Genomic DNA, 72,089 nt, shown 5'->3' on the forward strand with positions numbered 1-72,089 from the left:
TTACCGGTAAGTCTCTTTACTCGTCGTGTAATACAAGATCCCGTGACTTACACTTAGTCACATTGCTTGCAAGGCTTGTGTGTGATGTTGTATTACCGAGTGGGCCCTGAGATACCTCTCCGTCACACGGAGTTACAAATCCCAGTCCTGATCCATACTAACTCAACGGACACCTTCGGAGATACCTGTAGAGCACCTTTATAGTCACCCAGTTACGTTGTGACGTTTGATGCACACAAGGTATTCCTCCAGTGCCAGTGAGTTATATGATCTCATGGTCATAGGATAAATACTTGACACGCAGAAAACTATAGCAATAAAACGACACGATCAATATGCCACATTCATAGTTAGGGTCTAGTCCATCACATGATTCTCCTAATGATGTGATACAATTATCAAGTGACAACACTTGCACATAGCCGGAAAACCTAGACTATCCTTGATCAACTGGCTAGCCAACTAGAGGCTTGCTAGGGACATTGTTTTGTCTATGTATCCACACATGTATCTATGTTTTCATTCAATACATTTATAGCATGGATAATAAACGATTATATTTAAATAGGAAATATAATAATGACTATTTATCATTGCCTCTAGGGCATATTTCCAACACAGGGGGCCACGACGGTTTAGTCTTGTCGCTGGAGGGCCCCGCAGGCCGCAAGGTCCCATGTGGCTATCGGACCCGCTGGCCAGCCAATGGGGTTGATGCGTGCTGCCCACGTGATGATGAGGTGATGTATATACTTCTCGCCCCTCGTTGGACCCAAAGTGAAAGGTGAAGATGTAGACAGCAGAAAATTTCTCTTACACGGAGACTGTAAGGTTTATCGAACCAGGAGGACTCCTAGGCTCAACAAGTAGGTGTCTCTTGTCGTGGTCATTAGACGACGTGGACCTGCACACGCAACAAATAACTTTTCTCCCATCGAGTAGAGAGAGGTTGTCAATCTCTTCGGCCTTGTAGTTTGCAAAGGATCAAAACACAAGCGGGAAGGTAATAGTGATTGCAACGGAAAAGTAAATAAAGCGGTAAATAGTGGAGGTGTAAGCAATGATGGTGATATGGACGGGAGTCACATGATGTTCACTAGTGATGTCTCTCTCCCAAAAGACGATAAACAACTATGCTAGGGTAAACAAATCACAGTTGGGCAATTGACAGAATTATGATCGCACCGCAATGCTAATTATGCTCCTTGATAGTTAGAGGTTCAATCGTAATGGCCAACACGCCAAGACAGGTAGACTATTTATTCATCAGCATCTACTTACTAATCATCCACCTTGAGATATCTACCCAGAACATCTCTCCGGTATTAAGTTGCGAGCCCCACCCAAAGTGTAAACTCAAAGCAACGGACAACTACATTAACGAACTATGCGTAAGGTAAACAATCCTTGCAACCGTGGTCACAAGCATCGTTGTTTTCTCCCTGGTGGCAACAAGCACATCCCCTAGTCTCATGTTTCTGTCACTCAAGCTAGACATCGAGGGGCCCGAACCCACAATCATGCATAACGCTCCCTCTTGGAGTTACGATCTACTACTTGGCCAAAGCAATAAAAAGCAACGAAGAACATGCATGAATCACTAAGGAACATAATATAAAAGGATAATCTAATATATAACTCATAACAACATGGACATAATCTCATAATCCATTGGATCCCAACAAACCGAGCATAGCAATAGCAAGAGAATTACATAGATGCCTTGATCATGTAGGGCAGCTCACAAGGACTAACCATTGAAGCACGAGATTGGAGAGAATACATCACATAGCTACTGGTCATGGACTCATGGTCCAAGGAAAACTACTCACGGCACATCCGGGAAGCGTCCATGGCGGTGGAGAAGCTCGTGGAGGTCAATCCTCCCTCCCGCAGGGTGTCGGGAAGAGGTCTCCTGACGCTCCCGATCTTGGAAGCGCTGCGGTGGCGGAACGATGGAGAAATTCACGATTACAGAAAGTCTGTCAGGGTTTCCTTACGGAACACTAAATATAGGTCAAAGGAGGGCACCGGAGGAGGTGAGACCCACCCAGGCGACCTCCTGGCGCAGCCTAGGGCCTGGTCGCGCCAGCAGGCCGCCTCGGAGGCCCATGGCCCCCCTCTGGCCCTCCTTCAGTGATCACGAAGCTTCTGTTTCGCTCATTTTGTTATATATTTTTCTGGATTTTTTCGGGCTTCGGAAAATTGGGTATAAGCCCGTGCAAAAGACATCAGCAGACAGAAACTAGCACTGGGTGCACTGAGTTGGTAGGTTAGTCCAAATATGTTGAAAATGATATAAAAGTCTAGCAAAACATATAGCAATGTCACCCAAAAGATCATGGAACAAGGAGAAATTATAGATATGTCTGGGGCGTATCAACATCCCCAAGCTTAATTTCTGCTCGTCCTCGAGAAGATAAATGATAACACAATAATTTCTATGGTGGCATGCTAACACACATATAAGAACTTCAAAGTAAAGCAAGTGAGATATGCAATTCAAGTCAAGACAATAACAAGCAAGAGTCTATATCTAGTATTGAATTTAGCAAAGTAAGAACATAAAGGTGCAAGAGCTCTCGCTGTCCGTGACTCGAATGTCTCCAATTGGTGTTTGCGTGCAAGAAGTGGGAGATGGGTTCAGAGATAAAAAATATTTTTTGAAATGGAGAACTCAATCTACTAAACCTCACATTTAGTCTCCTTCGGAATCTTATTTTGACTCATCCCCAGACCACTTGTCAGGCACAAGTCAAAATGATACTCTCCCTTTCGATTTTGAGCACTCATGCAATGGATGAGCGTAAGCAAGATATGTTGGCACTTAGGATGGCAAATAGAATAATGATGGGGAAGGAAGACAAAAAGGTGTGAAAGGCTCACATCAATGAGGACAACCATGTGCGAGACAAAGCCAAATGATAGATATGATGCGAGTAGAGATTGCCATGTAACGGATGCACATATGAGCTAAGGTAAGCTCTCCAATGGAACTAGTGGGGGTGAATCCAACTTGTTTGCTCATGAAGACCTAGAGCTCATTTGAGGAGGCTCATCATTGGAATATGCAAACCAAGTTCTATAGTGTAAGGGTCCCCACATAGTTATGCATGAATGATAATCTCTATGTAGTAGAAATATAGCAATGGGGTACGAGTGTGGATCTTTCAAAAGGAGTGGTAGTGTTGCCCCCTTCTCTCTTTTTATTTCTTTTTATTTGTTTCATTATTATTATTTTTGTGTGGCCTCTTTGGCTCTTTCTTTTTCTCTCTCGTTTGTCCTCTTTGGGATCTTTTGTTTTGTCCTCTTTGGGATCTTTTTCTCACTTAAGGGCAACACTCTATGTTTTACATGAATAGAAAGAAAAATCATCACACTTTATAAGAAGTACTCAACATAAAGACAAGTGAAAACTATCATGATGTATGCAAATGTATGCCTCTGCGAGTGTAGCAGGATATGCAATGATACTAGCGCGTCATGTAGCAGTAATGAGGGCAAGGCCCAACTAGCATGCGTCTCTATGATCAAGCAAAAGCATGTATGGTATGAATATCAAGTCATGAGATGATGGATGTTACATGGCAATGTATCTCGGAAAGGCTATGGAAATGCCTTAATAGATAGGTATGGTGGTTGTTTTGAGGAAAGATATAACGAGGCTTATGTATGACAGAGCGTATCATGTCATGGGTTTGGGTGCACCGGCGGAGTTTGCACCAACTCTCAATGTGAGAAAGGGCAATGCACGGTACCGAAGAGGCTAGCAAAATATGGATAGTGGAAGTGCCAACAATCGAATACTCACATTATTCCGAAGAACTCATACACTTATTATCGGTAACTCTCTATCTAGTTAGGAAATTCTCAAAGAGACAAGTACCCCGAGGAGGAATGTTTGGGGGTTTGGTTATCCTTGCGCATCCTCGACTCATGGTAACATGAGGGTACTCTATATATTCCAACCCCTCCAAAGGTTAGCGATCAGTTTAGTAGCTAGAGTTCTCAACTAATTTTAGTTTTTGAAAAACACACGGATTTCCCAAAATACGACACCTATCACTAATAGTCTCAATATCTTGGCACCAATAGTCCAAACATTACTCAAATCAATACCTCAAAACTATTGCAAGTTACTACTATACTTAAATAGCAACCTCAATTACCTACTCATGCAAGACACACAACTCAGTGCAACAAGCCAACTCTCTAAACAAGATAAGTATGATAACTCAAGAGAGTTCCAAAATCAACCTAAGTAAAAGCTCTTAAAAAGATAAGCATGAAAGCTAAGCGCTAAGTATGACAGTAGCTACGAAAAGATGAAGAACACACAAAAAGATAAGCATGAAAAGCTATGTTGTGTTCTAGAGTGGAATGGAGCGTGTGCGTCTCCCAAACAAGGTAGGTTAGGTTCCAACTTGTTATTACCAGAAAACTAAACTACAACAAAAGTAAAAAGCAAATAGCGGGACGCTCCAAGCATAGCACATATCATATGAAGTGATAAAAATGTAGCATGGGGATGGACTACATGATCATTGTTGATAGAGAAGGGGATGCACGGGGGCATCCCCAAGCTTAGACGATTGAGTCTCCTTGAATATTTCTTCGGGTGCATGGGGGCATCCCCAATCTTGAGCGTTTGACACTCCTTTATCTTCTTTCATCATCTCTCCCATCGCAATCCTTGAAAACTCCCTTCATACAAAACCCATCATAAGCTGATTAGAGTGGTTAGTTCCCTTAATACAATAATTCAATACCTGCTGGAAATAAAGATTTTCATGAAAATCTACTGCTTCTTATGAATGCCAAAGGGTTTTTGCAAATAAAAAGAAAGCTTAGGATTCGCAAAACAATGAAAACACAAAACATGACAGAATCTATGAAAAAACAGAACAAGAGGTAGTAAATAATTTATTCGGGGCACTTATGCAACTCAATTCAAACAACTCGGAACTGATGCCAGAAAGAAAATTATATATAGCATTCTGTCAAAAATATTCACATCAAAAAGATGATCTGGTGATTTTTGGCGAATTGTTCCGTCAAGAAGATAGAATTTGTTTCCTCAACAGCATGTCACAATTCTTGATCTTTCTTGCAATCAGAGGCTATAACTTGGAACAAAGCTTAAAAATAAAGATACAATGATGTTGCTACAGTAGTAACACACGTCAAGACCACTAAAACAGAAAGTAAAAACATATTGGGTTGCCTCCCAACAAGCGTTTTCTTTTATACCTTTGAGCTAGGCACAATGCAAGAAGATCAAGTGTTATCAACTCCAAAAGAATAACTTGCCCGTGTAACAGACTCATAAGGTAACTTAATATTATTTCTAGGGAATTGTTCCATTCTATTTGTAAGAGGAAATTGGAATTTAATAATTCCCTCTTTCATGTCAATGATAGCACCAACGGTGCGGAGAAAAGGATGTCCCAAAATAATTGGACATGAAGGATCACATTCAATGTCCATAATAAGAAAATCAACGGGCACATAATTATCATTGACAATAATAAGCACATCATCAATTGTACCTAAAGGTTTTTTTATGGAAGAATCAACAAGACGACAACCAAAAGAACATGGATCATAAGGTTTCCAATCAAGCATATCATACATTCTTTTGGGCATAACGGAGGCACTAGCTCCAACATCACACAAAGCAAAGCAAGAGATATTATTCAATTTTATATTGACCATGGGTTCCCAACCATCTTCTAGCTTCCTAGGAATAGAAGTCTCTAGCTTGAGCTTCTCATCCCTAGCTTTGATAAGAGCATTGGTAATATTCTTGGTGAAGGCAATATTGAGTGTACTAGTGTGGGGGTCTTTATCCATTCTTTGCAAAAAGGTGATGACTTCGGAGAGACTACAATTGTCAAAATCAACGTTGCTACCATTAATTAAAGTGGTAGTAATGTCATCTAAGCTCTTTCTTTTGGTAGTCTCTAAATTCATAGGGCCTTCTTGTCCTATTGTTGAGGTATTAGCATCACCATTAATGGGCCCATTGGGACCAGGAGTGCGATGGGTGCTAAAAGTTTTGAGATCCCCAACAACTTGTATAGTACCAATGGTAGTGTGTGTAGGAAGGCTCTTAATTCTATATTCCTCTCCTTTAGGTACAACCACTTTGGGCTTGGCTGCCATTTGATTTATCAAAGTGGCCTCTGTGTGAGACATATTGGAAACTTGGGTTTCCGTGGTGGTGAGTCTAGTTTGGAGGTTGGAAATCTCACTATTCAGGCTCTCAAGTTGTCTTCCAATGTTTTGCAAAATAGAAGTATGTTCATCTAGTTGTGTAGAGAAGACTTTGTTTTGTTCATATTGGGTGTGCATATAATTCTTTGTAGCCTTCTCTATCTCTAAAAGTTTCTCATAACTAGGCATTCTTCTATCATTAGGAGTGTTGCTATTCCCATAGTTGTTGGATGGGAACAGTCTAGGATTGCTACCAAAATTACTCCTATAAGCATTGTTATTGAAGTTGTTCCTAGAAATAAAATTAACATACACTTGCTCTCTTTATTGAGCAACCAAAGAATTTAAAGGAACATCATGAGGATCAATAGGAGCTTGCTTAGTAAGTAGAGTCATGATCATGTCAACCTTATCATTAAGGGAGGAGATCTCCTCAACAAAGTTTACCTTCCTACCTGTTGGAGCTCTCTCGGTGTGCCATTGAGAATAATTTGTCATCATCTCATCCAATAGCTTTGTGGCAGCACCAAGTGTAGTTTACATAAAGGTTCCTCCCGTGGCCGAGTCTAACAGATTCCGCGAGGTAAAGTTCAATCCTGCATAGAAAGTTTGGATAACCATCCAAGTAGTCAAACCATGAGTAGGGAAATTCTTAACAAGAGATTTCATACATTCCCAAGCTTGAGCTACATGTTCATTATCCAGTTGCCTAAAATTCATAATGTTACTCCTCAAGTGGATAATCTTAGCAGGGGGGTAATACTTCCCAATGAAAGCATCTTTGCACTTATCCCAAGAATCTATGCTATTCCTAGGCAAAGATTGAAGCCACACTTTGGCTCCTCCTCTCAAGGAGAAAGGAAAAAGCTTAAGTTTAACAGTACCACCATCTACTTCTTTATATTTTTTGCATATCATAGAGATCAACAAAATTGTTCAAGTGCAAGGCATCATCATCTCCAACACCGTATAATTGATCTTTCATAACAAGGTTCAGTAAAGCAGGTTTAATCTCATAGGACGTAGCCTTAGTGGCAGGAGCAACAATAGGAGTGCAGATAAATTCATTGTTGTTGTGACGAGTGAAGTCACACAACTTGGTGTTTTCAGTGGAACACATAGCAACGACAACAAGCAAGAGCAAAGTAACTATTTTTTTGTGGTTTTTGGTATAGGACTCTAAAGCAAAAACTAGAAAGCAAACTAACAAGACTAAAAAGCAAAGGTAAAAGATAGCATGCAACTCCCCTATCTTGAAGAGTGGAGTCCCCGGCAACGGCGCCAAAAATTCGCTTGATGACGAGGTGATGTATATACTTCTCGCCCCTCGTTGGACCCCAAGTGGAAGGTGGAGATGTAGTCCGCAGCAAATTTCCCTTACACGGAGACTGTAAGGTTTATCGAATTAGGAGGACTCCTAGGCTCAACAAGTAGGTGTCTCCTGTTCTGGTCAGCAGAAGACGTGGACCTGCACACGCAACAAATAAATTTGCTCCCAACGAGTACAGAGAGGTTGTCAATCTCTCTGGCCTTGTAGTTTGCAAAGGATCAAAACACAAGCGGGAAGCTAATAGTGATTGCAACGGAAAAGTAAATAAAGCGGTAAATATTGAAGGTGTAAGCAATGATGGTGATATGGACCGGAGTCACATGATGTTCACTGGTGATGTCTCTCTCCAAAAATACGATAAAACAACTATGCTAGGGTAAACAAATTACAGTTGGGCAATTGACAGAATTATGATCGCACCGCATGCTAATTATTCTCCTTGATAGTTAGAGGTTCAATAGTAATGGGAAATACGCCAAGACAAGTAGACCATTTATTCATCATCATCTACTTACTAATCATCCACCTTGAGATATCTATCCAGAACATCTCTCCGGTATTAAGTTGCGAGCCCCACCCAAAGTGTAAACTCAAAGCAACGGACAACTGCATTAACGAACTATGCGTAAGGTAAACAATCCTTGCAACCGTGGTCACAAGCACCGTTGTTTTCTCCCTGGTGGCAACAAGCACATCCCCTAGTCTGATGTTTCTGTCACTCAAGCTAGACATCGAGGGGCCCGAACCCACAATCATGCATAATGCTCCCTCTTGGAGTTACGATCTACTACTTGTCCAAAGCAATAAAAAGCAATGAAGAACATGCATGAATCACTAAGGAACATAATATAAAAGGATAATCAAATATATAGCTCACAACAATCTGAACATAATCTCATAATCCACCGGATCCCAACAAACCGAGCATAGCAATAGCAGGAGAATTACATAGATGCCTTGATCATGTAGGGCATCTCACAAGGACTAACTATTGAAGCACAAGATTGGGGAGAAGACATCACATAGCTACTGGTCATGGACTCATGGTCCAAGGGAAACTACTCACGGCACATCCGGGAAGCGTCCATGGTGGTGGAGAAGCTCCCGGAGGTCAATCCTCCCTCTGGTAGGGTGCTGGGGAAGAGGTCTCCTGACGCTCCCGGAGGTCAATCCTCCCTGTGGTAGGGTGCGGCGGAACGATGGAGAAATTCGCGATTCCAGAAAGTATGCGAGGGTTTCCTCACGGAACACTAAATATAGGCCAAAGGAGGGCACGAGAGGAGGTGGGATCCACTCAGGCCACCTCCTGGCGCGGCCTAGGGCCTGGCCGCGCCAGCAGGCCGCCTGGGAGGCCCCTGGCCCCCCTCTGTCCCTTCTTTTGGTGATCCCGAAGCTTCTGTTTCGCTGATTTTTTATATATTTTTCTGGATTTTTTCGGGCTTCGGAAAATTGGGTAAAAGCCCCTGCAAAAAAGACATCAGCAGATAGAAACTGGCACTGGGTGCACTGAGTTAGTAGGTTAGTCCAAATATGTGTAAAATGATATAAAAGTGTAGCAAAACATATAACAATGTCACCCAAAAGATCATGGAACAAGCAAAAATTATAGATGCGTTAGGGACGTATCACCATGCGGGGCGCGTGTTGTATGTCCGGCTCGTCTTGTGAGGTTCGGCATGGGTCGCCGATACGGCCGTCTCCACTGTAGCCACGCTGGACTGGGTAATGGAGCGGGTGCTGGCGTGTGGGTACTGTGTGTGGTAGACGGATCGGAGCTGGCGTAGGTCAGCGGCATGGCCGATGACACTGTAGCCACGCGTGCGCTTCTCCATCGTACCCGTGCTGATGTATCTTTGCCTTTAATCATAGGCCTCCATCACAGCCTAGGTTTGGATGTGACAGGTGCCCTCGAGCCACTGGCGGCTTGGCCAGCCGGCCACAAAGCTGTCATCTACGCTCCTAGCCGGCAGGTACTTTGTAGCCGGCTAGGAGGAGCCGGCGGTTGAGGAAGCTATTGCTCCCATCTATACCAGAGTATATAGTAGTAGGCTTGATGAGCCTACCCAGGGTTATCCCCCCGTCAAAAAATGTTGTGGTGCCTCTCATACTCTTCGTCGGAGTCATGACCATCATCTTTGATCGGTGCACTGCCTACGAACTCATATTGGGGATACTCATTGGCTTCCACTTCAACTTTATGCTCAACAATAGGTGGCACACTAGTAATCGGGCTCAAGTCATCTACTAAGTTTTGGTTCAAGTCAACATGAAAAAGAGGAGCCTTGACCACCATACTTGCAAACACTTCGAGTGACTTGGCTACCGAGGATGCAACAACCTCCTTCTATGTAACCCAATGAAAATTGGACTTCATAGGCATTGTCTTCATTCGACACTTGTGTGCCGAACCAACATCCACTACAAGAAATAAGGTCAATTATGACTCACTATATTGGTCATTGATTCGTCATTGTTGTAGTTTATTGACCTTTTTTGACCAAATTTACAAGGTCAACAGTTGGCCGTCAAGAATGAACAAACTTGATGTTTTTAAAATTTTGGTCATAGAGCTCTATTGACCAAAATTTTGGTTTGGTCATTACCCATTTGTGTGAGCCACGTAGGATCTGACGTGGTTGTGCTGACATGGCATTGCTAGTGACCAAATAGAATCATCATAAATTTCATAGCCCAATTCAATAATCTTGTCTACATGGGCCTCCACCAATACTATTTTATTATTAAAAATGTCTAAATTGTTTAGGCTGATGCATTATTTTACCAAAAGCATGTATATCTCAAGATAGGTCCATTAATAAACAAGTACAAAAAAATAAAAGACTGCAAATTAGTTATATATATTTCATTTCAGTAGCACATCACATGAATTACAATACATCATCTATCGACTCCTCTACACATAAAGATTTAAGGCCCAACAAGTGCACAACAAAATAGTTCTACAAGTGCAGGTGCACAGTAAAAAGGCCCAACAAGTGCATAATCACACATCAACATAGTTCGACAAAGATTGGATGAGAAGCAGAAGTTTTTATTGATCACACATAACATCAATGATAAACGAAGCTTCTTGTTCCCTCCTGACCTGTCCTTTACTTCTTTTGGGTGCTTCAGATCATCCTGGTAATTCAAATAATCAAACATAAGAAAGCATACAAAATAATCAAATATTATAATGTACAAGTAATAAATAAATTAGAACTACTAGTCGCCAACCCATGCATCTACACGGGCTAGAAAATAAGAATAACAGATACTGAAATATTTTGAACGTTTAAGACTGTCAAAAAAATAGTGTATAACGACAATATTTCTATCATCATGTCAATTACTATCACCTGCAGTACATGACAATATTTCTATGTTCTACATGAATTGCATATGTTGTCAGATAGTATTTCTCCCTAAAAAGGAATATTTCTATGGTCTACATGAACTGCATATGTTGTCAGATAGTATTTCATCGAAAATGTTAGAAAAAATACCTTCAAAATCTTTGTCATCTCTTGTCATCGAAATGCTAGATACACATCGGCGCATGATGGTCGGGCGCTGCAGAGCTAAGTCGCATACTGAGAGATATGCGTGATGACGATCGTGCATTAGAAATATGGTAAAATCTGCAGTATTGCACTTTGATGGTAATATATTTGGTTACAGATCCCGTAGTCGGTAATCATGTTCCAATGTCCTATTGCCTTCACAGTGATGAAATCATCAAATGGTAAATACCAAAAGATGCTAATTCAGCTCCACGAACGGTTCGACTAATATTTAAGTACTTTTATAGTTCTGTGTGCAATTATTTTTGGCCTTGATCCCCAAATTAAGAACACCTTCCATCTGCTATTACAGACATAGGTATCCATGTGAGTATTAAAGTTGTCCATGCTGTTGGCGTGCGACACACGGCTATTTTGCTGCACGCACCAGGACACCACCCTTCTGACGAGTGGTGCAATCCCACAACTCTACATAGCTACCTAGGGTTAGAAAAATGTCGCGCAACTAATATGTCTATGTCTACCTTGGCTAAAATTCCAGGCCCAGATGCTGCTCGAGAGGATGACATGCTTGTACTGATAGAAACCGCAGAGATCACGGCTAGCGACGGTGGCGCGATCCAGTGGGATGCATGTACATATGCATTATCGATCTATATCTTTTATGTTCAGTCATCAATTATATCGTGGTGCAAAGATTGTTCGAGAAAACATGCTAATCCAGTCAATTAAATTATCTACAGCAAAGAACAAATAATGAAACAGAGCTGAGTACAACGGCGCCAACTTTTGCACACGTGATTTTTGACCGCATGGGGTGACAGAGTAATCCGATCAAGCCATGCAGCTTGATATTGGGAGGCATCAGCTAACTGCTCCCTACAGCAGTGCCACACCTTAGGCTATGCTGGCTTTCTGCATGTCCGGAATGCTATGGTGCCAGCTGCCACTTAGGGTTATGAAAAGGCAGCAATGCAGCGTGCACAGATTAAAAGGCTCCAGACTGCCCCGTGAAGTCTGGAGAGGAGACATGAGGAGAATGAAATCAAATCTCATAGGGAATTGGACTGCAGAAAATCCACAAATCAAATGAAGAGAACAATCAAGTCTTAGTTTGAGAATAAATTGGCTACATGGATGAAGTGTAGATGTGAGATTGATAAGAGAATCTACAGCTGAAAAGCACATTGATGCTTACTGGATTCAGTATACATCAATTATCCTGGTCATCCTCCGCAAAGCACAAGGCAAGGCAGTGTATAACCAGGTACTAAGTAGCATTAATGAGCTTTACCGTTCCAAGAGTTAGCAAGCTTTTATTGATATAAGATCCTTCCTTCCAGCGTACTCCATTTGTTTCTGCCCTTGAGCTCTCTGAACCAGCCAGATCGATGAGGTTCTACAAAAAAGGAGAGAGAATTGAAGAATCAATATATACACTCGCAGTATGGATCAAGACATGAGAAATCTCTTTCACTAATATAAAAGTACATGTTGCAGACCGGTCAAATGGTAGCCTTGCATACTACAAACATATAAATTTCCATGCCTCATTACCAGTGTAAAAATTGTATGACTTCTACTACTTAGTAGATTGAAGTTAGTGGATCCAACATGTCTATGCTCTGCATTAGAATGAACACACTGATTAGCAAATAAACCGAATATCCTGGTCCACAATTGCGAAAATGAAATTCAACCAAAAAACAGTAGAAATATAGCTAATTCAGAACTAAGGGAAGATATATAACGAGCACATCTGCACCACTGGAAAGTCAAAGTGGATAAATTTTATAAAATGAGAAATAGAGATAATGCGATTTGAACATAATATACATCTTGTATATCGCTACAAAAGACAAGCATTTGGTGAACTAAGACCAGCTTTTTAACTTTTCTGTAATGCTGAAATTGTCTTTCTACAACTCTGTTAGTCAGCTGCTGGAAGGGCCAGCGATCCAGAATACAGTCAATGGAGAGCCACTACATTGTCAAGGGAGAGGGTCCAGAGGGGCGCGGAGCAGGGGCACCTCCGGAGCTGCGCGGGCACGGGCGCTGGCGCGGCCATGGCGAAGGACTGGACGAGCCGCCTCAGCCTGCCCCCGCCTCCACCGCCAGGCCCTCCCGCTCCCCCGCCGCCGCAGGGCGCCGTGTTGGGCAACCGCAGCTACGAGCAGGCGGCGGCGCGCGCGAGCATCAACGGGCTGGCCGGAGCCGGGGCTGGCGGCGAGCGAGAGGAAGTGGAGGGGTGGAGAGGGGCGGGGGTTTGGGGGTCGCCGGGGCGTGGGATGTCGGGGGCGAGGCCAGGGCGCGGGGGCACGGAGCCGGGGTCGCCGGGGCTTGGGGCTGGGGGTGCCGGCGGCGGGGATGAATCGGGATGAGGCAGGGGCCAGGGTGTTGAGGATCTGGTGCATGTGAGAGAGGGAGAGACGTGATCTGGATAAAGATTCAGCCTATCACATGCGAATCTCTCCCCAGAAACAGATCCTGGCCATTCACTCCTCCTCCATCCAACGCTCCAAAACCCTCCCCTCATACAACACACCTCTATCACTTTTTTTCTACTTTTTTTTCAATCGGTAGCACTTAATGACCAATTTGGACAATAGTACCATGACCTAATGGACACAAAAGGTCATAACATTATGGGCTTTGGACCCTCTTAGACTTGCCATGACTAATTTCGGAAATTTGATCATGAATCAGTGACCAATTAAACCACCGTCATTTTTTGGGGTCATAATTGAGCATTTTTCTTGTAGTGATCATATCTTCCTAATAATTCAACTTGGTCACTTGGATCAACCCACTTCAATCTTATCCGCGTTTCTTCACAACCTCTTCATAAGTAGGACTTCTCAAGAAATACCAACACTTCCTCATACTTGTCAACAATATCAACATTCATGAATGCCTCTTTGTCAACATAATGAATATTCACAATCTTGTCCATCTAAAAAAGGGAACAAAAATACCAATGCTAAGTATAGCACGTTCCTAAAAAACAACTAAGAAACAATAAGCATTACCAAATTAAGCATTACCCAAACCCTAACCCTAAATCTTAACAATAAGCATAACCCAATCAATACAATGCAACATTATTGGCACAACTATACTCATTAGTATACACTAAGAACATCATATTTTGGAACAATGTTCAAAACTAGGGTTAGAAAACACATGAACAAAAAACCATCCAAATAGATAAATCCAACCAATAAAAATTTGTGAGATGAAGGATATTACCTCAAGCAACGAAAATGACACCGGATCCACGGACCAAACCAATCCTTTTGAAAGGATTTGAGAGGAGACAAGTGGGGGAGACAAAGGGGAAAAGGGGTTGCAGCTCGTGATAGGTCAATGGGGAGAAGCGAGTGAGTGATGAGTGGTGGGTGAGGGTGACCCCCTAATAAGTTGTTAGAGCATATATCTCCATATGTGGTTTTGGTAATTAATGACAATTCCTATGGACTAATGGTTGCCTTAAGTTACATTTATAGGATTTGTCCATACGCACTTCTTGAAGTCCATCTATTGGGTTCAAGGAGTTTATATGATGACCAAGATGGTATTCAAGGTATTATCCAAAGAATGGTCATAGAGACACATGGTTGATCAAGATCTCAGACAAAGAGTAAATCAAGATGATCAACGCACAAAGCGTACAAGATGTACCGAGAGGGATCAAGTGATCCCATGGTATGGTAAGCATTGTCCATTACGTGTTTGTGTACTAACCCATGGTCTTCGTGAGAGTTCTATGTGGGGGTTAGGTGTGTTTCCATGGGCTTGCGTCAAAGGGAAGATCTCATACAACCCATGAAGTATGACGTCAAGTTGTGATTGTATTATCCAAAGAATGGTCATAGAGACACATGGTTGATCAAGATCTCAGACAAAGAGTAAATCAAGATGATCAACACACAAAGCGTACAAGATGTACCGAGAGGGATCAAGTGATCCCATGGTATGGTAAGCATTGTCCATTACGTGTTTGTGTACTAACCCATGGTCTTCGTGAGAGTTCTATGTGGGGGTTAGGCGTGTTTCCATGGGCTTGCGTCAAAGAGAAGATCTCATACAACCCATAAAGTATGACGTCAAGTTGTGATCGTCATCAAGATTGCGATGTGCAAGTTCAAGTGGATCAGCACGAAGATATCATGCTTGAAGCTTGTCGTCCATTGTGGTGGCAATGGACTTGTGAAGATATGCTGAAGAGTGGCTCACCCATAGTGAGTATGGGGGAGCAATCAATTAGTCTTCATCAAGCCAACGCAATCAAGAAAGGTGGTCCATCTTGAGGAAGCCAAGATCATCATCATCTAGCTCAAGAGGACGAGGTGCAAGGTATAGGTTTGCCCTTGATAGGTTTTCTGTTTAGGATAGATTGCTATACTATCAAGGGGGCTCTCAAGTGAGTAGCTTGATCGTATCGTTCGTTGAGAGCTCAAACCATTTGCATCCTTGCATCATACTTCTTGGTTCTTGTTTGGTGTTTCTCTTTGTGAGTTTTAGAGCTTATAGTCATCTTCGTGACAAGCTCGAGTTCATCGAAAACGGAGTCCATATGCATCTACTATGATGTTTTCGATATTGGTGTTTTTGCCGGTTCTTCATTCATAGAGGACTCACATCTCTATATCATTGGCATTTTCATATCTGCATGGTCTTAAGATTTCCAACAAGCTTGGGTTTGCTCGATTCGGAGCTCGTATGCGAAAGTTATGGTTGTTTCAGTGGCGAGCGGTAGTACCGCTGGCCCTAGCGGTAGTACCGCTAGAGCTGGCGGTAGTACCGCTGTCCAGCGGTAGTACCGCCCCTGGCCAGCGGTAGTACCGCTCCAAGTTTTTAGTACCGTCATCTTTGCGGTTGTACTGCGTCGGACCTTTTTGCGAAGACTTTCTTGGCGGTGGTAGTGCCTTTGCACTACCAGGGGCCCAGCGGTAGTACCGCTTGAGTGCCAGCGGTAGTACCGCTGCAGCCAGTGGTAGTACCGCTAGCTGGCGGTAGTACCGCCCCTGGTCAGCGGTAGTACCGCTGGGCTCGGGCTGTAAGTGGGGGTAACGGTCTGATTTGTTCCCCCACTATATAAAGGGGGTCTTCTTCCCCTTGGCCTTATCCATTTGTTGAGCTCTTGTTCTACCTCCATTGTTGACATTCTTAGAGCTTGCTTACTCTCAATCCCTCCAATGATTCTTGCTTGTTCTTGAGGGAAAAGAGAGAGGAGATCTAGATCCACATCTCCTCCAATCACTTTCTCCTCTATGTGAGGGGAACCCCTTGGATCTTGATCTTGGAGTTCTTTGTGAGCTCCTTGTTCTTCCTCTCATATTTCTCCATAGCTTTCATTGTTGTGGAGGGATTTGAGTGTGAGGGACTTGACCACTTCGTGTGTTCTTGCCATTGCATTGGTTGCATCGGTTTGAGTTCTCCACGGTGATACGTGGAAGTGAAGGTTGAGAAGCTTATTACCTTTGGTACTTGGTACCCTAGATATTGTTGTTCGTGGATGCTTTGGCGTCCTAGAAGCTTGGTAGTGTCTCGGAGCTCAATCATTGTGGTGTGAAGCTCCGGGAAAGCGTCGGGGTCTCCAATTAGGTTGTGGAGATTGCCCCGAGCAATTTGTACGGGTACCGGTAACCGCCCCCAAGGGTTGCCACGTGTACGGGCTCGGTAACCGCCCCCAAGGTTTGCCATTTGTACGGGTTCGGTGACCGCCCTCAAGGGTCCCTTAGTGGAATCACAGCATCTTGCATTGTGCGAGGGCGTGAGGAGATTACGGTGGCCTTAGTGACATCTTGGGAAGCATTGTGCCTCCACACCGCTCCAACGGAGATTAGCATCCGCAAGGGTGTGAACTTCGGGATACATCATCGTCTCCGTGTACCTCGGTTATCTCTTACCCGAACCCTTTACTTATGCACTTTACTTTGTGATAGCCATAATGTCTCTTGTCATATATCTTGCTATCACTTAGTTGTTTATCTTGCTTAGCATAAGTTGTTGGTGCACATAGGTGAGCCTAGTTGTTTGAGGTTTTGTGCTTGACATATTAAACGTTAGTTTTATTCCGCATTTGTTCAAGCCTAAACCTTAATTATTTTAAAGTGACTATTCACCCCCTCCCCTCTAGGCGACATCCACGTCCTTTCATAAGTATCTCAGGCACCAACGCCAGGGACCATGGTGTTTCGCGACAACGTAGAAACGCCACATGTGACTGGCATTTTCAGAAAGAAGAAACGTAGATTGGACTGGCGTTGCAGACGTGTAGAAACACGGGGCAGACCGGTATTTCTTAGTTGATCAGCAACACCGCTGACTGTAGCGTTTCTAAAAGTGTCAGGTCGTGAAATACTTTTCTGTCGAGTTTATTTTATGCAATTTTATACGTATTAAGGCTAGAACAGTGATTTTGTCCATGGTTCGCCCCCCTTGATGATACGTAGCAGGGGCTAGCTTATTCAGTTTAGACTAACTAGGAAAAAGGCTCGTGCGTTGCAACGGGAGAAAAAACCCTCTCATGCCTCTAACTTAGTTAATTGATTTTTTAAAAATGACCTAATATTGAATAATACATATAAATACTTTAGGATCTAAAACATGGTTGCATGCTTATGCCTATGAGCATCGGACATGGGCCTATATGACGCTGCATGTCGAATATCAATGAATCGTGACAATAATTATGTTGATTAAGATTTGTCATGGGTCTATATGAACAAAGGATAGTAAAGATTTCTAATATATTGATTTACATTGTACCTTATATAGTATTTAAAAAATATAAAATAACAACATATTCAAACTCTACACATTTTTCTAATCAAATTCGATATATAACATGTTTAAATTGGATTTACGGTTTAAAAAATATTGTTATTTGAAATTACATATTTATTATGAATAGACTCCGAGGTTATTAAAATTATTTAACATGTAAAATAACAATATATTTAAACTCTACACATTTTTCTAATCAAATTTCACATATAACATGTTTAAATTAGATTTATGGTTTAAAAGATATTGTTATTTAAAAATACATATTTATTCTGAATAGACTTAAGGGTTATTAACATATATGCCAGGGGGTTTACGCAAAAGTATATAAAACGAATAAGTACCACAGTCCTCTGCATGCCAGATCTCGTATAGTGTCACCGGTGTTCATTAACCCTTTGTAATGTGGTCGGGAATGAGCTCAAAGAAGAGAGGGTACTCAATCATGGCTGCTTCAGCATAAGGGTCAATATTGCTCTTCTTTGGCGTCTCTTTCTTTCCTTCACCTCCTTCATCTTCATCTTCATTAGAGCATTCCTCCCATTGTGAGAAAAGCCCACAGCGCACAAACTCTTATAGCTCCAGAACAAGTTGCATGTCCTCATCTTCCTGATCATCATCGAGGTTTATGACTTCACATGTTGGTTCAAGAACAATGCATTCGTCGTTACTCTCAGGCTGTGGCAGCTCATCCCATTTATTAATGTAGCAATTAGGATCCTTTTGGAGACCATGGGACTTCTGGCCGTTAAATTGCAAGGAATTCTTCTTAGGATAACCGACAGTGGAAGGTCCATCATCGTATTGCTGGAGACCTTCGTGGCACTCGCTGGCAAATGCCATACTTTTCTTGTGTATATCACCATTTTCAGAGAGTTCATCTCGTCTTTTTCTGTTCCCATTCTTTCTTTTCACCGCGGTTGCACTGGAGTCCATATTGCATGGACTACGGTCTAGAACAATTAGCTATGTTTTGACCTCTTGAGCTAGCTGCTGCTCTTCTCTGATGCGTTTTCTGTTATCTTGCATGGTACTTTCTCCAGATTTACCTGCTGTTGTATCTGCATCCAGTGGAGATGAGCCAGTACCGATTTCGTCGACTGGCCTAACATACCGGTCAGCTTCCTGGTGCGTCACGAACTCGTCATTCAACCAGGCAACATATTCCTTGCTAGCAACGCCACGTCTACAGATACCAGGCACCCACACCTTGATTCCCTTGGAATCAAACCCATGTACAAGAGGAGAAGGCGCATCCTGATCATAACCGAGCTACCTCGCCACAATGTGGGGATTGTACATTGCCGAACTATCCATATCATCCCCATACGATCCAGTCAACACCGCCTGTCTGATAATCGCAATGTAATCCTCCAACCACTCTGGCTTATCCTTACCTCTGGAGCTCACCAAGAGAGTTTCCTTGCTGAACCAATCAGGTTCAGACCAGTCGAGCTAATTGCGCAGGTAAGGTCTCCACTCGAAACAATCCTCGTCCTGCAGGACACGCAAATCCTCCTCTTGTGTGGTCTTCCTCTCCCTCCGAGACCAGTAGAGTGCCCGGACATTGGAGAGAGGGAACTCCGGGGCTTTCAACTCCGGCGGCTGCAGGCGGTGGTACCGCTCCCACAGCCACACCTGCAGCAGCCAGAGCGGTGCCCAGACATCCACGCGGCTGCTCGCCCCCTCTTCCAGCCCAGTAGTGACAATCCTGTCCATCTCGGCGTAGAGATTGGCCACCATCGCGGGCCCGAGCGCGACGCGCTCCCCGAGGCTAATCCGGGCGGCGAGCGCGAACACGCGCTCCGGCAGCTTGCCGCCCTTGGGCCTTAGCCTTGGGGTGACGAAGAAGGCGAGCCAGTAGGCGAGGAAGCCGAGCCAGTGCAGCTCGTCGTCCTTCCCGGGGCGGATTCGGCTCTCGAACCACTCGAGCCAAACCTCCGCGAACACGCGGGGGGCCTTGCGGGCGCAGGGGTGGAGCTCCCTGATCTTCTCCTTCTCCACGATGAGGCGAGCGCAGATGTCCTCCTCGGTCGGGGTGAGGGGCCGGCTCAGCGGGGTGCCGGAGGGGGCAGGCCGACGAGGAGCAGCGCGTCCTCGAGTGAGAAGGTGGTGGGGCCGGCGGGGAGGCGGAAGGCGTGGGAGCCTGGGTGCCAGAGCGAGAGCAGCGCATGGCGGTCGGGGGCGACTGCGGCCGTGGAGGCGGCAACGACGTTGTGGACACCCGCGGCGCGGAGGACGTGAGCAACGTCGGGTACGGTGAGGAAGGTGGGGCCCTGCAGCTCGTCGTTGCGGAGGTCGTAGCCGCCGGGGGCCGGCATTCTAATCCCTGGGGAGGGGTGGAGCAGAGCGGCGGCGCCGACGGTGGGGAGGGGTGGAGCGAGGGGGGGTTTGTGTAAAATACAAAAATAACGGTTCGGGCTCACTTAAAGCCGGACTGCGGGTTGATTAACGAAAATGACACGGTGTTTTTTGTAAAATGACCCAGCCGCCAAAGGACGGATTCATTGGTTGAGCGTCGCGCCGCCGGCCGCCGGAATCAGGACTCGTGCGTCGCCACAACCGGTGACATCCATCTCTCTTAAAAAAACTGGTGACATCCAAAGGCACACAACGGGCCTCTCCGTCAACCGTCGCCCTGTTTGGATACTCTAACCCGGTTAGATTTAGAGTTAGATTTCTAACCCTGAACTAATTCTAACCAAAAAGGTGTTTCGATGAGAGGGTTTGATTGACAATAAATGTTCTTTCTCAATCATTTAGCTGCTTTAGACCCTATTTCCTGCCGGATTTGGTGTGGCCGGTCCTTGTGTGGCCTCCTCCTGCCCACAATTGGCATAAACGGACATTCTTTACCAATCAAACATACAAAACATGATAAAAGTTCATTTGTCCATACAAATAAGATGTCCCACTTAAACATACAAGACGTCAATCGAAGCTTTAAAAAATATTACACCCCATGTGTACCTCTGTGTGTGTTATCCAGAATTCAAAGTCAGCATCAATGGTTCCATCTGGTTTCCTCCCCAACCCTGTATGCACATGTATGTATCGCGAGAAAGAGTATGTGTTCTTGAGTACAACTATGTGAGTCTTCATCTGCAAACGTGTATATAGCAACCCCTTCTAACAAGTAAGCCGTCAATAACGGCTTGGTACCCTTCAGCACCCATCAGTGTATCATTATACGTTCCTGCTGTACGCTGCTCAATGCACAATTCTAACAAGGAAGCACTATTAACATCATTCCATTGGGCTCGATTCCTTTGGCTCACCGGGGGACCTCCGAAGCTTGCTAACTCTTCGATATCGTTCTGCAATTCTTCTTCATCATCGTCGAAGGGAGCGCCGGAGCCGGATGCTTGCCCACGGTCAACACTCTGCGGTGCCCGCGAAGGCGGTACACGCTAGCTGCCACGGATGGTACGCCCCCGTTGACGATCCACCGAGGAACACACCAATGTTTCCTCCTCCGCGACCGGTTGCCGCCGACGAGGAGCCGCCGAAGTTCAGTTGCCGGGCCAAGGGTGTCGACGGGTTCGTCCATCCGTCTCCTGGTCCGGCACGCGGTGGCCGATAGTGAGGGAGCCCGGAGGCCCTGCCTCGTCCAGGGAGGAGCTAGTCGTCGCTTTGGAGGAAAGCTCCCTACAGCCCAAGCCCCGGGAGCCCCTCCGGAATGTGGGAGTAGTAAAAATGGACGGAATATAAATAAAATGACAAGGACTCAGTTAACCTAATGTGGAGTGGGCTGCGTCGGTCACGCACGGCCCAAATTTCTACCTCAACAGTGCCGATAGGATGGCCGAAAGTGCATGACGAATGCTCCAGCGACGGCCCAGCTGCCAGCCCAAGACGATGTATAGGAAGCCCTCTCTCCCGACGCCTCCTTCCTCTTGTCCTTCTCCTCGACAGTTTCCCCGGCGTCGCGCCTCCTTCCTCCCGCCTCCTCGCCCAAATCCCCGCCCCTCTGCCACGACGCCGCCCTCTACCCGCCGCCACCGCTGGTCAACCCGCCGGAGTAAGGTAACCCCTACCACAAGCTCTAATTACCCCAACCCTAATTTAGGTGACTTCAGGCCTTGCCTTGCTACTTGCTAGGATCGGCAAACTAGCCTAGCTGACCAAAGGTATCTTGGCGCGGCTTATTGTTTGGTTCCCTTGCTTCCGGTAGCAAGATTTTCATGGTTATTCGTTTGGATCTCTTAACTCGACGAGTTGCATTCACCCCTTTGCCTTTGCCATTAGGGTGACGACGTGACCTAGTTACCTCCATTTGCTCAACTGTTAATTTGAGTATAACAGCTTCTGGATAGACATATTTACTAGCTTTTCTGCAAAATCGCAGCCATTACAGCTGATATTTTAGCCTGCAAGAAGTATCAAAGCTGCTAGGGTTACCGCTAGCTTTTCACTCTCTCTCTCTCTCACACACAGGCACACACACACACGCGAACGCGCACGCACGCGCGCACACACACACACACACACACACACACATCTCATCGTGTTTGATTAAAGACAGTTCCTTCCTTTTTGCAGCAAGATTTGGCTGGCAATTTCTGTTTGGGCAAAGGATCCAAGCAGCCCCTTTGATGTTTGCAATCTCTAAATAACCCTGTTTTCTTACCTGTCATCTCATCGTGTTTTGCACTTTGTGTTCAGGTTAGTCGAGGCGTTTGAAGTCACTGGGGTTCTTTTTCTCATTATCGGTTCATCACTTTTTTCATGAAATTACTTGTAATCTAGGATACCAGTCTGGCTTATGTATATGTTTATATGTGTGTGTGTATGCGCGCGCGCGCTATAATGTCAATATAGTGTCCAGTATAATGCCTTTTACAACCATACTCCACTTGTTCTTATACATGGCGTTTGGATTGTTATATCGTCTCCAGGGTTGGGATGATGAAGAAAACCACGTGCAAGGGAAGAGGCAAGAACATAGCACGCTTGAATAAAAAGCAAAATGCCAGCAAAACAGTACTTAAGCAACGTGAGTCACTGATTTACATCATTTGATTCCCCTTTAAGCATTTATGTGGCCAAACTGTTGTAGCACTTACACCATGTTTCTTTAATCAACTAGGACCCATCCATCCAGGTATTGGCTCTGAAGATGAGTGCGATGACTTCATTAAATTCTGTGAAAGTTCCTCGATTAATCTCACCAAGCAGATTGAATCAAAGCTATCAGAAAGTGTTGTTTCTCTTGCTTCATTCAATGGTAATTATACTGTCGTATGCCCATTATTTTCCATACTAGGATTTCAGCAATTAATGATCGAAACTGTTATCATCTGTAGGACGTACGCCTGTATTTGAATGCACAGGAATATTTATTGAAAACTTAATGGATACCATACAAATTTTGACTTCAGCTAATCTTGTTAAATCTGTTAGTGAGGGGATCACTGATAACTTGACGGTTGGTGCTTCCTACTTCCCTGTACTTCTTTTCCTTGCTTATCAATATAATATCATCCTGTTCCCCATTCTTGCTTTGTCGGTGCAGATTAAAGTGCGTCTTCCCAGTGACCAAGTTGTCATTGGCTCGTTACACCGTTGTGATTTCAAGTATGATCTTGCTGTTGTGAACATCAGGCATACACGTAGTATTCATATTCAGGAAGCACATCTCAGTTCAAGCCATCCCGTGCAATTTGAGTCTAATAGTAAGGTAGTAGCTGTGGAGCGTTGTTTCAGCAAAGGCATGTTTAAGTTTACAAATGGGATAGTGATTGGCCCTGCAAGTGATGAACCCCGTAAGCTTATGATCTCCACACATAAAATGAACACGGTGAGCCGTTTCTTCTTCCTTTAGTTCTCTGCATGGTGGAAATAATTTGCTGTATTATAGCTTAACCCATGGAATACGCACTGACGTCTCCTATGCAACTTCCTTCATTTTTACTTGTATTTTGTGCTAGGCTCTGAGTGGATACCCCCTTGTTGATTTTGATGGGAACTTTGTTGGAGTGAACCTCCGACGTGGCGAAATGACTTTTTTTGTGCCAATGAACAAGATTCTTGAATTCCTGGGGCTCTCTGCGACAACTAGGTTGGTATTTCTGGACTTGCAGTATTTACTACAAGCTGTGGCTTCTCTTGTTGGATTTGCCATGCCATGCATGCTTCTTTGATTTGGTACTGTTTTGGATGCCAAAAGATATTTGAGGTTTGCCCACTAGGTTTCCATCTTTCTGCTGCTCTATGTGCTTTGCATTTGTGAATGATTCTCCCTGTGGCCAATAAGTAATGATACTACCGGGACACTTGTGCTCTTACCATCTGTCATGTTGCCATGCTTTGAAGACTAGAATACGTTTTGCTAATTGTGTAAGCTCTTTTTGATGCCTAAGATTTACATTTAGTTGTACATAATTTTTGTTCCAATACTGTCTGCAACCTTAAAAATTTTGTACATTTTGAACACTTCATTTCCACACTCTCACTGACTAATCCAGTTCAATATGATGTTAAAAACTTATGTTTGTTGGTTTTGTACGCATAGCGCTGCTGATGCTACTGATAAACCTGATCCAAACAGGTTTGTACACATTTAAATGCTGCTATTTTTTATGCTTGTTTCATGAAAGTTTCGTAATCTTTTTTTGAAAATATGTCGATTGACAGTCGGGCACTGCTCGACGAGGGCCGCGATATGTCCCCGCATGACCGATATCTGTTCGAGCTGGCAAAGCATGAATTTGGAGAGGTCTATGAGGAAGAGGATTATTACAGGTCTTCTTACGATTGAACCAATTTGGAGATGTCTATTATAGGGAAGAGGGTGCAGATAGCAGGATGTACGATTGAACCAATTCGTTGCTTGTGTTGCTTTGTTGCTTGGGTTGCTCCACTCTAGGAAATATCAAGCCGCTACTAGCTACTAATGATGCGTCTTTTGGTACTGCTTGTAATGGTAAATTTGAACCCATGCTTTGGCGTTTAATAGTTATTTTTATCGCTGATGAGATCTACCACCGCAGTTTCACACATTATAGTACATGTGCCCAAAGATTCCTGTTGGAACATCCTTGTCTTGTCTTGGGCGTTTGCAAAAATATGTCTGATTGCGAACAGCCATGTATAGCAGGAAAAAGGCCCTTTGATTCGTGCGGTAGCAGTTGTGGTTGCTGATGGATCATCTGTATTCCTTTTCTTTTGAGAAATGCTAATTACAGTATCTCTCTTTGACCGGTAATAATGGATCATCTGCATTCCTTTTCTTTTGAGAGATTTCTGGTCGACCCACATGGCATGCAAGGAATATCAATTGCCTGGCAAACACACACACACACACACGGCCGAATCATGTGATCTCTCTCTACATAGTTACTGTCAAATTTCGAAGCAAACAATACACCAACACTGTAACTGTAATGCAGCTTAGGTACAATGGAATTGTCAGGTCGCACCAATCCCGGACTGTGCAAGTTTTTTTTTTTGAGACAAACTTGCCAAGCTTTTATTCAACCGTCACAAGGTTTACAGGGACGAAAAAAAGATCTCCGGGGTGGCCTAACCGAACATTGGGGCCAGCCCCTAACTTTAAGGCGTGCTTAGCAAGGTTGTGAGCCTCGATATTCGAGCTCCTAAATTCATGCTTGACAGTCATCTTCGCTGCACAGTTGGTTTGCTTGATAAACTCTCTTCTCCTCTTCTTAACAAGCCCACCAGGAAATTTATAAGAGCTATAACCTGCTTTCTTACTGCCATAATGTTGCCCATCAACAGGGTAATCGGTGTCTGAACTCAGTTTTTCAAACACAGGGGTGTAGGCATCATCATTGATTTTAGGCTTCCCTGACTTGTTGCAACAGAAAGTCTGTTTCTCAAGCTTATTGGTATATCCAGACCTCCTAGAGGTGTTGGCTTTCATCTAGAAGCCAGTTTTGAGAGAGTAAGCTTTGTAATGCGCCTTAGCACCTTCAAGTGTGTCAAACTCCATGCCAATATAAGGTTCCTGTGGACTAGACCGCACCTCGTTCTCATTAAATCCAAACAAGGCAGCACCACTTGCACAACCTTGCTCACCATTGCTAGGCAGAGCTGCACCCGGGCTGAACAAGGCAAGGGCAGGAGTTGTAGATTCAGTACCCATAACATCAGCCGCGCTGCAGCAGCACAGAATTGCACACCCATGACATCTTGGTTAGTAGAAGTTCCTAACTCCGGCGACTCGCCCACCCCCTCAATAGAGATAGGAGCTTTGTCAAATTGGGCTTGCGTGCAGAACAGTGGAACGCCATCACATTCAGCAAAATCATCAGGCAGCTCATTGAGATCAATCCCAGCCATCTGCATTTTTCGTAATATAGAAATTAGAACGGATCATACGTGCAAGCATTTGGTTTTCAAATGTAAAATGAAACAACAATCAAATACATCATGCAGATAAGTGCTGCCATTTTTATCTACATTTTTTTGCCTACCATTTTTTTCTACATTTTTGCACCATACAACAAACCTGTTTTTCTCTCTCCCCCTGACTGCATGATAAGTTTTTGTTGCCCTACAGAAAACATACTTTTGCTACCTGTCAGTTTTTTCATAGGTTAAGATCCAGAATTTTAACATGAGGTTTCTATTTGTTTTTGCAGAAAACAACAACAAAACAATAGCAAATACTACCCATCTTTGTACAGGGAAGGAGGCGCAGGCAAGAAACAAGCCTGGAAAAGGCAGATCTTGATGCTGCTTTTGATCCTAACTCTGATGACAAAACATGCACATCACATGCAGTTAACTAGAGAGAGGTACAGAAGGAAGGAGGTTTAGAACGAAGTTCATGAAGAATTTTCTGGAAAAACTTGCGTTACCTTTTTTGTTGTTCATACAGAAAAACTTTGCCCTCCTCTGGATGGTGTTTTTTTTGCATAGTTTTCACTATTATTTTGCCTGATCAAAAACAAAAGAGTTCCAGTCCCCTGGGATACTTTTGGACTACTTTCTCTTTTGCTCTTATTTTTCAATTCTGGAGGGGGGTGTTCCCTGCCGCTAGGCCATGGCCTCTCGACGGTGGCTGGGGGTGGGGAAGAGAGAGGTTAGAGCATGTCTAGTTGTGACAGCCCGATGCCGACGCCCCAGAAGATTCCCCCTTCTTTCCGTTTTCGTTGTGTGTCTATTTTTTATTTGTCGCATCATCAATGCATCATTCGCATCATCTGCATTGCATCGGCGTCTCCGTTGCCGCCCGTTTTCAAAACTTGCGTCCGTTATTAGTTGCCGCTTCTCTTCGCGTTCGTCGTTGTTCGTTCCGAGCCTGACCGCACACGCACGCGCCCGCGGCACCGTCAAAACCCTGTTTTTAAAGTGTGCGTAAAACTTCCTCTGATCGGGTTGAGATTTGTCGTGCGGTATTATTTATACATAGGTAGACCGCCTGTTGAATTTCGTCACGATCGGAGACCGTCTGGTACCCGAACGGTCGCCCGTAGCGGCACCGTATTCGGTCTACCGTCGGACGTCTGTCGGTGTTTTAAAATTCGTGCCGCCGCCGCCCGTTCCCCTCACGTCTCCGGATATCTACACAACACAGCCACTTAGCACGTCCCGCGTTCAGAATCGTCCGAATCCGACCCCGCGGTTGGATCCGGAACGCGATTCCGGTTAACCGAGCCCCCCCCCCCCCCCCGTTTGTCTATATATAGCCCCATGCCATTAATTAGAGAGCCACTCCTCTCTCCTCCTCGAAATCCGCACCACCTAACCCTAATTCCCCACACTCACTCTCTCCCCCACCAGCCCCAGCCGCCGTGGGCCCGCCAGGCCCATCTGGAGCCCGCCCGGGCCCGAACCGAGCCGCCGCCGGCGCACTGCATCGCCCTAGCCGAGGTGCCTCCCGAGCGCTGCCGCGCCTCCTGCCCGCAACGCCCTGCCGGCCTCGTCCCCGTCCGGCTCCGCCGCCTGCCCTGTGCCTCGCCGCCTCCGGCCGCCGCTCGCCGGTGAGCCCGAGCCGGCCGCTCTCCACCAACCCTGCCGCATCGTCGTGCCGCCGCCGCCCGCGCACATCTGGCCTCCCGCGACCCCGCCGCCTGCAGCCCCAGTTCCTCGGTCTCCCCGTCCGGCGCCTCGCCGCCGCCCTGCGTCGCCGGCAACAGCCGCCGCCGCCGCCACGAGATCTCGCACGGGAGAACGAGGAGATCCCTCCCGTGCCGCTCGAGCGCAGCCACCGCTCGGCTTCCGCCCCGCGTGGGCCTGCCTCTCCGCCCTGGCCCAGCTCCACCAGGCCGCCACCGACTGGTTCCCTCGGCCGAGCGACCAGGCCTCGGCCCAGCTCCAGCGCCCAGGCCAGATCCGGCCCAAGGTATCTAACGCCCCGTGCACCCTGATGCTATCTCGCGCCACTGTAGGCCCGTTAGCTATTTAGGTATTATTTCGGAATTATTTAAAATTCCAGGATATAGTCGTATTTTAAAACGCGTATAACTTTTAATACGTGTGTCGGATCGGAATATGTAGTATATGTATTTGGTGTAGAATTTCGTGTAGCATCCGAATATTTAAGTTGCATATTTGTTTGACACCGTTTAGAGTGCCTAATGCATTGTTTTGTGTGCTGTTTCACTAGGATCCATTCCGTAGTTATTTTCCGTGCGTGTCCGGACTGCCCGTCTACCATAGATTAAATGTCTAGGTTTTAGGGACCATTTTTCCAAGCATCTTAGAGCGGCCATTTGTATTTTTACGTGTATGATTTGCCGGTAGTTTATTTTCCCGTATCTAGGTGTTTATCTCGCATTTTTGTGTGGCATTATTTTGTGTTGCAAACCCCACATATTTTATATGTTTCCGGGGTAGAAAAATCTCATGGATTTTTTTGTGCAATTAGTTTTAGCTTTCGAGTAAGTTAGTTCGCGCGATATTTTGCCGTGATGCACTTTTATTTAATTCGTAGGATTTATTCCGTGCGTCGTTTGACGGAGTTGTCAACTAGGAAGTTGTTCTTGGATGTTTTGTCTAGCTCCTGGGTTTTTTTGGTTGCAATAGAAATGCATGTTTAGGTGTTGTTTGCTTGCTCTCAAGTTGCTAGAAATAGTGCTGTTTTGGACGTGCTAAAATATTTCTAAGTCTGGAATCTGTTATATTTTGTTGCTGTTTTGTTTTGCTTCTATCTTTAGATCTGTAGCTCTTTTGGGGTTGGTCCAATGGAGTTAGTTGTACCCCTTGTGTTCCTCTAGGATGCTGTAAATTTGCATGCCATTTGGAGTCCTGTAGCTATAGGTTTTGCTGCTGTCAATATGGAATCAGATCGAAAACTGCACTTTCATGAGGTGTAATTTTCACCAAGTCTGAAATAGTGTGTGAGATGCCATTTTGTGTCTTCTTTCCCTAGTGATCCATGATGCCATGCTAGTTGTTGTTAGTTGTTTGTAGTAGTGCTTCTTGCCCTCTTCCGTGCCATGCCTTGCTTGAGCATATCGGAGTTGTGTAGCCGTAGTTGTGGGGCGTAGAATATGCTATGTGGCTGATTTTGGCAGATTATAGTCATTTCTTGTTCGGATCGTAGTTTTTGAACCGTAGTTCCGATTTGGTCGTGTCCTACATGAAACTTGCTTAGAATCTCGTGTAGTTTTATTTTCTCTTGCTGTTTGTATGTTTTGAAGTGCTCGTAGCCGCCGTTGCACACATATTGCATTCATGCCATCATAACTTGCGATGCTTGTAACTTTTGATCCGTAGCTCCGTTGGAGATGTTCTTTATGTGTAGATTGCTTGCCTTGACGCATAGAATCACGTGAATCTATTTGTTTTGCTGTTTAACAACTAATTAAATGCATTAGTTCAGATCTGGACAGAATTGTAAATTAACATGTGAGGTCGTCTCGGAGATGCTATATGTCATTTCCGACCTCATTTAAAATGTCTAGATAGGTAGATTAATTTCCGCTTCACCTCTTGCATGTTTGACAACATTAACATTGCCGTGTTACTAATCGGGATAGAACTAAGTAAATTAACGTGGAGTTTCGTCAATATGCAACTCGTTGCATATTGAGCTTCACTTAATGTGTAGTGTTTGGTTGTTGTGATTGTCATGCCTCGCATCATTGAGCCGTTCATGCATCGTGTGGTGTATATCGTGTGTTGATGCTTGTTTCCGTTTCCTCCGTATCGATAGAGTTCCGCAAGCGTGTCGGATGTGAGGACCCGTTCGACTACGTCGGTTCGTCTGCTTCACGAAGGCATTCTTCTTCCAAGCGGGATCTCAGGCAAGATGATCATTTCCCCATATACCATTACTATCATAGCCATGCTAGTTATTTCGATGCTATCGATTATGTCTCGTTGCCTACCACTTGTTAAATATCAGCCTCTCAACAATGTCATGAAAACCATCAACCTGTTCAACCTAGCAAACCACTAATTGGCTATGTTACTGCTTGCTTAACCCTGTTGTTAGCGTTTCTAGTTGCAGGTGCAGTTGCTTCCATGTGTAACATGGGTTCCTTGTTATATCACCATATTAAATGCTATTTAATTTAATGCACCTATATACTTGGTAAAAGGTGGAAGGCTCGGCCTTTCTAGCCTGGTGTTTTGTTCCACCTTTGCCCCCTTAGTTTCGGCTACCGGTGTTATGTTCCATAATTGAGCGCTCCTAACACGATCGGGGTTGTTATGGGGACCCCCTTGATAATTCGTTTTAGATTAAAGCTGGTCTGGCAAGGCCCAACTTTGGTACTACATTTGCCTAATAACCTAATAATAATGCATAGGGACCCGCCGGCACCCGCGGACTAATTTAATCAACCCCCGGGCCAGTGCTCCTCATGAGTGTTGGTCCAAATTGGCAGACTACGGGGCCACCGCGGGCCAACCCGAGGTTTGGTTCTCCTAGTGTGACCCATCTGTCGTGTCCTGAGAACGAGGTACGCGACTCCTATCGGGATCGTCGACGCGTCGGGCAGCCTTGCTGGATTAGTTTTACCTTTGACGAGATATCTTGTGCATCGGGATTCCGGTGATGCTTTGGGTAATCTCAGAGTTGAGGTTTTCCACTAGGGAATCCGACGAGATCGCGAGCTTCGTGATTGAGGATTTCTATGCAGCTTGTGGTAATTTGTGATGGACTAGTTGGAGCACCCCTGCAGGGTTAAATCTTTCGGAAAGCCGTGCCCGCGGTTATGTGGCAACGTGGAAACTTTGTTTAACACTGGTTCTAGATAACTTGAAGTTAACTTAAGTAAAATATGCCAACCGTGTGCGTAACCGTGACTGTCTCTTTCGCGAGTTCCTTCTCCGATCGAGGACACGGTGGGGTTATGTCTGACGTAGGTAGGGGTTCAGGATCATTCATTTGATCATCGGTAGTTCACGTCCGCTATGCGTAGATCTTCCCCCTTTTATTTCTGGTACTCGTAAGTTAGCCACCAAATATATGCTTAGCCGCTGCTGCAACCTCACCACTTAACCATACCTCACCCATTAAGCTTTGCTAGTCTTGATACCTTTGAAAATGAGATTGCTGAGTCCCCTGTGGCTCACAAATTACTACAACACCAGTTGCAGGTACAGGTAAAGGGTACTTGACGCGAGCGCGTTGATTGTTCATTTGGAGTTGCTTCTTCTTCATCGATCTAGGGTGGGTTCCAGGCCGGTAGCCTGGGATAGCAAGAATGGACGTCGTTCTTATTTTTCTCGTTTGTTTTCGTCCGTAGTCGGACCCTGCTCTTACTCTTGATCATTATGTAATGTACTGATGTGACTCGGATGTAGCTTGTGGCGAGTGTAAGCCAACTCTTTTTATATCTCTTCTTTTCAGTACATGTACTTGTAACGATATCCATTCTTGCGACACGACGAGATGCGCTTCTATCCCTGACGAGGCCCTCGTGCCAAATTGAGGATAGGGTCGCATCTTGGGCGTGACACTAGTAGAACCCTCAAACCCTTAAATCTAAAACCAGTTTTAAGAGTTGAGAATTGGCCATTTTTGACACTTTTAAGGGTTGAAAAACAGGGGCGAAGACTAGAACCCTTTCGTTATAAGGGTTGGGTTTGAGGGTTCTAGTCTTTAGAGCATCTCCAGTAGAGCCCTCAAACCCTCAAACCCTTAAAAATAACCGCTTTTTACAGTTTTCATCGGAAAAACGTCGTAGACTAGAACCCTTAAACACTTAAATCTGTAAAAAATTTAGAGGTCCAACCCTCAAACCCCTTTCCAGCCTGTAGAAGTGAGGGTTGGGAGGAAAAACTCGCCCCAACCCGCACTCCTTTTCCCACATCGCGCCGGAGACAGTTGGTTCCCCCGCGCGGGAGGAATCCGCAGCGGCCGCCACCCTCCCCGCTCCGGCCGCCGCCCCGCCGTCCCCCGCGCTCCGGCCGCCGCCCTCCGCGCTCTGGCCGCCGCCACGCCGTCCCCCGCGCTCCGGCCGCCGCCACGCCGTCCCCCGCGCTCCGGCCGCCACGCTCCGTGCCCCGTTGCCGGCGCGCGAGATCCCGGGGCCCCAGCCATCGGCGGACGACGCCCCGTTGTCGGCGCGCGAGAGCCCGGGGCCTCAGCCGTCGGCGGACGACGCCTCGTTGCCGGCCGGGTTCATCTTCATGTGCGACGACGCGACCACGGCCGAGTGCTTCACGTACAGGGTGCTGGGTGCCGTCTCCCGGATCAGGTCAACGCCCGAGTGCATCCAGCAATCAACTTGGTAGATTAGCCGTACATTGTTATTTCTCGTAAATTGAATGTTCAGCGCCCTTGTATCTGCAGGTCAAATTTATGATTGATGGCGATTTCATGCCTGTCTGAGGGAAAACCATGAGATACACTATAAAAGAGAATTATTCCGGCAAGTTCTTGCGAGAACTTACCTTTACACAAGTAAGTGCAACCAGTGTTTATTGATGTTTTGTACTCCACTTGAGTAGAGATGAAACGATTTGTGCCTAGTCAATTCTCATCTTGTTGTGCCTAGTTTGAACTACGGATGGAAGGATATTTTATGAAGCACAATGGATTTGGCATGGCACGGAACGTATTGCGGTAAAAACCGTGATGCTACAATTGTTGTAATTTGCTCAAACATTGTTGTAATAATTTGAATGATTATTGTTTTATTCGGTGCTGTAATAATAACTAGAATGATTATTGTTTTATGTCAAATGTGATTGAATTTGTGATATGTCATATGATGAAATGTGTGATATATGAAATGACAGTTTTAAGGGTTGGGGTTGAGGCAAAGACTAGAACCCTCAAACCCAACCCTTATAACGGAATATTCCGTTATAAGGGTTGGGTTTGAGGGTTCTAGTCTTTGCCCCTGTTTTTCAACCCTTTAAAGTGTCAAAAATGGCCAATTCTCAACCCTTAAAACTGGTTTTAGATTTAAGGGTTTGAGGGTTCTACTAGAGATGCTCTTACCCCAAGCCCAACCCTTAAAAATGTCATTTGGCATATCACAATTTTCACTAGAAAAACACAATGAACCTTCAAACAAACACTGAAATAAAGATCATTGATGTATGGTTTAATAGTTTTTACATCACACAATCATCATCTTCCCCCTTTCATCGGCACCATCACCAAAAAGTTGCACTTGGCACCATTTCCTAGACCACTTCCACGTCCATCAAGCACCTCCATTGTCGCCGGTGGTGGAGTCTTCCACACCGCCATCACCACCACCACTCATCGGAGTGTCACCTCGAAGAGTAGAGGACGAGCCGGCGACCTTGGAGGAAGCCCCTCGCGGCCCACGGGAGGACACCTTCGGCCGACTCTTCTTGGGGGCGGGCACGGCGGCAGGGGCGGGCGCCAGGGCAGGGACGGGGGCCGGGGCGGGAGCCAGGGAGGCGGGAGGAGGCGGTGCGAGGCCCGCCCACCGCCGCTTGGCCCCGACGTGGGTCGCCGCCACCACGTCGGCCACGGTCGGTGCAGGCCGGGGGCGGGGGCAGGGGCGGGCGGGGCGGGCGCGGCGACGGGCGAGGCAGGCGGGGCGGCGGGCGGGGGCGCGGCGACGGGGGAGGCCTCCCTGGCGGCGAGGCGGCGGGAGGAGGCGGCGGCAGGAGCCGGGAGGCGGGATGAAATCCCTCCCGCGCGAGGGTGGAACAGGAGTGCGGGTTAGGGGGAGTTTTTCCTCCCAACCCTCACTTCTACAGGTTGAGAAACAGTTTGTGGGTTGGACCTCTAAATTTTTTTACGGGTTTGAGGGTTTAGGGATTCTATAATCTACCGTTTTTTTCGACGAAAACTGTAAAAAAGCGGTTATTTTTAAGGATTTGAGGGCTTTACTAGACTTAGCTCTTAGCACGGGAAGGGATGGGGAGGGGGATATGTGTGGGCCGTAGTTTTTTTTTTTTTTTGGGAAGGAGGTGGGAATCACGTGACGAATAAGGTGTGGGGAAAGATCGGGGGGGGGGACTTCCTTTCCTAGCGGCCGCGAGATGCAGCCGCAGAGCGCGCGGGCACTGTGTAGCATCGTCCGAAAACCCCCCTCAAGTCTTCTCCTGCGATCCACTTTGCCTCATCGCCGCTCGGTCCTGGTTCTCGCCAACCACCGCAGCCTCGCGTCTCACCAGATCCCTTGGACGCCGCACATCCAATCGTCTCCTCCGGATTCCGCACGCCTCCGCCAAACCCCAGAGGCGAGTCCGGCGTCGAGGACCCCACCCGGTCCTGGTCCGGAGCGGCGGACAAGGGGAGCAAGGGAACGACCTACTCTACTCCCCATCGGCATCGGTGCCTAAGGCGCATCGGAGGGAAGCGAGCCTTTTTGTCGAGCCATCTCCTCTCGTTTCCTGGTATTTTGTTTTCCTGTACCCGCCCTTCGTTGTCCTAATACCTGCTCTGTCAACTGAATTGCGTCTCGTGTAGGCCTTGTTTGGTACTAGTGTTTTTAAGGAGATTGATGGGGATAATCCCCTAAGGGATTGGGTGAAACCCCAACCTTCACCCAATCCCTTCAAATCCCCATTTATCCCCAATACACTAGGTAGGGCTAGTGTATTGGGTCTTGAAAAAAATGCACTATAATTTGGGGATTTGAGGGGAAATGTGGGGATGAAACATGTCAAATACACTAGAACCAAATGATGTTCTGGGATGTGTGGGGATTGAGGGGTTTGATCGGGATAATCCCTACAAATTCTCTAAAATACACTAGTACCAAACAAGGCCGTAATGTTTGAATCGCCTTATTCTTGTTTTCTTAATACCTGCCCTGTTACTCAATTGTGTCCCGTGTTAAGTATGTTCTTGCATCTTAGCTTCTTCTCTGAATTTACTTGTGGGGGGGGGGGGGGGGGGGGGGCAACATGACTGACGAACAGTTTCAGTTAGAGCTCCGTAGACGTGCTAGGTCTAAGTTGGCCTACATACATGGCATTATACCACATCCCAAAGAAGAGGGCAGGATACTGTACTGCCATGTGAGCGGCGTGATTGTCTCTGCGGAAGAAAATTTCCTGTATGTGGTACTGCTAAGCTCTATCGTACAGCATAATTCAGTGTTTCACGTCGTTCTCCCGGACGGGTCTGAGACTCACCTCACAAGTAAAGAATTTTCAAAACCGGTAGTACCAGGGGGCCGTCTTTCTGGATTCTATATCAAACGCACAGCCGCCGTTAACTATGATGTCAACCAAATTTCTGCCGTCGAATTTGGGGGTGATGTTTCATTGTTCCAACAAGTCTATGTATGTGACTTCAACATTGATAATTTCAATTTCACAGGAGGGCAAGTTATGTGAGTTTTTCTTTCAAAAAAACATTTTGATGTCTCTCCTTCCTTTTTTTTTGTCGTTTATACTAATAAAGTACATGTCTCAGCGATTCAGATGAAGAATTCTTCACACATACCTGTGGTCCCGCCCCAAACATTGGTCTTGGTGTGCCTGTGCTTGATGTAGACAGTAGACTGGTTGGTTTTTCTGCTTCCAACATGCAAGGGCCAACTAAGTTTCTACCCAGGATCACTTTCGAAAAAGAGTTGAACAAGATTGTAAATTCCAAGGTATCCTATGCTTAATATCATTATAGATATGCCATTCTAATTTGAAATATGATCTTATGGATTTTGCATTTTGATCTTCCTTGTTTGCAGGACCTCAAGCATTTTAAGCACCTCATCTATATGGCTGGTACGGACATGGTCGGAGATGTGAGGTATGTGACCACACAAATTATTTGTGTTGTTAAGTCAAGATATTATTTTGCTGTGTTACTTGTTGATGTTAGTTGAATTTCGGTTGGCATGAAACAATAGTTGAATAAATAGCGTCTCATCATGTCACGGGGTGGACATCCAAGTCCTTCTGCCTGATAAGCAGTAAATTCTGAATGTTTTGTATATTCCTCGGCGAACTTCACAAAATAAGGCTTTGAATGCCATGATTCCTCTGTAATTGCCCTTAGCGGCTTAGCTGCAGTTAAACTTTGGGACTTGCCATGTGACAATCATTTGCTTTCTCCAAAATTTATATGTTTCACACGTTTTGTTTTATAAAATTTTGTTTCGATGGGAGGACATCCGAGTCCTTCAGCTTTCATAGAAGCCAACATTCCATTGTAGTATATTCCTGAGAAAATGTCATAAACTGAGCCTTTTTTTTTGAGCTGATAAACTGAGCCTTTTGATGTTGAGGCTTCCACACAGGAATTTATCCATCAGAAGGCAGCCTCATATTCCATCGCCCTTGGAAGAATCGTTATTGCATTGAAATTTGGGAGTTGCCATGAGATGAACATCTGTTTTTTCCCAATTTATTTTCAAACTAATGCATTTTTCTTTTTGATTCATTGCATGTTTTGTGTACACATTGTTTTTTTTTATGTCTATGAAAACATATTCCTGTGTGATGGGAGGACATCCAAATCTTTCTGCGGAGCAAACATTCCATGTTTGTATATCCCTAAACAAACGTCACAAAGTAAGCCTTTTGATATCGAGGTTTCCCTTTGTAAATCCTCCATCAGAGCTGCAGTTGAACTTTAAGACTTGCCATAAGATGAACATCTTATTTTTGCAATTTCTCATTTGAACTATTTCTTATATCTCACGAATCCTTTTTTGTTTGGTCTCCCTGTTGTCCTTTTGTTTGCATGAAAACATTTTTCTGTGTGAGGGGAGGACCTCCAGTCTCTGGCTTTGTATGGAGCAAACACTCCGCTCTTTGTATATTTCTGAGCAAACATTACAAAATGATCCTTTTGATGTTGAGGCCTCCCTCTGGAATTTCTCTATGAGAAGGTGTTCTCATATTACATTGCCCTTGGTAGCAGCGTTGCTGCAGTGGAACTTTGGGACTTGCCATGAGACAAACATTTGTTTTATTCCTAAGTCTAGGATGTTTCAGTCTTCATACATTTTTTTATTCCTTACTGTAGGATTCTATTATAATCTTTCTGCCTAGGATTTCTAAATGCTCGTATAGCTCTTTAACTGATCTGCGGCTGTGCATTTTGCGTGCAGATAACGCTGGAGTTATCGTCGGTCCCAGGGGTGAGATGACATGTGGCCCATGATCGCCAGCAATGCAAATGCCATCGTCTGAGAGCTTTGTTCCAAGTTGTAGTCAAGACTGTATAATATGATGTCAGTGTGTGTGCCATGGAAACTGTGGATCAGGATCGCCAGCAACGCAAATGCCATCGTCTGAGAGCTTTGTTCCAAGTTGTAGTCAAGACTGCTATAATATGATGTCAGTGTGTGTGCCATGAAAACTGTGGATCTTTCTGTTGCTCCATTTTGGTTTGGCACAGATTTTCGGTGAACTGAAGTTGCGTACATGTGTTGCCAGTGACATTGTGACTTGGTGTTGGTCCTTTGGGCATCCCATCTTTGTATTTATCTATGTCTGCCTTCCAAAATTTCCATGCCTTGTGAAATTCGTCCTGAGATGTTGGCCATGTCCTGTCTCAGTGCTCTTAACCCCCGTCTTGCTCTTGCATGGTTTTATTTTGTGAATGGTTCTTATGTATTCATGTTGCCATTACAATGTAACAGTTTCAGTCTTACCATTGTGGCTTCCTGAAATTTCTTGCAAAGACTTCCCTGTGACATTTTAGCGGCCATATCTCTTGAAAATAGAGTTTAACAGAAGAGATGATATTTATGTCATTGTACCCGCTGGTTGTTGAAAAAAAGTGAGCCGGCAATGTGATTAAACAATCTATATATTCTAGCTGTGATTTCCTTTGCAAAATAATATTTGTATGTAATGTAGTGACATGGTTTGCAGGGCGTTTTGCCTGCCATCTCTCTCAAATACATACGGAGCAGTGTATTTTACAAGAGCTACAATTTCTGCAAATCTCGAGGAGAATGGTTCACAGTTTTGGGCAGAGCTGACTAGAAGCACTGCAGCGGCGAGATGATGCGATGATGTACTAATTATATCCTGTACTGAGCAAAGTAACTCTCGCACTGAAGACTAACAGCACGGCTATTACACGAACTAAATTCTGCACTATTAGGAGAAATGAGCAGATTGATTAAATTCCCCACTTAGGACTAAGATAAGATGTCCCTTGTCCATCACACTGCCAGAGCACACCGCGCGTTGTCCATTTCGAGGCTGCGAAAACGAAACCATCAAGAGTTGAAAACCAAACGATCATGGGGACAACTTGTGAAGAAACGAAGCCCTGTCGCCCCTCCAGTGCCGGCGTCCCCAGAGCACCAGCCGTGGATCCTCGCGCCCCATCTTGGCCGCCCTCGCCTGCTCCTCCCTCCTCTCGTACCTCCATCTCTGTCCCTGTACGGGCCAACATCCGTTTCCGGCGGTCGACAATATTTTTGTTTTGACCTTTGTGGGCTAACAAAATACAGAACTGACCTTAGATTTTTTTTAATCTAACCTTTTTATGCAACGTCAACATTTCTCACGTCTGGGTTGCACGGGATACGTCAAGGACCATGGCGTTTGGCTCGGGCCCACATGATACTTTAATTTCGCTAATCAGCTGACGTGGCAAATGGCCAGACGCCAGGGTCCGTGGCGTTTGGGGGCAGACGCCACCCACCCTGGGGTTTGGACCTCGACGTATGGCTGTAATGAACCGCAAAACTGAAGCAGGGAGTTGAACGTACTAACCCGTTTCTAAATATAAGTCTTTTTAAAGGTTTTATAAAAAACTATATACGGATGTATATAGATATATTTTAAAGTGTAGATTCATTCATATTATTTTATATGTAGTCATCTAGTGAAATCTTTAAAAAGATTTATATTTAAGAACGAAGGAAGTAGTTAGCGTGCAGTGCAGTGCACATATAAATCTTATAATTATTTTTGCTCATTATAACTAGATGACTTATATTAAACACGTCAACAAAGATGTTTGGTAAGGTCCAATAATGTTTTTAAACTCCAGGTGAACCAACAAAATTCACAAGACATCTAAAAAATCCTCTATATCGATACCGGTGGCACCCTGAGCTGCAACTCCATATCCCTTGTCACAAGCTCTATTGACATCAATAGTGCATCTAGTAAGTCTGGATCATTACCAGGCCCAAGAGTTAATGCAGTTCTTGGCCGTCGGCAAATTGTAAAAGGAATTCAATAAATTTTAACCTTCGTTGCGTTGAACATGAAGTAGAATGCGGTTTCATTTAATTCATGTCTTCATTGTGAGCACTGCTCAAATGTTTCCGTAAAACAAATTCTTCAGGTAGACCCGCAATCAACATATGGTCCTGCTTTGTAGTTTCTATATAGATTGCAAGAAAATGACGAGTGTGGCGTTTGTACCCTCGAGCTCCAAGTAGCTCTTTAGTTTGAAAAATTCAAAAATCATATTCAGAGTTTCAAAAAAACGTGAAAAAAATCATGATATAGATGATGTTGTATTATATCGACATGTAAAATCTCAACTAGATATATGTTGTATTTTTGGCTGTGTAAAAATGAAAAAAAAATCTGAATATGAAAGTAGTGAATAGGGTATTTTTTTAGCTCAAAATATGAATTATTTGGAGTTGAGATTTTTTGCACGTTGCTACAGTGCAACATCACTACATCCATGATTCTTTTTCAGTTTTTTATTAAAATTCAAAATGTGATTATTTTGAGTAAAGAGCTATGTGTAGCTCGGACTTTAACTTTCACCCGGTTTATTTTGATATCTAATCGCTTAGAGCAACTCTAGCACGGCCCCGACAATTTGAGCTTTCAAAAAAATCTCTTTGCGGGCTCCTCTTAACAGTTTCCAGTTTTTTGCAGGGCGAACACACTTGCTTTCTAGCAGATGCCTTAAATTGTCCCCTCTAATCGTTTTTCCTTCCTACTGTACTTGGTAGCGGCGGCCGACCCCCCAGTTCGCTCATGTGGTAATAGTGACGATGAAGGTCCAGGCGAAAACCTTGCGGCGACCAAATGACAGCGCCTGAGGCTGACCCGTGCGGTGTATATAACCAACAACCTGTCTGACCCGTGTGGTGTATAAACCGGTCAATTTTCTTCTTCTTACATAAACGGGTGGTTACTCAAAAAAATACTCCCTCCGTCTCAAAATTCTTGTCTTAAATTTGTGTAGAAATGAATGTATTTAAATACTAAAACGTGACTAGATACATTTATATCTAAACAAATTTAAGACACGTATTTTGGACGGAGGAGTCATAATTAAGGATAGAGAGTGATAACCAGATCAGCTCGTCGTGGCTGGATACAAGTAAAGGGAACAATCAAACCGGCCCTAGAGAAAACTCCAATCGAGAGTTTAAAAAAAACAAAAATCTCCAATCGACAAGAATGGAGAGCGGCCCACAAGCGGGCCCGTCGGCCACCCCTCCGCGGAGCAAAACAACCTCGATCTACGTCGGGCTCCGATCGACGAGAAGAGGAGAAGGACGGAGAGCGGCGCCGTCGCATCGTCGACGACTCTTCCATGGAGCAGGGTGGCCTACGGCCCCGACGGGCGTCCCCTCGACGGCATGTCACGCGCCGTCCTCCTCCCGGACTGCTGGCACAACGATGGATCCATCTACATGGTCGATTACTGGAGCCAAGTTTATCGTCTCCGTGATTCCAGAGAGAGTAGGTGCACTACAGCCTCCCTGTCTTAGGTCCTGTTTGAAACCACAATAGATTATGATAATCTGGATTATGAAGATAGATTATACAATCTGGTTTATAAAAATAATCTACGTGAGCATGTTTGGAGGCGAGATTATATAAACTGTAATCCAGGTTTTACATTGCATAATCTGTCCTCTGTTTTTTTAAAAGAGGATGATGGCGGTGGTAGGAATGTAATTATCTCTAACTTTACAAGGGTAATGGGTCATTAGTAATCCATAATCTGATTTTATCTGGTGTAGAGTAGATTATGAGTTTTTAATAATCTGTCCATCTAGTTTTTATAATCTACATCATAATCTGTCCTTTTTGATGACATAATAGATTACAAAAACTGGATTATATAATCTGGATGGTTCCAAACTAATACTAAAACGAATACCGCTTCTATAAAAAAAACCGTCGCGGCTGTTTACAAATAAACCCTTCTATTTCAGAGAAATTAATCCGCAGTCCTTTGTTTAATGTAAAAATATTTCGTTTTTATAGAAACACCCCTTCCGTGGTCAAGGTCTTCTTATCCACACGCACCCGCGGCCGGCGTCTCTTATCCACGCGGACCACGTGGCGAGGTGAAGCAGGGGAAGACTCGGGCAGGTCGGGGACAGGGCCTTGGCGGAGCCTCCAATGGACGCCAGAGATGGCCAGAGGGAGGAGGATCGAGGGGCTCGGGAACGGCGTCGCTGCGCTCGCGGGAGGCAGGCGCGGCTCCTCAACGGCTGGGGCTCTGCTAGTGGGGTCGAGGCAGAAGGGAGCCGGTGCTCCGGTGCCCAGAGGCGAGTCGTGGCTGCGCGGAGCCTCGAATGGACGCCGTGTTGGAAATATGCCCTAGAGGCAATAATAATTAGTTATTATTATATTTCTTTGTTCATGATAATCGTTTATTATCCATGCTATAATTGTATTGATTGGAAACACAATACTTGTGTGGATACATAGACAAAACACTGTCCCTAGTAAGCCTCTAGTTGACTAGCTCGTTGATCAAAGATGGTCAAGGTTTCCTGTCCATAGGCAAGTGTTGTTACTTGATAACGGGATCACATCATTAGGAGAATCAAGTGATGGACTAGACCCAAACTAATAGACGTAGCATGTTGATCATGTCATTTTGTTGCTACTGTTTTCTGCGTGTCAAGTATTTGTTCCTATGACCATGAGATCATATAACTCACTGACACCGGAGGAATGCTTTGTGTGTATCAAATGTCGCAACGTAACTGGGTGACTATAAAGATGCTCTACAGGTATCTCCGAAGGTGTTCGTTGAGTTAGTATGGATCAAGACTGGGATTTGTCACTCCGTATGACAGAGAGGTATCTCGGGGCCCACTCGGTAATACAACATCACACACAAGCCTTGCAAGCAATGTGACTTAGTGTAAGTTGCGGGATCTTGTATTACGGAATGAGTAAAGAGACTTGCCGGTAAACGAGATTGAAATAGGTATGCGGATACTGACGATCGAATCTCAGGCAAGTAACATACCGAAGGACAAAGGGAATGACATACGTGATTATATGAATCCTTGGCACTGAGGTTCAAACAATAAGATCTTCGTAGAATATGTAGGATCCAATATGGGCATCCAGGTCCCGCTATTGGATATTGACTGAGGAGTCTCTCGGGTCATGTCTACATAGTTCTCGAACCCGCAGGGTCTGCACACTTAAGGTTCGACGTTGTTTTATGCGTATTTGAGTTATATGGTTGGTTACCAAATGTTGTTCGGAGTCCCGGATGAGATCACGGACGTCACGAGGGTTTCCGGAATGGTCCGGAAACGAAGATTGATATATAGGATGACCTCATTTGGTTACCGGAAGGTTTTCGTGCATTACCGAAAAAGTTTCGGGCTCATCGGTAGTGTAGTGGGAGTGCCGGGAGGGGTGCCGGGGACCATCAGGAGGGGTGTCACGCCCCAAGGGGTCTCATGGGCTATGGGAAGAGATAAACCAGCCCCTAGTGGGCTGGAATAAGTTCCCACTAAGGCCCATAAGGTTTGAGAAGGAAAAAAAACACAAGGTGGAAAGAGTTTCCAAGTGGGAAGGTGGAATCCTACTCCAAGTAGGATTGGAGTAGGACTCCTCCACCTCCAATTTCGGCCAAACCTTTAGGTTTTGAGGCTGCCTCCTCCCCTCCCTCCCTCCTATATATAGTGGGGTTTTAGGGCTGATTTGAGACAACTTTGCCACGACAGCCCGACCACATACCTCCACGGTTTTTTCCTCTAGATCGCGTTTCTGCGGAGCTCGGGCGGAGCCCTGCTGAGATTAGATCACCACCAACCTCCGGAGCGCCGTCACGCTGCCGGAGAACTCATCTACCTCTCCGTCTCTCTTGCTGGATCAAGAAGGCCGAGATCATGGTCGAGCTGTACGTGTGTTGAACGCGGAGGTGCCGTCCGTTGGCACTAGATCGGATCGGATCGTGGGACGGATCGCGGGACGGTTCGTGGGACGGTTCGCGGGGCGGATCGAGGGACATGAGGACGTTCCACTACATCAACCGCGTTTCTTAACGCTTCCGCTGTGCGATCTACAAGGGTACGTAGATCGGAAATCCTCTCTCGTAGATGGACATCACCATGATAGGTCTTCGTGCGTGTAGGAAATTTTTTGTTTCCCATGCGACGTTCCCCAACAGTGGCATCATGAGCTAGGTTCATGCGTAGATGTCTTCTCGAGTAGAACACAAAAGTTTTTGTGGGCGGTGATGTGCGTTTTGCTGCCCTCCTTAGTCTTTTCTTGATTCCGCGGTATTGTTGGATCGAAGCGGCTCGGACCGACATTACTCGTACGCTTACGAGAGACTGGTTTCATCGCTACGACTAACTCCGTTCCTCAAAGATGACCGGCGAATGTCGTTTCTCCAACTTTAGTTGAATCGGATTTGACCGAGGAGGTCCTTGGATGAGGTTAAATAGCAATTCATATATCTCCGTTGTGGTGTTTGCGTAAGTAAGATGCGATCCTACTAGATACCCATGGTCACCACGTAAAACATGCAACAACAATTAGAGGAAGTCTAACTTGTTTTTGCAGGGTATGCTTGTGATGTGATATGGCCAACGATGTGATGTGATATATTGGATGTATGAGATGATCATGTTGTAATAAGTTAATATCGACTTGCACGTCGATGGTACGGCAACCGGCAGGAGCCATAGGGTTGTCTTTAAACTAACGTTTGTGCTTGCAGATGTGTTTACTATATTGCTAGGACGTAGATTTAGTAGTAATAGCACGAGTAGCACGACAACCCCGATGGCGACACGTTGATGGAGATAATGATGATGGAGATCATGGTGTGACGCCGGTGACAAGAAGATCGTGCCGGTGCTTTGGTGATGGAGATCAAGAAGCACATGATGATGGCCATATCATGTCACTTATGAATTGCATGTGATGTTAATCCTTTATGCACCTTATCTTGCTTAGAACGACGGTAGCATTATGAGGTGATCTCTCACTAAAATTTCAAGACGAAATTGTGTTCTCCCCGACTGTGCACCGTTGCGACAGTTCTTTGTTTTGAGACACCACGTGATGATCGGGTGTGATAGACTCAACGTTCACATACAACGGTGCAAAACAGTTGCACACGCGGAACACTCGGGTTAAGCTTGACGAGCCTAGGATGTGCAGACATGGCCTCGGAACACATGAGACCGAAAGGTCGAGCATGAATCGTATAATTTATATGATTAGCATAGATATGCTTACCACTGAAACTATTCTCGACTCACGTGATGATCGGACTTGAGATAGTGGATTTGGATCATGTACCACTCAAATGACTAGAGAGATGTACTTTTTGAGTGGGAGTTCTTAAGTAATATGATTAATTGAACTAATTGTCATGAACATAGTCTAATGGTCTTTGCGAATTACGATGTAGCTTGCGCTATAGCTCTACTGTTTTTATATGTTCCTAGAGAAAATTTAGTTGAAAGTTGATAGTAGCAAACTTTGCAGACTGAGTTTGTAAAGCTGAGGATTGTCCTCATTGCTGCGCAGAAGGCTTATGTCCTTAATGCACTACTTGGTGTGCTGCACCTCGAGCGTCGTCTGTAGATGTTGTGAACATCCGACATACACGTTTCTGATGACTACACCATAGTTCAGTACAAAATACTTAATGGCTTAGAAGCAAGGCGCCGAAGACGTTTTGAAATGTCACGAAACATAAGAGATGTTCTAAAGAGATGAAATTGTGATTTCATGCTTGTGCCCTTGTTAAGAGGTATGAGACCTCCGACAAGATTCTTTGTCCACGAAGTAAAGGAGAAAAGCTCAATCGTTGAGCGTGTGCTCAGATTATCTGAGTACGGCAATCGCTTGAATCAAGTGGGAGTTGATCTTCCAGATAAGATAGTGATGGTTCTCCAAAGTCACTGCCACCAAGATGTGAGAGCTTCATGATGAACTATAACATATCAAGGATAGATACAATGATCCTTGAGCGACTCGCGATGTTTGACACTGCGAAAGTAGAAATCAAGAAGGAGCATCAATAGTTGATGGTTAGTAAAACCACTAAGTTTTGAGAAAGGCAAGGGCTAGAAGGGATACTTCGTGAAACGACAAAGCAGTTGCTGCACTGATGGAGAGACCCAAGATTAAGCCCAAGCCCGGGACTAAGTGCTTCTGTTATGAGGGGAACGGTCACTGAGGCGGAGCAACTCTAGATACTTGGTAGATAAGAAGGCTGGCAAAAGTCGAAAGAAGTATATTTGATATACATGATGCTGATGTGTACTTTACTAGTACTCCTAGTAGCACGAGGGTATTGGATACCGGTTCGGTTGCTAAGTGATTAGTAACACGAAATGAAAGCTACGACATAAACGGAGACTAGCTAAAGGCGAGGTGACGATACGTGTTAGAAGTGTTTCCAAGGTTGATATGATCAAACGTCGCACGCTCCCTCTACCATCGGGATTGGTGTTAAACCTAAATAATTGTTATTTGGTGCTTGCGTTAAGCATGAACATGATAGGATCGTGTTTATTGCAATACGATTATTCATTTAAAGAGAATAATGGTTACTCTATTTGCTTGAATAATCACCTTCAATGGTTTATTGAATCTCGATCGTAGTGTTACACATGTTCATGATATTGGTGCCAAAAGATACGAGGTAATGATGATAGTACCACTTACTTGTGGCACTGCCGCTTGACTCATGTTGGTATAAATTGCATGAAGAGGCTCCATGCTGATGGATCTTTATACTCACTTGATTTTGAATCACTAGTGACATGCAAATCATACCACATGAGCAAGGCCTTGTTTTCATTGAGATGAAACAAGATAGTAACTTGTTGGAAGTGATACATTTTGATGTATGCAGTCCAATGGGTGCTGAGGCACGTAGTGGATATCATTATGTTCTTACTTCAATGACGATTTGAGTAAATACAAGAGTATTTACTTAATGAATCACAAGTCTAAAATATTGAAAAGTTCAATTCTGTTTCAGAGTGAAGTTCGTCGTAACAAAAGGATAAACTATCTATGATATGATCATAGAAATGAATATCTAAGTTACGAGCTTTGGTACGCAGTTAAGACAATGTGGAAATTGTTTCGCAGTTCATGCCACCCGGAACATCATAGTGTGATGATGTGTGTGAACGTCATAGCCACGCACTATTTGGTATGGTGCATGCTATGATGTCTCTTATCGAATTACCACTATCGTTTATGGGTTATGCATTAGAGACAGCCGCATTCACTTTAAATAGGGCACCGCGTATTTTCGTTGAGATGACACACTATAGACTGAGGTTTAGAGAAATCTAAACTGTCGTTTCTTGAAAGTTTGGGGCTTCGACACTTACGGTCTGATAAGCTCGAACCCAAAGCGGATAAATGCATCTTCATAGGATATCCAAAACAGTTGGGTACATCTCCTATCTCAGATCCGGAAGCAAAGTGTTTGTTTCTAGAAACGGATCCTTTCTCGAGGAAAGGTTTCTCTCGAAAGAATTGAGTGGGAGTGTGGTAGAACTTGATGAGGTTATTGAACCATCACTTCAACCAGTTTGTAGTAGGGCGCAGGAAGTTGTTCGTGTGGCGCCTACACCAATTGAAGTGAAAGCTGATGATGGTGATCATCGAGCATCAGATCAAGTTACTACAAGCCTCGTAGGTTGACAAGATCGCGTACTACTGCAGAGTGGTATGGTAACCCTGTCTTGGAGGTCATGTTGTTGAGCAACAGTGAACCTACGAGTTATGGAGAAAGCAATGGTGGGCCTGGATTTCGACAAACGGCTGGAAGCCATGAAATCCGAGAGAGGATCCGTGTATGAAAACAAAGTGTAGACTTTGGAAGAACTACTTGATAGTCATAGGACTATTGAGTAAAGATGGATCTTTAAAAGGAAGACAGACGACGATGGTGATAAGTCACTATTAAGAAAAGCTCGACTTGTCGCAAAGATGTTTCCGACATGATCAAACAGTTGACTATGGTGAGACTTTCTCACTCGTAGCGATGCTAAAAGTCTGTTAGAATTATGTTAGTAGTTGTTGCATTATTTTTGAAATATTGCACATAGGATGTCAAAACATTGTTTCCTCGACGGTTTCCTTGAGCAAACATTGTATGTGATACAACCAGAAGGTTTTGTCGATCCTAAAGATACTAAAAAGTATGCAAGCTCGAGTGATCCTTCAATGGACTGGTGCAAGCATCTCGGAGTTGGAATATACACTTTGATGAGATGATCAAAGATTTTGGGTTTGTACAAGGTTTATGAAAAACTTGTATTTCCAAAGAAGTGAGTGGGAGCACTATAGAATTTCTGATAAGTATATGTGGTTGACATATTGTTGATCAGAAGTAATGTAGAATTTCTGTGAAGCATAAAAGGTTGTTTGAAAGGAGTTTTTCAAAGGAATACCTCGATTGAGCTACTTGAACGTTGAGCATCAAGATCTATGGAGATAGATCAAAACGCTTAATAGAAGTTTCAACAAGATGCATGCCTTGACAAGTTTTTGAAGGAATTCGAAATAGATTAGCAAAGAAGGAGTTCTTGACTGTGTTGTAAGGTGTGAATTTGAGTAAGACTCAAAACCCGACCATGGCAGAATAAAGAGAATAGACGAAGGTCGTCTTCTATGCCTTAGCCGTAGACTCTAAAGTATGCCATGCTGAGTATCGCACCTCATGTGTGCCTTGCAGCAAGTCTGTTAAGAGGTACATAGAGTGATCCAGGATTGAATCACTGATCAGCGGTCAAAGTTATCCTTAGTAACTAAATAGACTAAGGAATTTTTCTCGATTATGGAGGTGGTTAAAGAGTTCGTCGTAAAGGGTTACGTCGATGCAAGCTTTGACACTAATCCGAATAACTATGAGTAGTGAAACGGATTCGTACAGTAGAGTAGATATTTGGAGCATTTTCGAATAGCACATAGTAGCAGCATCTATAAGATGACATAAAGATTTGTAAAGAACGCACGGATCTGAAAGTTTCAGAACCGTTGACTAAAACCTCTCTCACGAGCAAGACGTGATCAGACCCCAGAACAATATGGGTGTTGGATTCGTTGAAATCACATGGTGATGTGAACTAGATTATTGACTCTAGTGCAAGTGGGAGACTGTTGGAAATATGCCCTAGAGGCAATAATAATTAGTTATTATTATATTTCTTTGTTCATGATAATCGTTTATTATCCATACTATAATTGTATTGATTGGAAACACAATACTTGTGTGGATACATAGACAAAACACTGTCCCTAGTAAGCCTCTAGTTGACTAGCTCGTTGATCAAAGATGGTCAAGGTTTCCTGGCCATAGGCAAGTGTTGTTACTTGATAACGGGATCACATCATTAGGAGAATCATGTGATGGACTAGACCCAAACTAATAGACGTAGCATGTTGATCGTGTCATTTTGTTGCTACTGTTTTCTGCGAGTCAAGTATTTGTTCCTATGACCATGAGATCATATAACTCACTGACACCGGAGGAATACTTTGTGTGTATCAAATGTCGCAATGTAACTGGGTGACTATAAAGATGCTCTACAGGTATCTCCGAAGGTGTTCATTGAGTTAGTATGGATCAAGACTGGGATTTGTCACTCCGTATGACGGAGAGGTATCTCGGGGCCCACTCGGTAATACAACATCACACACAAGCCTTGCAAGCAATGTGACTTAGTGTAAGTTGCGGGATCTTGTATTACGGAACGAGTAAAGAGACTTGCCGGTAAACGAGATTGGAATAGGTATGTGGATACTGACGATCGAATCTCAGGCAAGTAACATACCGAAGGACAAAGGGAATGACATACGGGATTATATGAATCCTTGGCACTCAGGTTCAAACGATAAGATCTTCGTAGAATATGTAGGATCCAATATGGGCATCCAGGTCCCGTTATTGGATATTGACCGAGGAGTCTCTCGGGTCATGTCTACATAGTTCTCGAACCCGCAGGGTCTGCACCCTTAAGGTTCGACGTTGTTTTATGCGTATTTGAGTTATATGGTTGGTTACCGAATGTTGTTCGGAGTCCCGGATGAGATCACGGACGTCACGAGGGTTTCCGGAATGGTCCAGAAACGGAGATTGATATATAGGATGACCTCATTTGGTTACCGGAAGGTTTTCGTGCATTACCGGAAAAGTTTCGGGCTCATCGGTAGTGTACTGGGAGTGCCGGGAGGGGTGACGGGGACCATCAGGAGGGGTGTCACGCCCCAAGGGGTCTCATGGGCTATGGGAAGAGTAAACCAGCCCCTAGTGGGCTGGAATAAGTTCCCACTAAGGCCCATAAGGTTTGAGAAGGAAAAAAACACAAGGTGGAAAGAGTTTCCAAGTGGGAAGGTGGAATCCTACTCCAAGTAGGATTGGAGTAGGACTCCTCCACCTCCAATTTCGGCCAAACCTTTAGGTTTTGAGGCTGCCTCCTCCCCTCCCTCCCTCCTATATATAGTGGGGTTTTAGGGCTGATTTGAGACAACTTTGCCACGGCAGCCCGACCACATACCTCCACGGTTTTTCCTCTAGATCGCGTTTCTGCGGAGCTTGGGCGGAGCCCTGCTAAGAGTAGATCACCACCAACCTCCGGAGCGCCGTCACGCTGCCGGAGAACTCATCTACGTCTCCGTCTCTCTTGATGGATCAAGAAGGCCGAGATCATCGTCGAGTTGTACGTGTGTTGAACGCGGAGGTGCCGTCCGTTCGGCACTAGATCGGATCGGATTGTGGGACGGATCGCGGGACGGTTCGTGGGACGGTTCGCGGGGCGGATCGAGGGACGTGAGGACGTTCCACTACATCAACCGCGTTTCTTAACGCTTTTGCTGTGCGATCTACAAGGGTACGTAGATCAGAAATCCCCTCTCGTAGATGGACATCACCATGATAGGTCTTCGTGCGCGTAGGAAATTTTTTGTTTCCCATGCGACGTTCCCCAACACGCCGGAGGGAGGAGGCTCGAGGGGCTCGGGCACGACGTTGCTGCACTCCAAGTCGAACCGGTACAAAGGAAAGAAAATGGAGCTAGACTTTGCCTCGCAGCGCTCCGCCCCTCCCCACCCACCTCCTGACGCGCCCCGTACGCCGCCGGCCGCCTCCTGCCCCGTCCTCACTCGCGCCGCTGGTGGCCTCCTGCCTACCAATCCCATCTCCTCCTCACCCGTGGCTTTCTTTGCCGTTCACGGCTCCCCTCCACCTACTGGCCGAGACCTCGCGGGAGGCAGATGATGGGAGGGTGTGGCGCTAGCATCCGGCTCCCGGAGCTCGAACGGGCCGAACTGCGCCGCCAGGATGCACCCGCCCCGCGGTATGCTCGCTTCGGTGACGCGCGAGTCGCCGACCGACGAAGGAGATCGCAGCACCCGCACCATTGTTCCGCCTCAGGCCATCCTCTCTTCCGGGCGCGTGAGCTCCTTGATGTGCTCCGCTTGGGAGGGCTCGCTCTTGCCGCTCGACCAGAGCCACACAGCCATCCGGTCGTCGTTGCACTCGTCGGCGACCTTGTCGTCCCCTCTGTACCGCCATACACCTCAACTTCGGACGCACATGTACGTGCCCACCCTATGCTACAAGAGGAAACCATAGGCCAGTCTCTTTGGATGACTTATATTTTCTGCTGAGGATCGAGTTTGCACAGTTTCGTCATGTCAAGTCAATAGGATAGAATTAACCGGTTATAGCTTGTGGATGTTCTCAGTTATTTTTTTGCACACAAAGTGTTTGTGTGTTTGTCCGACCCTTTTTTTTTGCACACAAGGTGTTTGTGTGTTTGGTCCAAGCCAGTTTCAGTCACAGATGCTTGAGGTAAACTCCCACATAAATACATCATGAGACTAACTCTCCTTCCATATGATTCAACAAATGGTATGATGGTGGGAGTCAATCTGGTAACTAGACTAATGTCACGTGGGTGTGTGCATATGGATGTGCGTCAGTTTTTCACACCTAGATGAGCTGGGTTGTTGCAGGCAGAGAAGGATTTGGATGAGTATGTCACAATTAGGATAGTTCCCTTGTCCTTTATTGGAAAAATTGATAGTTTCCTTGATTTGTTTTGTTCTAGATTTGTATAGCAGTACAACATATTCGTGTGTGATTTTCTCCCCAATTTTGAAAGTATTTGCTCCCTAAATTTTAGTCCCCTTGAGAAAGTCAGAGTATTTATTGACTTTGCTCTATGGGTTCAAAATTTTAATAGCAGAGGCTGGCAGAGTAGGTGCAGTGTTCACCAATGCACATATATTCAGGGCTACACCAAACTTCAGTCAAAAGAACATGACCAGGCAGGGTGCTTCATGCAGTATTGGAAGTGAGAAAGTTTGGTGTATAATCAGTGTCGCCTCCACTCTGCCCCGGCCCTCTGCATTTTCTCGATGGCAATGCGGGCCATCATGTCCCTCATTTTGCGTGCAACCACTTCATCTCCAACCTGGCGGAGGAGAGGATTGCAGACCGAGCAGACAAACGATAAGGCGTAGAGCAGAACCATGCCTCTTCCCCTTACTCTCCTTCACAAGTGAGCCAAAGACACCCCAAGCTGTGGCACCCATCATGTATGAATGGGTTGCGAGACAAGCATGCGGTGGCTAATGTCAGGCTTGCATGGCATACATGGCTGCATACATGTGATGGGAAACATACGGGGAGGCTTGGGCCTCGATATGCAATTATGCCTTCCTAATTTTTACTAATGCAACTTTTTTTGAAAGATCCCTAAAGTTATTTACCCTTTTGCTGCTTAGAATTGTTTACCATTGTGAATTGTACTAATATGAAGATCAATGGCCCAAAGTTACCATAAAATATGAAGATTCTTGGCCCAAAGTTACAGCATTACACCAATTAATTGCTATCCTCTCGGTTTTAATGATAATTGTTCTACCATGTGATTTTCTTCTACTAGCATCACATCCACAATGTCAGTTGTAATCATATATATAACTTAGACATTTACTGTGATATATTCTGCGAGATATGTTCAAATCGCATACTGTATGTCAAGTGCCAAGTTAGGTTTCACTAAGTACAAATTAAAAAAAGAACCTTTTCATTAGCTTTGGCTGCACTAGATAATGCTAATATCAATATTTGCAAGTACTCATATGAACTCATATGATGCATCTCCCATTTTTTTATTTGCGAGGTACCTGACATAGTGTTTGGAAAAACTTATTTCTCGTAGTAATTTCTCCATTGTGAAATGATGACCCACAAGTATAGGGGATCTATCGTAGTCCTTTCGATAAGTAAGAGTGTCGAACCCAACGAGGAGCAGAAGGATCTGACAAGTGGTTTTCAACAAGGTAATATCTGCAAGCACTGGAATTATCGGTAACAAGTAGTTGTGTGGTGAGATGATTCGTAGCAAGAAACAAGTAACAAAAGTAGCAACGGTGCAACAAAGTGGCCCAATCCCTTTTGTAGCAAGGGACAAGCCTGGACAAAGTCTTATAGGAGGAAAAACGCTCCCGAGGACACACGGGAATTTCTGTCATGCTAGTTTTCATCATGTTCATATGATTCGCGTTTGTTACTTTGATAGTTTGATATGTGGGTGGACCGGTGCTTGGGTACTGCCCTTACTTGGACAAGCATCCCACTTATGATTAACCCCTCTCGCAAGCATCCGCAACTACGAAAGAAGAATTAAGACAAAGTCTAACCATAGCATTAAACTAGTGGATCCAAATCAGCCCCTTACGAAGCAACGCATAAACTAGGGTTTAAGCTTCTGTCACTCTAGCAACCCATCATCTACTTACTACTTCCCAATGCCTTCCTCTAGGCCCAAATAATGGTGAAGTGTTATGTAGTCGACGTTCACATAACACCACTAGAGGAAAAACAACATACAACACATCAAAATATCGAACGAATACCAAATTCACATGACTACTATTAGCATGACTTATCCCATGTCCTCAAGAACAAAAGTAACTACTCACAAAGCATAATCATATTCATGACCAGAGAGGTAATGATTAGCATCAAGGATCTGAACATAAACTCTTCCACCAAATAATCCAACTAGCATCAACTACAAAGAGTAATTAACACTACTAGCAACCTTACAAGTACCAATCGGAGTCGTGAGACGGAGATTGGTTACAAGTGATGAACTAGGGTTGGGAGATTTGATGGTGCTGATGAAGATGATGATGGTGATGAGTCCCCTCCGATGAGAGGAGTGTTGGTGATGACGATGGCGACAATTTCCGCCTCCGGGAGGGAAGTTTTCCCGACAGGATCGTCATGCCGGAGCTCTAGATTGGTTCTGATCAAGTTTCGCCTCGTGGCGGCGGCGAATCCTCCAAAAATCCTCCTCCTGATTTTTTTGGAACAAACCCTTCATATAGCAGAAGAGGGGAGCTAGTGGGCCAGCAGGGAGCTCACAAGCCCCCTAGGCGCGGCCAGGGGGGCTGGCCGCGCCTACCAGGCTTGTGCCCCCTGGTTGTGCTCCTCTCGCACTTCTTGGGCCCAATTTTTTTATATATTCCCAAAAAATCCACGTTGATTTTCACGGCTTTTGGAGTTGCGCATAATAGGCATCTCAAACTTGCTCCTTTTTTAGCCAGAATTCCAGCTACCGGCATTCTCCCTCTTCATGTAAACCTTGCAAAATAAGAGAGAAAAGGCATAAGTATTGTACCATGAAGTGAAATAACAGCCAAAAAAGCAATAAATAACAACATGAAATCATGATGCAAAATGGACGTATCATGAAACTACTTTCGACTGGAGTAGGTCGAGGACAATGTGGGCTACTACAAGACCAAGACCTGCATTAAAAGATGATTACATTTAGGAGTGAATGGTAAAGAAGGTTCTGATTTTTTCAAATTGCACGTATATGTTTGAAAATTATTTATTTATGTTCAAAGAATGTCGTCTAGATGATTGTGTAGAAAATAGTTCGTCCTGCACATTTTTCTCGATAATCTGGAACTTCCAGTTATACTGGTTGTATATTTATGGGTTATAGATTTATAGTTGAAAGTTTTAAATGATTAGACATTTTTGTAGTTGTAGTTCTATAAGTGCCTAAAACTGAAGTTTGGGCATCTTCACTAGAAGCTATGCTCACTAGCTTGATTTCTCCTATGAGATGTAGAATGTTTATTTCCGCAACATTCTTGTAGTTCCCTTTTTTCCATTAGTTGCTTATCTATCAAATTTATTTTTGCAGAGTATCTATGCATGTGTGGGTTATGTTTCACTATCTGTCCTATAAATAAACTGAATTTCTTTCAATTGGTTCATTGTTTTGGAACTTGTCCCATGACGCACATCATAGTTCCTCGACACCAGATCATTCCTGGTTTATAATAACATCGGGAGTCTGAACCATGTAGTCTACTTATCCGTAGTGAACCACATGTGGGGACCATGCATTCTGAACCCAATCAATCGGATTTCTCCGTAGGTCGACGAAATATGAGTCGGGCCATGTCTTAGGTTGTGGAAATGTGAGCCAAACTAGCAGAGTTATTACGGATGTCTCTTCCCATTTCTCCCATTGCAACGCACATGCATTTTTAATAGTTCTATTCATATCAAAATCTCCTCCGTTCATTTTACTCCCTCCATTCCACCTTTTACCCATCATATCGTAGAAAATCATCCTCGTCACTATTAAAAACAAGATACTAGGGATGTGATACCTTGGGCCTTTAGTCATGAAGCAACTTCCACTCCCTTCATTTGGTGAATCAAATATTTCATGGGAGTTGGAGATCACAAGTGCAAGTCCGGCAACACCTTCATCTTGACTATAGTTGAAGTTGCAGTGATAGCTTCTCTTGAAGTGGTTGTCGGATTTGGAGCGGGAAACCCATTCACCAACGTGAGTTTGATATATTCTTCTTGAGTAGCTCTTGGTGTACTTGCCCTTCTTCTCCGAGTCCCTACTTCTCCTTGAGGGTCTTCGTTCATAACGATCATCTCTACTCCTTCCCTCTCTTTGTGGTGATTCATCTCTTGAGCTTCGTCTTCTGAGTGACACTTCTCTTTGTTTGAAGGGAGTCGTGCACTCATTGGAATAGTGACCGGGCTTCCCACAATTGTAGCAATTTCTGTCATGACTTGATGAACGCTTCTCTTCATATCTTGAGTTGGACCTTCGATCTTTGCCTCTACTCTTGTAGGACTTGTTAAACTTATTGACCATGAGGCTTATCTCTTCATTGGCGACAAGATTGTCGCTTGAAGTAGCGGGAGCATCAGTTGTGACTTTGTAAGCACTGCTAGACTTGTTGTGAAGCTCTTCTTTGTCTTTGAGTATCATCTCATGAGCAATAATCCTTCCAATGACTTCTGTAGGCTTGAGATCTTTGTAGTTGGGCATCATTTGGATCAATGTGCACACGGTGTCGTACCTCTCATTGATACACCTCCGTCGTATCTACTTTTCCGAACTCTTTTGCCCTTGTTTTGGACTCTAATTTGCATGATTTGAATGGAACTAACCCGGACTAACGCTGTTTTCAGCAGAATTGCCATGGTGTTGTTTTTGTGCAGAAATAAAAGTTCTTGGCATGACCTGAAAATTTACGAAGAATTTTTCCGGAATTAATGAAAAATACCTGCACAAAGATCCACCGGAGGAGGTGAGCCAGTGGGCCACAAGCCCAGGGGGCGCGACCACGCCCTGGCCACGCCGAGCAGACTTGTGGGGCCCACGAGGCTCCACCGCCTCCAAACTCAGCTCTATTTATTCCGTTTTGCTCGGCAAGGATTCATCGCGTTTTACGATACGGAGGCGCCGCCACCTCTTGTTCTTCATCTGGAGGGCAGATCTGGAGTCCGTTCTGGGCTCCGAAGAGGGGAGATCGTCGCCATCGTCATCATCAACCTTCCTCCATCAACAATTCCATGATGCTCTTCACCGTTCGTGAGTAATCTCATCGTAGGCTTGCTGGACGGTGATGAGTTGGATGAGATCTATCATGTAATCGAGTTAGTTTTGACGGGGATTGATCCCTAGTATCCACTATGTTCTCAGATTGATATTGCTACTACTTTGCCATGCTTAATGCTTGTCACTAGGGCCCGAGGGCCATGATTCCAGATCTGAACCTATTATGTTGTCGCCAATATATGTGTGTTTTAGATCCTATATTGCAAGTTGTAGTCACCTACTATGTGTTATGACCCGGCAACCCCGGAGTGACAATAGCCGGAACCACTCCCGGAGATGACCATAATATGAGGAGTTCATGTATTCTCCAAGTGTTAATGCGTTGGTCCGGTTCTTTATTAAAAGGAGAACCTTAATATCCCGTAGTTTCCATTAGGACCCCGCTGCCACGGGAGGGACGGACAATAGATGTCATGCAACACTACAGGAATCACCTTCTTTGCCGTCTGCCATCACAGACGGCAAAGACAAATACCTGGACGACAAAGACAGTACCACAGACGGCAAAGATTGTCACGGCCGGCAAATTTTCTGCGTCAGCCTACGACGGCATAGGACCTTCTTTGCCATCTGCCCCCCTAAAGCGGACGGCAAAGAGCCTTTGCCATCAGCTGGCAGACGGCAAAGATCCTATATTGTCCCATATTTATTTATTTTTTCTATTTCACATCACATATACATATAATTCAGAGCACATATATCATAAATAGATCACAACACATATATGATATACATATAAAGCTCATCAATGCCATTTGTTCATCAACGTACATCCCATATATCAAAAGAACCAACACATACGAAGTTTCATCCATATATACATACATATAGTTGCACATATATTGTTCATCAACACATTGTTCATCAACACATACAAAGAACCAACACATTGTTCATCAACTCAAATAAAAACGGAAACTAAAGCACTCCAACGCAAGCTTCCTTGCATGTAGTACATCCAATCTGCAAAATGGGAATAAGAAAGTAAGTAGAAGAAGAACAACAACATATATATGACAAATAAGCTAAATTGAAGAAGAAAGAGAAGAAGCAATAAGAGAACAAGGAGAAGAAAAACAAGAAGGAGGAGGAGGAGGAGGGGAAGGGGAAGGAGAAGGATAAGGAGGAGGAGAAGAAGAAAAAAGAAGAGAAGAAGAAGGAGAAGAAGGAGGAGAAGAAGGAGAGAAGAAGAAGGAGAAGAAGGAGGGCTCCTTCTCCTTCTTCTTCTCCTCCTTCTCCTTCTTCTTCTCTTGTTCTCCTCCTCCTTCTTCTTCTTCTCCTCCTCCTCCTTATTCTTCTCCTTCTCCTTCTATTCTTCTTCCCTTCTTCTTCTTCTTCTTCTTCCTTCTCCTTCTTTTTGAGCTAAATATTCCAATTATGTCATTTTAGAGGAAAACAAGCTAAGTATATAATATTCATGAGCTAACCAAGGTTCTTATGCCATTTTGAGCTTATTATGGTATTTTGGAGCTAAATGGGCTAATTATGTCATTGTTGGGTTAATTAAAGCAAGGATAATATGAAAGAGGAGAAGAAATAGGAGGAGGAGGAGAAGAAGAAGAAATCAAGAAGAAGGAGGAGAAGGAGGAGGAGGAGAAGGATAGAAGGTCCTTGGCCTTCTCCTCCTCCTCCTCCTCCTCTTCTTCATCTCTTCTTCTTCTTTCTTTTCATTTTGCCTATTTCTTCTCCTCTTCTCCTCTTGTTGGAGCTAAATTACCTAATTATGTCTTTTTTGAGCTAAATGGGCTAATTATGTCATTTTAGAGAAAAACAAGCTAAGTATATAATATTCATGAGCTAACCAAGGTTCTTATGCCATTTTGAGCTTATTATGGTATTTTGGAGCTAAATGGGCTAATTATGTCATTGTTGGGTTAATTAAAGCAAGGATAATATGAAAGAGGAGAAGAAAGAGGAGGAGGAGGAGAAGAAGAAGAAATCAAGAAGAAGGAGGAGGAGGAGGAGAAGGAGGAGGAGGAGAAGGATAGAAGGTCCTTGGCCTTCTCCTCCTCCTCCTCCTCCTCCTCCTTCTTCTCTTCTTCTTCATCTCTTCTACTTCTTTCTTTTCATTTTGCCTATTTCTTCTCCTCTTCTCCTCTTGTTGGAGCTAAATTACCTAATTATGTCTTTTTTGAGCTAAATGGGCGAATTATGTCATTTTAGAGGAAAACAAGCTAAGTATATAATATTCATGAGCTAACCAAGGTTCTTATGCCATTTTGAGCTTATTATGGTATTTTGGAGCTAAATGGGCTGAATATGTCATTGTTGGGTTAATTAAAGCAAGGATAATATGAAAGAGGAGAAGAAAGAGGAGGAGGAGGAGAAGAAGAAGAAATCAAGAAGAAGGAGGAGGAGAAGGAGGAGGAGGAGAAGGATAGAAGGTCCTTGGCCTTCTCCTCCTCCTCCTCCTCCTCCTTCTTCTCTTCTTCTTCATCTGTTCTTCTTCTTTCTTTTCATTTTGCCTATTTCTTCTCCTCTTCTCCTCTTGTTGGAGCTAAATTACCTAATTATGTCTTTTTTGAGCTAAATGGGCTAATTATATCATTTTAGAGGAAAACAAGCTAAGTATATAATATTCATGAGCTAACCAAGGTTCTTATGCCATTTTGAGCTTATTATGGTATTTTGGAGCTAAATGGGCTAATTATGTCATTGTTGGGTTAATTAAAGCAAGTTTAATATGAAAGAGGAGAAGAAAGAGGAGGAGGAGGAGAAGAAGAAGAAATCAAGAAGAAGGAGGAGGAGGAGGAGAAAGAGGAGGAGGAGAAGGATAGAAGGTCCTTGGCCTTCTCCTCCTCCTCCTCCTCCTCTGTTATGACCGGCTTGGCCTATGGACGGCGTAGGCCCATTGGGCGTTAATATTAGCGGCTTGGCCCGCAAGTTATCTTAGGTAAATTACTTTAGGAAAGTTATCTTAGGCTCGAGTTATAAATACTAGTTGTAAGACATCAATTGAGATCAAGCAATAAAGATATTATCTTCTATTGCCCGGCTCTCCAAGGAGCCGGAACCCTAGCCTCGGCCGCACCTAACCCTAGCCGCGACGGCGCCATCTCGCCGGCGCGTCCGCTCCAGCCCTCGCTCCCCTCCTCCCTGCCCTTACAACCTACGCCGGAGGCCCGGTAGGAACCCTAGTCCTACCAATTTGGTATCCAGAGATTCCAGGCTGATCATGTCGCTCCCTCCACCACCGCTGCCGCTCAACACCACCACCGCCCCACTGCCGCAAACCACCACCACCGCCCCGCCGCCGTTGCCGCTCACGTCCGGGACCGCTCCCTCGCCAGTGCCGATCATCACCGCGGAGGAGCCGCTCCCCATACTCTCGCCCGAGGCGATATCGGGCACCCTGCGGGAGCTTGTCCAAGCGGTCCGAGGCATCAACCTCTACCTCGCTGGGACCCAACCCCCGCCGCCGAGCGTCGCCCCCACTACCTACGGGCCGCCGTCGCTGCCGTGGGCCACCCCGGCCTTCCAGCCACTCCACGGAGGGGCGCCGCCGCCGCCGCCGCAGCTGCTGCTCCAGCACTACCACGCCGCGGGCACTCCCTGGCCGGTGTGGCCGGCCACCACCGCGCCGCTGGGGGGGCTGCCCCACCAGTCGCTACCGGCCACCACGGCGCAGGCTCCGGCGTCGCACCAGCAGCCGCCGCCGCCATCGACAGCAGCACCTCCAGCGCCCCGAACCACCGGTCGGCCCCTGCACCAGGTGCAGTTCCCGTCATCGCCATCGCCAATTCCCGCGTGGGCAGCCGGATCATCTTCGGGTCCGATCTATACCCCGGCACCGGAACACCCGGCGCCCTCTCTGCCGTTCGAGCAGTCCTCCAGCTCGGCGCCCTACGGCCCGGAGTTTCCCGACCCGGCATACGCGAGGCCACCGACATCCGCGGCTCCCGGACACGGCGGGACGACATCTCCTCGGTTCGCTAAGCTGAACTTCACCACTTACAATGGCGCGGAAGACCCCCTCAACTGGCTCAACCAGTGCGAGCAGTTCTTTCGGGGACAGCGGACGCTCGCGTCGGATCGCACTTGGCTCGCGTCCTATCATCTCCGTGGTACTGCCCAGACTTGGTACTACGCCCTCGAGCAGGACGAGGGCGGCATGCCACCGTGGGACCGCTTTCGCGAGCTCTGCCTTCTCCGGTTTGGCCCCCCCATCCCTGGCAGCCGACTGGCAGCCCTCGGCCGCTTACCGTTTACCTCAACGGTCCAGGACTACGCCGACCGATTCCAAGCCCTGGCATGCCACGCGCCAGGCATATCCGCGTCTCAGCGCGCTGAGCTCTTTGTGGGTGGCCTACCGGACCATATTCGCGTGGATGTCGAGCTCCGGGAACCCCCCGACCTTCAGTCCGCCATGTACTACGCCCGGGCCTTCGAGCAGCGGGCCCAGGCACTGCAGCAACCGCCCGGACGGGGCGGCCGCCAGCTCAGTCGACCCGTGCCGACCCTTCCAGCACCGGGCCGGCCTCCGCCAGCCGCAACGGCCGCACCTCCGGCCGCCACACGGACCTTCCGCAGGTTGTCCCCGGCCGAGCAGCAGGAGCGTCGATGTCAGGGTCTCTGCTTTAACTGCGATGAGCCCTACACGCCGACACATGTCTGCCCCCGCCTCTTCTACTTGGAGACGGTCGACTACACCGAGGCGGACGAGACGAACGACGCACCAGACCCGGCCGCAGATTCTACGGCGACGGCCTGCGTCGTCTCTCTCCACGCTCTCGCCGGCATCCGCCATGAGCGGACCATGTTGCTGCCCGTGACGATCCATGGCGAGCAGCTGGTCGCCCTGCTGGATACGGGCTCCACTCATAACTTCCTGCCCGAGGCAACCATGCGTCGTCTAGCTATTCCGACCATGGGCGGGGAGCACCTTCGGATCACGGTGGCCAACGGTGACCGCCTCCAGTGTCATGGACTCGCCCGCGACGTTCCCATCACCATCGGGGGCGAACACTTTTCCATTAGCTGTGCCGACATCGACCTCGGCTGTTTCGACTTCATCCTCGGTGTGGACTTTCTCCGGACCCTCGGGCCCATCGTGTGGGACTTCGACGCCCTCACGATGACATTCTGGCGGCTGGGACGCCAAATTGGCCTTGGCCTCCTCCTCCTCTTTATGTCTTTTTTTGAGCTAAATTACCTAATTATGTCTTTTTTGAGCTAAATTACCTAATTATGTCTTCTTGGAGCTAAATTCGCTAATTATCTCATTTTAGAGGAAAACAAGCTAAGTTTGGAGGAGAAACTTACCGTAGTGGTCATCAAGGAGGAGAAACACCACGGTTGCTCGCGCCGGCTTCGTTTGGAGACGGTTTCCCTCGAGAAGGGTCGTGCGATGCCGCTCGGGAGTTATTCTGCAGAAAAGATATTTTGAAATGTCTCAGTTAGCATGATGACACTCAATTATTAATACTAGTTTATAATGAAACTCACCGTGCCAATCGAAGAGAAGACGGGCATCGGCGGAGGGACTTGACCGCTCTTCTCGCACAGACCCTGAAGAGTGGGTCGTATTAGTTAGTATTGAAACAGACATTACACACATGATTTGGCTAATGTGAAAAAAACATACCACAAAAAGCTCGTATAGGGCTCGTTGACCCGCCTCATTCCGGGCCCTCTCCTCCTCAAGCAATCGTGCCGTGCTCTGGTCCCTCTCATCAAGAGCAGCCTGAAGAGCAGCCTGGCTTGCCAATCTCTCTTTCTCAAGAGCAGCCTGGTTTGCCGCTCTCTCTTTCTGAAGAGCAGCCTGAAAAACCATTCCTCGTTACCACAGTAATGATCTATGGCGACACACATAATGAAATGGATGAAAGTGTTCTTAGTCCGTACAACTAACCTCGATGGCAAGTTCGACTGGCCGTGGACGACGCGTTATCTCAGGACAGTTTCTCGACTGGCGCGCCTTGATCTCCGGAAGAGTGAGTGGACAACGTATTATCCCATCTCCAATGGCTATCGAGCCATGGGGCCTCCCGCCACCAGATATCATCACCAGCTCTGGATCCAAAGGTTCCTGGCTAGGGTTAAAGTCATCCCCTTTCGTAGCCTTCCCCGCGTCCCTGTATGCCACGAGCTTCTGGTGGGATGATATGTTGGTGAAGTTACTGGGATCATCCAGGTCAGACTCAGAGAATGCCTTCGCCTTCTTGTACGAGGCAGTATCGGCCATGCCATAAAGGTCGTACAAGTGTGGCATCTCAGTATTATTGTGATGCGCCTAAAAGAGAGGAACAAAATATTAGCATAAGAATGAATTGCATGAATCATGAAGCAAATCACATACCCAGTTTCGTCCAAACTGAAGTAAGTTGGCGCTGCCTTGATGGTGTGGCACACCAACCATTTGGTACGCCGATCCTTCGCATTATCGTGGACGGCTCGCCAGCTGCCTGTGCACCACTCATCAACCAACGCCTCCCAACAATCCATCTTATCCGCACACCATCTCGGGGGCACCTGTAAGTTATTAGAAAGAATTTTCAGTGCTACGCCTATGAATGAAATCAATAAAACTACGTAGAAGGACTTAAGAATAGGTAATTACCTTCATGTATTGCTCCTTCTTCAGAAACTTTCTGCGGCAATCCTTCTTCTCCTTCTTAATACCACGCGTGGCGTAGTAATCTCGAATAGCCAGCGGCCGAGCCTCGTGGCGCAAGTTCTGTAGTAACCGCCTACACTCGACCTCGAGAACCCTGGCCGCCGCCTCCTCATATCCATCCTCACACCTATAGAAGGTCTGCAATCAAACGTGAAAACACCGATTAGTACCATAATTAGCTATATTGTTAATTTTAGATTATGTAAAAGGATAATTTACCCAAAAGCTCCTGATCACCATCTCGGCCCTCGTGTGGCACAAGACACCATCTATAATCTCCTCCGGCGGGGCCTGCGCAGCCTGGTAGTGCTCCCAGGTAAATCCTAGTGTAGGAACCTGACCCTCACCAGGCAACGTGACAAACCCCGGGAAATTTGTCCGGCAAAGCACACCAAGGACGGAGTTCGGCCTACGGACTCCAAGAGGGTGTACCCATCCCCTGCAGTATGATAAGGTCAGCGCATTAGATATTTGAACAAACTTGAAGGCAAAAGCTAAAAAAAAGGGTAAATGTACTTACCTATCTCCTTCAGGTTTAATCACCGGCCTCTGCTCGCGGGTAGCCGGGGCGATCGGGAGACGTGTACTACCACGCTTGTACACGGTAGCCGGGGCCCCGTCCACCTGCACATCGCCCTCGCTATCCGTAAGCTCATCCCCGCCATCCCCGCCCCCTGAGCCACCCGGACCCTCGGTCCAATCCGGCAACTCGGTACGATCCGGCCAAGGCTCCCATCCGGACCTCTCCACGTCGGGTGAAGCCTCCGGAACCGTAGTCTCCTCCGGCTGCTCCTGGGCCGAGTGCACCTCGACCCGAGGCTGCTCCTGGACCGGAGTCTCATGGGACGAATGCCCGTGAACACCAGGCTCCTGGACCGGAGTCCCCATAGCCTCCTCCGCAAACGGGTCGACCATACTAGTCCTATGCTCGGGTGAATGAGCTGGTGGTGGTGGCGAGGACGGCTCAACAGTCCTCCTGGATCTTCCGCGGCCACCACCTCTCCTTGTACCCTTCCCCTTCTTCCCTACCCGACCAGCACCTCTCCCAGCGGGCAATGCCGCCGACAAAGAAGAACCCACGGCTGGTGTCGAAAGACTGTCTACCAAGGCTCTACGGAGAGATAGGGGTGGAATGGAAGTACCACCCCTCGTGCGGGGCGCCTGGGAAGAACCCGTCGAGCGATCTGGACCCGCGCCCACCATCTTTCAACACCTGCCATGATAAAGATTAAAAGAAATTAGTACAACATAAAAAAATTGAATGACTGACATGAATAATAATATGTACATGAATAATAAAGATTAAAAAATATATAATTTAAGTTGTGAATCTTACAAACTAATAATCATCATCAATAAATGCATCATCATCATCACTATCACGCATGTCTTCATGAATGACGTGCTCATCGGGTTCAACGGCGTGAAGTTGTGAAATGCCTTCCTTTAATCATTGAAGCATTGACAGGTCATCCGCATCAATAACCTCTACGAGTTCCAGGTCTTCTGGTTCCGGCTCAGGGCTGGAGTCGGATTCATTGTTGTTGTCTACTTCCATGTTCTTGGATGAAGCACGGCGGTTCTTGAAACGTTTCTTGGAAAGACGTGTTTCTTGGAAGAATTCTCCATCATATGTGTCTGGGTTAATGTGAGGTTCATAATCTTGTTCATTTGGGAGAGGTGGTCTGACATGTGGCGGCACTTCATAAACAACATACCAACCTTCCAGATTCTTATCCATTTGGCATGCCCACGGTAGGTAGAAAACTTGGGTCGCCTGTTGAGCCGTAATATAGACATCGGGAACATCTAAATGGGTGTTTGGATTGATTTCGACTAGTCCTATATGTTCATGAGTCCTTCTAGTCTCCTTCGGCTGGAACCAATAACATTTCAAGACTACGACGTTCGGTGGGTTTTCACCATAGAATTGAAGTTCATAAATTGCTTCAACTCTTCCATAATACTCGATAACACCTTCGCCGATAGCAGAGACACCACAATTTGTAGATTTCCGGTCGGGCATAGATAGCTCTTTGCCAAAGGTACGAAAGAGATACCCGTTGATGTTGTATTTCTCAAATCAACGGACCTTATAGTCAAAACCATTAGCGACTTGTCTCAATTCGGCGTCCATAGACTCTGAATTAGCCTACAAGTTTAATACGAAACGGTTGTTGCATTAGCCGCAAGTTAGATCAAGAATGAAATGGTCCATTATTGATAATTACCGTTTGTTTGAACCAAGAGATGAAACCGGGATAGCCGCCTCCTGTCTTTGATAGAAGCTCATACTCTTCGACGGAATCATTTTCGATCACCGCTCCATCCGAGAATTTGACGACGTAACGGCTGTTTGAAATATCCGGGAATAAGAGCAGTTCAAATGAATTAGAAGTTACGGGAAAATGTGCCGAGAACTCACTCGATGTACGGCCGCACTTCTGTTAGGTTGTTGAAGATATACAACGAAATGTTCCGCCATTCTTCGATATCCAACATTATTGGTTTCGAAGCACCGGCTGGTGCGAGCTTCCCTTTGAATAGGCTGAGGTTGGACCCACCTTTTTTAGGGTCTCCATCATTGTGCCGAGGCTTCGGATTATGCAAATGATGATTTTTGGCTTCGTAGTGTGTTGTCACAAAGTTTGCCACCTCCTCAGTAATGAATGCCTCAGCCATCGATGCTTCAATTCTACGCTTATTTTTACATTTAGCTCGAAGGGTCTTCTGCATCCTCTCAGTTGCAAAGCACCAACGATTTTGCACGGGCCCACCCAATCTTGCCTCGGTCGGTAGATGTAAAATCAAATGCTGCATTGGATTAAAGAAGCCCGGTGGAAAGATCTTCTCTAACTTGCACAACAACTCCGGTGCAAACTCCTCCATGTCTTCTACCACGCCAGGCGACAATTCTTTCGCACAAAGAACACGGAAGAAATAGCTCAGCTCCGCCAGTACTAGCCATTCATCCTCAGGAATAAAGCCACGTAACATCACCGGCATTACCCGCTCTAGCCATATGTGCCAATCATGACTCTTGAGACCAAAGATTTTTAATTTTTCAAGACTCGCTCCCCTCTTTAGATTCGCTGCATACCCATCGGGGAACATCAAGTGCATTTTGACCCACAAGATAATTTCCCTCATAGCTGGCCTTCCAAGATTGAACCAGGCCTTTGGCTTCGACCACTTCTGCTTTCCTTTGCCTTCTCGCATGTTTTGTAACGGTCTATGACATAGTGTCTCTTGATCGACTCTAGCCTTAATATTATCCTTTGTCTTCCCATCTATGTCGAACAATGTACCAAAAATAGCCTCTCCGATATTCTTTTCAGTGTGCATCATGTCGATATTGTGTGGAAGAAGGAGGTCTTTGAAGTAAGGCAGATCCCAGAAGCATGGCTTGTGTGTCCAGGCATGTTTTGAATTATACCCCTTGAAATACCCTAGACGCTCTGGATCAGGCTCGAGGGCGTTTAACTGATCCAGGATCTGTTGGCCTGTGAACGCATGTGGTGCCAAGTTTTTGACAACTTTACCTTTGGTAAAGTTCTTCTTGTCTTTTCTGAACTGATGGTCAGGATCCAGGAACTGTCTATGCAAGTCAAAGCAAGAATACTTCCGACCCTCCTTCAACCAATGAAACTGAAGAGCTGCCTTGCATTGGGGGCACGGGAACCTTCCATGCACACACCATCCAGAGAATAGCGCATACGCTGGCAAGTCATGCATAGAGTACATGTACCACACATGCATTTTGAAGTTTTCTTTTCTAACAGCATCGTATGTCTTGACCCCATTTTCCCAAGCTTCTTCCAATTCATCCTTAAGCGGTTGCAGGTACACATTCATATTCTTCCCCGGATAATTGGGCCCTGGAATTATCAACGTTAGAAATATGTTCTTTCTTTGCATAATCTGCCCGGGGGGGGGGGAGATTCAGTGGAATGACAAATACAGGCCAACAACTGTATTGGGTTGCCGTCATGCCGAAGGGATTAAAACCATCCGTGGCGGCGCAGACTCGAGGATTCCTTGGATCTGCCGCTTTATCCTGATGCAATCCATCGAAATGTTTCCACACTTCCCCATCCGATGTGTGTACCATCATCTTATTCCCATCCGCATCTAGTTCGGTTCTTTTGCCCAATTTGTGCCATGTCATCTGTCTGGCTGTCTCTTCGACCATGAAAATACGTTGAAGTCTTGGTACGATTGGCATATACCGAAGAACACTAACTGTGATTTTGGTCTGCCTCTTCTCACCCATACCGTTGTCTACCACAAGATACCTGCAAGACTCGCAATTGGGACAATAGTCCAAATGTGCATACTCCTTCCTAAATAAGACACATCCTTTCTCACATGCATCTATCTTCTCATAGGGCATCTTAAGTACACGAAGTATTTTGTCCGACTGGTACAGGTTTGCAGGCATGACATGGCCTTTGGGTAGGAAACGTCCAAATAGTGTCATCATCGCGTCGTAGCATTCTCTTCCCAAGTTGAACTGAGCCTTCAGAGCCATTACTTGTGCAATTGCATCCAGCTGACAGAGCTCGGTGTGCTCATGGAGAGGACATTTTGAAGACTCCAACATTTCATAAAAGGCCTTTGCAGATTCCTCCATCTCATCTTCCGAATCCCGAGCATCATCAAAGTCTTGCACCATGTCTTCGATCCCAGTACCATGCTCGTCCGTGCGACGACGTACCACCTCAGCTCTTGTGCGTTGTATAGACTCACCATGAAATGTCCACACCGTATAATTAGGCTTAAAACCCCTCCTCTGCAGGTGTTTAATCATTACAGCCTCTGTCGTCTTTTTATAGTTGTCGCATCCAGGACAGGGGCAATAGTTTCTTTCCTGGCCATTTGCGAATGCGGCTTTCACAAATTCCTTTGTTTTTAAAAACCATTCTTTCGTCATCTCTTTCTGACTAGGGTGACCGGTATACATCCACGCACGATCACTCATCTTGCGTAGCTACTAAAGACAGAAGAAATATATTTATATATAATTTAGCATTTATATTCATCTTTCGCCATTTTTATTACGTCCAGGCAACCTACACGCTAATAGGTAAAGATAGGTCCTAATCCCACCCGAGTATGTGTAGATTGGGTTCGTTTTCCCATGCTCTGCTCCGGATCCAACACAAAATTTCGGCAGCACCTCCCCGCTGTTCTCCTGATACACGTCTCTGCAATAAACAGAGAGGATGTGCATCCAGAGAACAACAGGGAGGCACTGACGAAATTCCGCATCGAATCCAGAGCACAGCATACGGGAAAACGAACCCAATCTAAACATACTCGGGCTGTCCATGGATAATGTTGGACAATTCGAAAGGATGGCGGTTATAAATATGCAAATACATGCATATTTATAGATGTCGCCCTTTTGAACGGGAGACGCATACTGGTCACGCATACTGATAAATTAATTGAATTACCTAAATCTAGAAAGTTGCATCCGGAAACCGAGCCACAGTAAATGAAGGGGCGGGGAGGAGATGAAATTTGTACTGACCCACGAATGCAGGGGCGGAGCTCGTACAACGCACGGGCAGCTCTTCGCACAACAGACCTCACAGCGACGAGACAACTATCACATGTAAATCCACCCGATCAACACAAATATTCCAATTATGTCATTTTAGAGGAAAACAAGCTAAGTATATAATATTCATGAGCTAACCAAGGTTCTTATGCCATTTTGAGCTTATTATGGTATTTTGGAGCTAAATGGGCTAATTATGTCATTGTTGGGTTAATTAAAGCAAGGATAATATGAAAGAGGAGAAGAAGGAGGAGGAGGAGGAGAAGAAGAAGAAATCAAGAAGAAGGAGGAGAAGGAGAAGAAGGAGGAGGAGGAGAAGGACTAGAAGGTCCTTGGCCTTCTCCTCCTCCTCCTCCTCCTCCTCCTCCTTCTTCTTCTTCTTATTTTCTTTTTTCCTCTTATTCTTCACTTCCTCTCCTATTTTTCTTCTTCTTCTTCTTCTTCTTCTTCTTCTTCTTCTTTCTTCTCCTCATCTTCTTTTCCTTCTTCTTCTTTTCCTTCTTCTTCTTCTTTTTTTTCTTCTCCTTTCTCCTTCTTCTTCTTATTCTTTTCTTATTTTCCTTTTGCCTTTTCCTTTTATTCCTTCTTATTTTCCTTCTTCTTCTTCTTCTTCTTTTTATTATTCTTCTTCTCCTCCTCCTCCTCTAGCTCTTCTTCTTCTTCTTCTTCTTCTTTTTTCTTCTTCTACTTATTCTTCTTCTTCTTCTTTTTTCTTCTTCTACTTATTCTTCTTCTTCTACTTTTTCTTATTTTCTTCTACTAAACAGGAAACTAACCTAAGACTAAACATAAACCTAAGACTAAACATAAACCTAAACTAAAACTAAATCTAAACCTAAACCTAAACTAAAACAAGATTGTGGTGGCATAAACTAATTAAGGGATATTCAACACATAACAAGTTTCTGTCCAGTCCACTAGTACTTATCCAAAGTCAAAAAACATTGGTAGAAATCCATTGTTGGAGCTCACCTTGTGATTTGGGCGAGAGGAATCGGTCGAAGGGCTGCTGCTCCTGGCTCCGACGCTGGTCTTGGGAGTCAATGGCATCCGGGTGACCTCGTCATTGCCATGGGGTTGCTGCTCCAAGCCGGTGGAGGGAGGAGTGCTGCTGAGCGAGGAGGGGGTCTGGCCGGTGATGGGAGGGCGAGGGCGGAGGGAGGACGGCGAGGAGGGCGAGGGCGAGGGTGCGGGCGGAGGGTGACGACGAGGGAGGCGTCGGCGGCGGCGGCGGTGGGGCGGCGGCGGCGGTGGGGCGTCGGAGGCGCTGGGGGCCGGGGGCTGCTGTGGCGGCGCTGAGGGGCTGCGGCGGCGCTGAGGGGAGAGCAGTGAGAGAGAGTGCGTGGGAGAGAGGACAGAGGTGGGGCGTGCGGCGACCGTTAACGTTTGGGGGGTCCATCCCCTTTGCCATCTGCCACGGACGACAAAGCTAGTCAGGCAGACGGCCAAGGGGTGGGTGGGGCCGGGGTGGGATGGGGAGAGAGGAGGGGTGGGGTGGGATAGCTTTGCCGTCTGCCATCCCTACCTTTGCCGTCTGTTGACAGACGACAAAGAGGTGGCTGATGGCAAATATGTATTTTGCCATCAGCCTCCTCTTTACCGTCTGTTTTTTGCCAACACACGGTAAAGAGGTTCTTCGCCGTCTGCTGGCTGATGGCAAAGATTTGGCAGATGGCAAATATAGGAATTCCAGTAGTGCAAGTTCTTTTCCCTAAGCACGTATGACTACATACGGAATACGTGCCTACATTAGATTGACGAACGGGAGCTAGTTACTTATCTCTCCGTGTTATAGCTGCTATATGATGAATAACATCTGGCATAATCATCCATCACCGATCCAATGCCTACGAGTCTTTTACTACTGGTCCTTGCTATGTTACTTTGTCACTACTGCTGTTAATTGCTACTGATGTCACTACTGTTGTTACTTGCTACTGCTGTCACTACTGCTGTTACTTGCTACTTTGTTGTTACCTGCTGCAAGACTTTCTGGCACCATTGATACAACAAGTCAGGAATAGCCTGCCGTCAACAGACCTTTTTCTGGCACCGTTGTTATCATACCACTTTGCTAGTGATACTTTGCTTGCAGATACTAATCTTTCAGGTGTGGTTGAATTGACAACTCAGCTGCTAATACTTGAGAATATTCTTTCGCTTCCCCTTGAGTCGAATCGATAAATTTGGGTTGAATACTCTACCCTCGAAAACTGTTGCGATCCCCTACACTTGTGGGTTATCAAGACTACTTTATGGCGCCGTTGCCGGGGAGGCACAACTATATTCTCGGAGTCACTTGGGATTGACGTCTGCTGGTCACTATGAGGAATGCGAAAGATCCAAGAACTAAAGTCTTGCCTTCCACTATGAGGACAGGTAAGGAACTGTCATCTAGCTCTGCACTTGATTCACCTTGAGTTATGAGTAAGTTTGTGACACCACCTCGTGCTAGAAATCTTGATATGTCGCCTGTGCTTCATGATGCTACTTTTGTTGCCCATGATACTTCTGAAACTGCTGATACTATTGAAGTAGAACCTGCTATTTTGCATGCTAGAACTAGCTCTCCTGTTATGCCTGAATTGCCTGTTATGCCTGAGCGTTATGTTATGGAGGGAGAGATAGCTGAGGATTTTCTTGCGTGTAAGGATAGCTATGATGTTGAGAAATTACTGCGCAAGTGGAAAGAAAAATCTCTGAACGCTAGGATGAAATACGACCCGAAGTTTTCTACTTCGCCTATCTTTGTGACCGATAAGGATTATGAATTCTCTGTCGACCCTGAATTAATCACTCTAGTAGAATTTGATCCTTTTCACTGTTATGAGTCTGAAACGGTTGTAGCCCATCTTACCAAACTGCATGATATAGCCACCCTATTCACTAGTGAGGAAAAGATCCGCCACTACTATATCCTCAAGCTGTTTCCTTTCTCGCTAAAGGATGATGCTAAGACCTGGTTCACTTCTCTTGCTCCTCGTTGTGTGCGTAGCCCCCATGATATGGTCTACTACTTCTGTGAAAAATATTTCCCTGCCCATAAAAAGCAAGTTGCCTTGCAGGAAATATACAACTTTGCTCAAGCTGAAGAAGAGAGTCTCCCACAAGCTTGGGGAGGCTCGTCCAGCTACTGAATGCTTTGCCTGATCACCCTCTTGAGAAGAATTAAATACTTGATATCTTCTATAATGGACTTACTAACGCTTCTAAAGACCACCTAGATAGTTGTGACGGTAGTGTTTTTAGGAAACGAACTGTAGAACAAGCCGAGATTCTATTGAATAACATCTTGTGCAATGAGAATGCTTGGACTATTCCTGAATCACCTCCTAAGCCAACTCCGAAGAAAAGAGATATTCTATTCCTCAGTCCTGAAGATATGCAAGAAGCTAAGAAATCTATGCGAGAGAAAGGCATTAAATCTGAAGATGTCAAAAATCTACCACCTATCGAAGAGATCCATGGTCTCGATAACCCGAGACAGGTAGTAGAAGTAAATTATGTGTGTAGGTTTGATGAGAGTGATATTCCTTTTGATAAACCTGCTAGCCTATGCATGGATGAATTTGATAACTTTGTTACC

General features: G+C 45.5%; 2 protein-coding genes, 1 long non-coding RNA gene and 1 pseudogene across 4 annotated transcripts; 2 read left to right on the forward strand and 2 right to left on the reverse strand.

Annotated features, from left to right (window-relative positions):
* Positions 1-10,594: 10,594 nt before the first annotated feature.
* Positions 10,595-13,190, reverse strand: LOC123404267. 2 transcript variants are annotated; one of them, XR_006611711.1, is made up of 5 exons: positions 13,101-13,190; positions 12,628-12,695; positions 12,365-12,469; positions 11,053-11,139; positions 10,595-10,687 (listed from the first exon to the last, which is right to left on the reverse strand). It is a non-coding gene; the product is annotated as an uncharacterized LOC123404267 (long non-coding RNA). The 2 variants fall into 2 exon arrangements; XR_006611710.1 differs by lacking the exon at positions 13,101-13,190 and having other exon boundaries at positions 12,628-13,039.
* Positions 13,191-18,133: 4,943 nt separating this feature from the next.
* LOC123404059 lies at positions 18,134-20,183 on the reverse strand (annotated as a pseudogene).
* A 1,580-nt stretch (positions 20,184-21,763) lies between these two features.
* On the forward strand, positions 21,764-24,866 carry LOC123402725. The gene is made up of 8 exons (XM_045096675.1): positions 21,764-21,888; positions 22,761-22,858; positions 22,952-23,089; positions 23,169-23,290; positions 23,378-23,662; positions 23,793-23,923; positions 24,377-24,412; positions 24,499-24,866. The coding sequence occupies exons 2-8, from the start codon at positions 22,768-22,770 to the stop codon at positions 24,620-24,622; spliced, it is 927 nt and encodes a 308-aa protein (XP_044952610.1). The 5' UTR covers positions 21,764-21,888; positions 22,761-22,767; the 3' UTR covers positions 24,623-24,866.
* A 7,929-nt stretch (positions 24,867-32,795) lies between these two features.
* Positions 32,796-37,825, forward strand: LOC123405683 (protein argonaute 2-like). The gene is made up of 6 exons (XM_045099284.1): positions 32,796-32,851; positions 33,527-33,930; positions 34,374-34,611; positions 35,639-35,822; positions 35,913-35,974; positions 37,281-37,825. Exons 1-6 carry the CDS (start codon positions 32,796-32,798, stop codon positions 37,282-37,284), a joined length of 948 nt encoding a protein of 315 aa, XP_044955219.1. The 3' UTR covers positions 37,285-37,825.
* Positions 37,826-72,089: the final 34,264 nt, after the last annotated feature.

This window comes from Hordeum vulgare, chromosome 6H (assembly GCF_904849725.1).
Source record: "Hordeum vulgare subsp. vulgare chromosome 6H, MorexV3_pseudomolecules_assembly, whole genome shotgun sequence".
NCBI lineage: Eukaryota > Viridiplantae > Streptophyta > Magnoliopsida > Poales > Poaceae > Hordeum > Hordeum vulgare.

Bases quoted from the DNA above. Each gene is read 5' to 3' on its own strand.
- LOC123405683 (XM_045099284.1), top strand. From the start codon at position 32,796: ATGGAAGGATATTTTATGAAGCACAATGGATTTGGCATGGCACGGAAC. The intron at 32,852-33,526 runs GTAAAAACCGTG...CTCGAAGAGTAG, and splicing joins ATGGCACGGAACGTATTGCG to AGGACGAGCCGGCGACCTTG. The intron at 33,931-34,373 runs GTTAGGGGGAGT...CAACCACCGCAG, and splicing joins AGGGTGGAACAGGAGTGCGG to CCTCGCGTCTCACCAGATCC.
- LOC123402725 (XM_045096675.1), top strand. From the start codon at position 22,768: ATGATGAAGAAAACCACGTGCAAGGGAAGAGGCAAGAACATAGCACGC. The intron at 23,924-24,376 runs GTTGGTATTTCT...TTGTACGCATAG, and splicing joins GGGCTCTCTGCGACAACTAG to CGCTGCTGATGCTACTGATA. The intron at 24,413-24,498 runs GTTTGTACACAT...GTCGATTGACAG, and splicing joins GATAAACCTGATCCAAACAG to TCGGGCACTGCTCGACGAGG.